The 72,089-nt window shown below is 46.1% G+C and overlaps 1 protein-coding gene across 1 annotated transcript; it reads left to right on the plus strand.

Annotated features, from left to right (window-relative positions):
* Positions 1-7,839: 7,839 nt before the first annotated feature.
* On the plus strand, positions 7,840-50,708 carry LOC110489367 (E3 ubiquitin-protein ligase TRIM71-like). Its single transcript, XM_036971409.1, has 9 exons — positions 7,840-9,774; positions 35,583-35,750; positions 44,653-44,787; positions 46,434-46,538; positions 46,664-46,801; positions 47,387-47,722; positions 47,884-48,045; positions 49,364-49,558; positions 49,672-50,708. The coding sequence occupies exons 1-9, from the start codon at positions 9,055-9,057 to the stop codon at positions 50,188-50,190; spliced, it is 2,478 nt and encodes an 825-aa protein (XP_036827304.1). The 5' UTR covers positions 7,840-9,054; the 3' UTR covers positions 50,191-50,708.
* Positions 50,709-72,089: the final 21,381 nt, after the last annotated feature.

Consider the following 72,089-nt stretch of genomic DNA (forward strand, 5'->3'; position numbering starts at 1 on the left):
CACAATGAGAGCAGTGTAGACATTATTTATTTCAGTCAATAAAGGTTCCAGCTAGATCGAAACATTGTTTGGTTTGTGTGTCTCAATAAAATATTTTTTTTGTCGAGAACCCGTCGAGAACCCGGTTCTCCGTTCTATCTACTGTAGGTATGATGTTTGGTCGTATAATGCATTGATTGTTCTTCTGAAACAACAGTCTGTTATTTTGTGTTTCTTTATAAAAGTACAAATTAAAGTCAATTACTGACTTTGTTATCGGTAATGTGTGTTGTGGATTTGTTTGTTATCGGTAATGTGTGTTGTGGATTTGTTAGTTATCGGTAATGTGTGTTGTGGATTTGTTTGTTATCAGTAATGTGTGTTGTGGATTTGTTTGTTATCAGTCATGTGTGTTGTGGATTTGTTAGTTATCGGTAATGTGTGTTGTGGATTTGTTAGTTATCAGTAATGTGTGTTGTGGATTTGTTTGTTATCAGTAATGTGTGTTGTGGATTTGTTAGTTATCGGTAATGTGTGTTGTGGATTTGTTTGTTATCAGTAATGTGTGTTGTGGATTTGTTAGTTATCGGTAATGTGTGTTGTGGATTTGTTTGTTATCAGTAATGTGTGTTGTGGATTTGTTTGTTATCGGTAATGTGTGTTGTGGATTTGTTAGTTATCGGTAATGTGTGTTGTGGATTCGTTTGTTATCAGTAATGTGTGTTGTGGATTTGTTTGTTATCAGTAATGTGTGTTGTGGATTTGTTTGTTATCAGTAATGTGTGTTGTGGATTTGTTAGTTATCGGTAATGTGTGTTGTGGATTTGTTTGTTATCAGTCATGTGTGTTGTGGATTTGTTAGTTATCGGTAATGTGTGTTGTGGATTTGTTAGTTATCAGTAATGTGTGTTGTGGATTTGTTAGTTATCGGTAATGTGTGTTGTGGATTTGTTTGTTATCAGTAATGTGTGTTGTGGATTTGTTAGTTATCGGTAATGTGTGTTGTGGATTTGTTTGTTATCAGTAATGTGTGTTGTGGATTTGTTTGTTATCAGTCATGTGTGTTGTGGATTTGTTAGTTATCGGTAATGTGTGTTGTGGATTTGTTAGTTATCAGTAATGTGTGTTGTGGATTTGTTTGTTATCAGTAATGTGTGTTGTGGATTTGTTAGTTATCGGTAATGTGTGTTGTGGATTTGTTTGTTATCAGTAATGTGTGTTGTGGATTTGTTTGTTATCGGTAATGTGTGTTGTGGATTTGTTAGTTATCGGTAATGTGTGTTGTGGATTCGTTTGTTATCAGTAATGTGTGTTGTGGATTTGTTAGTTATCGGTAATGTGTGTTGTGGATTTGTTTGTTATCAGTAATGTGTGTTGTGGATTTGTTTGTTATCAGTAATGTGTGTTGTGGATTTGTTAGTTATCGGTAATGTGTGTTGTGGATTTGTTTGTTATCAGTAATGTGTGTTGTGGATTTGTTTGTTATCAGTAATGTGTGTTGTGGATTTGTTTGTTATCAGTCATGTGTGTTGTGGATTTGTTAGTTATCGGTAATGTGTGTTGTGGATTTGTTAGTTATCAGTAATGTGTGTTGTGGATTTGTTAGTTATCGGTAATGTGTGTTGTGGATTTGTTTGTTATCAGTAATGTGTGTTGTGGATTTGTTAGTTATCGGTAATGTGTGTTGTGGATTTGTTTGTTATCAGTAATGTGTGTTGTGGATTTGTTTGTTATCAGTCATGTGTGTTGTGGATTTGTTTGTTATCAGTAATGTGTGCTGTGGATTTATTTTTTATCGGTAATGTGTGCTGTGTGGCTGTTGGTAAGGTCAAGGAGCTAGCAATGCAAAGTTGTGGGTCCAACCCCCACATACTAAAAATGGATGCACTCACTATGCTACCAGCTGCTTGAGATGGAAGAGCCTGCTAAGTGGAGTAATTATGTGGTGAAGATGGTAATGCTCCCCGAGCGCCACTACAGGACATATCCTCTGCTTTAAAATATATATATATAAAAGATCTATTTACAGTGTGTGAAAATGTAGAAGAGTAAGGAGGTAGACAACAAGTAGGCCATACATAGAAACAAGAAGGTGGAGTTGGTGTCTTGATGTGTTCCCTCATTTAGAGACCCTAATCCAGTCAATTTCAGGTCTGTGCATGTTCACTGAATGATGAGAAGGGTAAAGGTCTAGGAACAGAGGGAACGGAACACAACAGTTTTTAGGGGGAATCACATTGAACATGCTTAGGAATGGATTTTATCTGGTGTCTGTAAATCCTACATGAAATATTAATCTCCTAAAGTCTATTCTAAAGAATATATTTCTCTTTGTGATGCATGCCTGTTCTACATAATGTTTTTCTATCTGCGTGTTCTGTAGCATTGCACCCCATTGACTCCTGGCACGTCTGACAGTGTGTAGGCTTTTAAACCTCCCTCTCCTGTCATCTCTGGGGTCGTAGCATGGAGGGACACACATAATCATGTGATTTAATGGTTTGGAAAATACAATGTTAGGACAGACGCTGGCACTCGTGTCAGCTGAGGAGAGCACAGACACACCGTCTCTCTCCCTGTCTCCAAACACCGTCTCTCTCCCTGTCTCTCTCCCTGTCTCTCTCCCTGTCTCCAAACACCGTCTCTCTCCCTGTCTCCAAACACCGTCTCTCTCCCTGTCTCCAAACACCGTCTCTCTCCCTGTCTCCAAACACCATCTCTCTCCCTGTCTCTCTCCCTGTCTCCAAACACTGTTTCTCTCCCTGTCTCTCTCCCTGTCTCCAAACACTGTTTCTCTCCCTGTCTCTCTCCCTGTCTCCAAACAACGTCTCTCTCCCTGTCTCTCTCCCTGTCTCTCTCCCTGTCTCCAAACACCGTCTCTCTCCCTGTCTCCAAACACTGTCTCTCTCCCTGTCTCCAAACACCGTCTCTCTCCCTGTCTCCAAACACCATCTCTCTCCCTGTCTCTCTCCCTGTCTCCAAACACTGTTTCTCTCCCTGTCTCCAAACACTGTTTCTCTCCCTGTCTCTCTCCCTGTCTCCAAACAACGTCTCTCTCCCTGTCTCTCTCCCTGTCTCTCTCCCTGTCTCCAAACAACGTCTCTCTCCCTGTCTCTCTCCCTGTCTCTCTCCCTGTCTCCAAACACTGTCTCTCTCCCTGTCTCCAAACACCGTCTCTCTCCCTGTCTCCAAACACCGTCTCTCTCCCTGTCTCTCTCCCTGTCTCCAAACACTGTTTCTCTCCCTGTCTCTCTCCCTGTCTCCAAACACCGTCTCTCTCCCTGTCTCCAAACACCGTCTCTCTCCCTGTCTCTCTCCCTGTCTCCAAACACCGTCTCTCTCCCTGTCTCTCTCCCTGTCTCCAAACACTGTTTCTCTCCCTGTCTCTCTCCCTGTCTCCAAACAACGTCTCTCTCCCTGTCTCTCTCCCTGTCTCCAAACAACGTCTCTCTCCCTGTCTCTCTCCCTATATCTCCAAATACTGTTTTCCCCTGTCTCTCTCCCTATATCTCCAAACACTGATTCCCCATGTCTCTCTCCCTATATCTCCAAATACTGTTTTCCCCTGTCTCTCTCCCTATATCTCCAAAGACTGTTTTCCCCTGTCTCTCTCCCTATATCTCCAAAGACTGTTTTCCCCTGTCTCTCTCCCTATATCTCCAAAGACTGTTTTCCCCTGTCTCTCTCCCTATATCTCCAAACACTGTTTTCCTCCATCTCTCTCCCTACGTCTCCATCTCTCTCTCTCATTCTCCAAACCCTCTCTTCTTTCTAATTATATCGGGCAATAAATAACATTCTAAATAACCTGACGTTTTTTTCAAATACTTAGGCCTATTTGCCTGGCTTATGGCACACATCTCAATCCCCAGCACTAGAGCCTTCCTCACCCCGGCACCCCCACGTGCAGCGCAAGCAATACACTAAGCCCCTCCCCTCTTCCTAGCCACGGCTGAAGTGTGTGCCCATTCCTCCAAGTGGTACTAAAGGAATACAGCTTTTGTCAAAATTGGCATCTCATTGCAGGTTCAGGAGAATTTACGCACCAGGTTCAGGAGAATTTACGCAGCAGGTTCAGGAGAATTTACGCAGCAGGTTCAGGAGAATTTACGCAGCAGGTTCAGGAGAATTTACGCAGCAGGTTCAGGAGAATTTACGCAGCAGGTTCAGGAGAATTTACTCAGCAGGTTCGAATAATGAACGTATAAGGTTAGGAACTTTTGACGTCAATTTGACAAAAGCTGTGACCCATCTAGACATGACTGTTTTAGGGCCTGAAAGAATTCACATCGGAAAACCAGCAAGGGATACTGACGACGGAAGAAGTATCACCCTCTCAGACTCCTGAGCCTGTGTAGGGATCAGATTGGCCTTTAGTGTAAAAATCAAATAAAAATGTAAGGTAGTATGATTTATTTATTTGTTATTGTTATTATTATATATTTTTTCAAAACATACAGTATTTCGTTTTTTGTGGGGGGTATTTTACTACCCCGTACAGTAGGTGGCAGCAATACACCTTATGGGTATTGTCTGCCAATAAACCTTGACGAAGAAGAAGAAGAAGAAGAAGAAAAAGAAGAAGAAGAATGTTTAAAGCGTTGGAGGATCAGTGTGCACATGCCTAAGGCCAGGCGTGAAGCCGGAAGGTCGGCAGAAAGGGAGTCCCTAGAGAAAAGAAAAACAAGATGGCTGTCAGGAGTAGTGCAGTATTATCATAAGGAGACATACACTTGGAAAACGGAGGAGGAATGGAGGGAAAAAGAGAGGGAGAGGAGGTCTAAGAGAGAGAGAGAGAGAGGGAGGAAGAGGGTGAGCTTGAGTGGGATAAAAACGGTGGAAAAAAGGGAGATGGTTTGTTAATAAAGAAGACAGAAAGTGTAAGCAGAGGGAGTTGAAGACAGGAGGAGAAATGGAAGTGAGTGAGGGTGAAGTATCGGAGGTGGTAGGTGTGGTGAAGTTATCGGAGACTGAGGTATGCACTGAGGATCAGGAAAAAGATGAGTCTGTGACAGTAGGAGTGAAGGTTATGGAAAAAGATGAGTCTGTGACAGTAGGAGTGAAGGTTATGGAAAAAGATGAGTCTGTGACAGTAGGAGTGAAGGTTATGGAAAAAGATGAGTCTGTGACAGTAGGAGTGAAGGTTATGGAAAAAGATGAGTCTGTGACAGTAGGAGTGAAGGTTATGGAAAAAGATGAGTCTGTGACAGTAGGAGTGAAGGTTATGGAAATAGATGAGTCTGTGACAGTAGGAGTGAAGGTTATGGAAAAATATGAGTCTGTGACAGTAGGAGTGAAGGTTATGGAAATAGATGAGTCTGTGACAGTAGGAGTGAAGGTTATGGAAATAGATGAGTCTGTGACAGTAGGAGTGAAGGTTATGGAAAAAGATGAGTCTGTGACAGTAGGAGTGAAGGTTATGGAAAAAGATGAGTCTGTGACAGTAGGAGTGAAGGTTATGGAAAAAGATGAGTCTGTGACAGTAGGAGTGAAGGTTATGAAAAAAGTGGACTCTTGCCTTTTGGCTGATCCATTTGTGGTTCCACTGTGAGCTAAAAAAAAAAGAGTTGGGTAATGTGGAATCGGTGAGGGTTATCAGAAGGGGTCTAGTGATAATTGTTTGTGTTTCTGTTGGTCAGAGGGAGAAGGCGCTCGGAGTAAAACGAACAGGAGCAAGAAAAGTGAATTGTTTCGTTCTGAAGAAAAGGGCACCAAAGGAAGGAGTGATAACTGGGGTAGCAGTAAATATACAAGTGGACCAGCTGAGGGGGAAGATTCATGGTTTGTGATGCTCGTCGTTTGATACGCTGCAGACAGGGTGGTGTGAGTGGGGAAACAGAAGAGTCATTGTCTGTTCTTTTGACTTTTGAAGTTGTCTTGACAAAGTGAACTTAGTATATACAGTTGAAGTCAGAAGTTTACATACACTTCGGTTGGAGTCATTAAAACTTGTTTTTCAACCACTCCACAAATTTCTTGTTAACAAACTACAGTTTTGGCAAGTCGGTTCGGACATCTACTTTCTGCATGACACAAGTAATTTTTCCAACAATTGTTTACAGTCAGATTATTTCACTTATAATTCACTGTATCACAATTCCAGTGGGATAGAGGTTTACATACACTAAGTTGACTGTACCTTTAAACAGCTTGGAGAATTCCAGAAAATGATGTTATGGCTTTAGAAGCTTCTGATTGGCTAATTGACATCATTTGAGTCAATTGGAGGTGTACCTGTGGATGTATTTCAAGGCCTACCTTCAAACTCAGTGCCTCTTTGCTTGACATCATGGGAAAATCAAAAGAAATCAGCCAAGACCCCAGAAAAAAAATGTATATCTCCACAAGTCTGGCTCATCCTTGGGAGCAATTTCCAAACGCCTGGAGGTACCACGTTCATCTGTACAAACAATAGTACGCAAGTATAAACACAATGGGACCACGCAGCTCTCATAACCCTCAGGAAGGAGAAGCATTCTGTCTCTTAGAGATGAAAGTACTTTGGTGCGAAAAGTGCAAATCAATCCCAGAACAACAGCAAAGGACCTTGTGAAGATGCTGGAGGAAACAAGTACAAAAGTATCTATATCCACAGTAAAACGAGTCCTTTATCGACATAACCTGAAAGGCTGCTCAGCAAGGAAGAAGCCACTACTCCAAAACTGCCATAAAAAAAGCCAGACTACGGTTTGCAACTGCACATGGGTACATAGATTGTACTTTTTGGAGAAATGTCCTCTGGTCTGATGAAACTGTTTGACCATAATGACCATCGTTATGTTTGGAAGATAAAGGGGGAGGCTTGCAAGCCGAAGAACACCTTCCCAACTGTGAAGCATGAAGGTGGCAGCATCATGTTGTGGGGGTGCTTTGCTGCAGGAGGGACTGGTACACTTCACAAAATAGATGGCATCATGAGGTAGGAAAATTATGTGTATATATTGAAGCAACATCTCAAGACATCAGTTAAAGCTTGGTCACAAATGGATCTTCCAAATGGACAATAACCCCAAGCGTACTTCCAAAGTTGTGGCAAAATGGCTTAAGGACAACAAAGTTAAGGTATTGGAGTGGCCATCACAAAGCCCTGACCTCAATCCTATAGAACATTTGTGGGCAGAACTGAAAAAGCGTGTGTGAGCAAGGAGGCCTTCAAACCTGACTCAGTTACACCAGCTCTGTCAGGAGGAATGGGACAAAATTCACCCAACTTATTGTGGGAAGCTTGTGGAAGGCTACCCGAAACGATTGACCCAAATTAAACAATTTAACTATTTTGAGAGTAGTAGAGATATACCAGTACAGAGGGAGGAGTGGGGAGAGTAGTAGAGATATAACCACTACAGAGGGAGGAGTGGGGAGAGTAGTAGAGATATAACCACTACAGAGGGAGGAGTGGGGAGAGTAGTAGAGATATAACCACTACAGAGGGAGAGGCCAAAAGGTGATATAAGTTTCAGTAAGATTGGATTTATATGAAAGTTTATGAACTGTACTGAAGGGAAGTGGCAGGAAATAGAGGTGGTGGTTGCAGCTGCAGAGAGGTATATGGGTGTGAGACTTGACGTCAGAAGAGTTACAGGAGGTGTTAAGTGGTGATGTCCCATGCTTTCAGGATGATGGAATGAGGTTGGAATAAATACATGTAATTAGTGGACTAGGGTGGTGTTCATTTTATTTTATATAATTTAGAAATTAGTGAGTGTAGTGTTAGATGGTAGGGTATTTATTTACTACATTTTTTTTTTTTCAAGCAAAGTACAAGGGAGTTGTACTCCAGTCTAGTAGGTGGCGGTAATGCAACAAATTGGATGCCAACCGCTGCTAAAACCCATAAAAGAAGTATACACGCCTATATACAGAACCGTACGGAGAGCACGGCCAGCGGTAGGAGCGCATCGGGTTGTGTGTGTGGTGTGGTGTGTTTATATTTTATACCCCGTTTATCAGAACGGAAAATAGAACTACAGACAGCCCGATTGGGCCTACAAATTTGTTTTAAACCAACATTTTGATTGGCGTTCCGTTTGGCTCATGCGATTGAAGGGGCTCGTGCCTTTCCCCCTCAAGGTTCCAGAGAGGCGCGTGGAAAAGCCCTGTGCAGAGAAAGAAGGGGGATCATAGCGTATGTACGTAGCCTAAATGCATACATGCCGGGGTCTACGACTGTGTGGTTTTAAAAACGGAGACGGGTGTGTTTATTTTGTCGGCAAACGGCAATGAGTGGCAATGAGATCGGGTTGCTGGTGAGCCAGTGCTTTGATGAATAATTTACGGTCTTGTGGTCCGAAAGGGAGCGAACCACAGCCACTGCCGTTTGTAAACCTCTGAAGACGTCGGAGAGGGCCCGGATGGTGGACTAGAGAGAGCCGACAAAACGGGTCTGAAACGGGACTAGGTATTTTGACATTGTCGGTAAATTCATTAGGGGCGGTGAGAAGGGGTGATGGTGTGTCGGAGGAGGAGGAGAGAAGGAGCTTTGGGCACCTTGCGGAGGATCATATACAAACTCTGTTTTCGGATTATTCTCAAACCCCGCCACTTCTAAACCACAACAAACAAATCAAAACTAATCTCAGTCAACTCTAAATTACTATTTTCGACATGCGCTCATTTAAATAGTCCATCCAAGTAACAATAGAATAGGTGTATGTAAAGTTGACTATCATTGTAATGAATAGTGAGTAGTCGGTAGTTCTAAAGCTTCATCCAAGTTTAGAGATTGAATCATTGTGAACTGAAATGAATATTGCACATTTGATTTTCTATAGGAGAATCTTTAAAAATCATGCGATACAGAATTTTAAAAGGGCGTTTCTCTCGGCCTGCATCTGCATATCTGGCGTCAGTTGAGGGTTATGTTTAGGAGAGAACACTTACAGGCCTATCCTATGTGGACCATTTTGACAAATGTTTACTTAACAAAAAAAAAACAACATATCTACCTCAAACCTCTGCCTGTTTTCCACAGAACACAACTGGAGAAACGACCAAATGTTTACTAAATGAATACCTCAGTCTCACTAATACCTCGTAGGTTCTTTATAAAGCGTAGCCTTGTTTAAAACGCCTCCGATGGCTTTGTTCTCAGACTCCGACCTGCAGACCTGTCTTCTCTGCAAGGAACTCTGTGGCTCCTCCTCCGCTACCATCTCCTGCAACTCCTCCACTTCCTCTTCCTCCTCTCACTCGTCCTCCTCTTCCTCCCGGCGCCTCCATGTCCTCCCCTGCCTGCACACCTTCTGCAGACAGTGTCTGGAGGGGCAGCGCAGTCATGGGGACCCTCTCAAACTCAGCTGCCCCACCTGCAACCAGAAGGTCTCCATCTCCGAGGCTGGAGTGGACTCTCTCCCTTCCTCCAACTTCCTCTTGAGTAACCTTCTGGACTCGGAGCAGCTCCAACTCGGCCAAAATAAGAACGGTCACCGGGGGGTCAGCGGGTGCTCCGTACCCAGGTTCCACCGCGCCCACAGCGTGCTCCACCCAAACCGTCTGGGAGGGCCCCAGTGCAGCTCCTGTGGCGAGGGGGACCCGGCCAGCTTCCACTGCCTGGACTGCCAGGAGTACCTTTGTGATAACTGTGTCCGAGCCCATCAGAGGGTCCGGTTGACCAAGGACCACTTCATGGAGAGCCTGCAGCATGCAAGCCAAGGCTTGGCCAGCCCCATCGCAGGTAGAGGCAGGGGGGTTGGGGGAGGTGTAGGGTTGTCCCTGACCCAGCCCTTCCAGTCCAACTCCTCCCTGCTGCCTTTGTTCCAGGATAGGATGAGCTTCTGTCAGCACCATGACAACAAGGTAGGGACACAGGAATGAAATGATATACACACACCCCCACATATATATATATATATATATATATATATATACACACACACACACACACACACACACACACACACACACACACACACACACACACACACACACACACACACTCAAATGACTATGAGGTCTGGTCCTTTTTGGCACAGGAGGTATTGCCTTCACTCTCTGGATCCACAGGGTTTCTGGTTGGAGCACCACTGGCTGCCGCTATAGGTTCCCCCCTTACAGCTGCTCTTCATATGGCCATAGTTCTTCTACTGTATACTGGACATTGACCCTTTCACATTCACTCTGTGTAAACACACACACACACACACACACACACAGCTATGTCGAAAACAAACACCAACATGAACTGTGTATAACCTCCCCCCCCCCCCCCCCCGTAACATAGCAACTTAAAGAAAAAAAACGGTCACTCATTATGGGTGTTGTTTACAAGATGGCTGCTGTTGGACGTATCAACACGCAGTTAGAGTTAACTTTTCCAGTAAGGGCTCTGTTTTACACTAGTTTCTCTCTCACACATCAGGTTAGAGTGCACCCTGCTTGTCTCTGCTTTTTTTTAGATTAACTTGAACATGTGTAAATATTTGTAAGAATGTAACAAGATTCAGCAGCTCAGACATAAACTGAACAAGTTCAACAGACATGTGACTAACAGAAATTGAATAATGTGTCCCTGAACAAAGGGGTGGGGGGTCAAAATCAAAAGTAACAGTCAGTATCTGGTGTGGCCACCAGCTGCATTAAGTACTCTAGTGCATCTCCTCTTCATGGACTGCACCAGATTTGCCAGTTCTTGCTGTGAGATGCTACCCCACTCTTCCACCAAGGCACCTGCAAGTTCCCTGCAAGTTCTGGGTTGGAATGGCCCTAGCCCTTACCCTCTGATCCAACAGGTCCCAGACGTGCTCAATGGGATTGAGATTCGGGCTCTTCGCTGGCCATGGCAGAACACTGACATTTCTGTCTTGCAGGAAATCACGCACAGAACGAGCAGTATGGCTGGTGGCATTGTCATGCTGGAGGGTCATGTCAGGATGAGCCTGCAGGAAGGGTACCACATGAGGGAGGAGGATGTCTTCCCTGTAACACACAGCGTTGAGATTGCCTACAATGACAAGCGCAGTCCGATGATGCTGTGACACACCGCCCCAGACCATGACGGACCCTCCACCTCCAAATCGATCCAACTCCGGAGTACAGGCCTCGGTGTAACGCTCATTCCTTTGACGATAAACGCGAATCCGACCATCACCCCTGGTGAGACAACCGTGACTCGTCAGTGAAGAGCACTTTCTGCCAGTCCTGTCTGGTCCAGTGACGGTGGGTTCGTGCCCATAGGCAACGTTGTTGCCGGTGATGTCTGGTGAGGACCTGCCTTACGATAGGCCTACAAGCCCTCAGTCCAGCCTCTCTCAGCCTATTGCGGACAGTTTCAGCACTGATGGAGGGATTGTGCGTTCCTGGTGTAACTCTGGCAGTTGTTGTTGCCATCTTGTACCTGTCCCGCAGGTGTGATGTTCGGATGTACCGATCCTGTGCAGGTGTTACATGGGTCTGCGCTGCGAGGACGATTAGCTGTCCTTCCTGTCTCCCTGTAGCGCTGTCTTAGGCGTCTCACAGTACGGACATTGCAATTTATTGCCCTGTCCACATCTGCAGTCCTCATGCCTCCTTGCAGCATGCCTAAGGCACGTTCACGCAGATGAGCAGGGACCCTGGGCATATTTTATATCTCAATCTTTGCGAGAGGGAGGAAATGTGATTTCATTGGTCGTCAGCTCACGGCTCAGACACTTCAGGATAGATAGAGTCCTGAGTTAGCCTACCCTGGAGCAGGTTCCTTTTCAAGGATTTGTTGTCATACAAATCCTAAAAGGTGAGCTCCTTTTGCGGTACCGGTTATCCTGAGTTGAACTCAGCAAGGTAACTATGGTCAACTCTAAATCCTCAAACCTGGTGCGTAGTATGGGGCTCTGGCGCGCAGCATGGGGCTCTGGCGCGCAGCATGGGGCTCTGGCGCGTAGCATGGGGCTCTGGCGCGTAGCATGGGGCTCTGGCGCGTAGCATGGGGCTCTGGCGCGTAGCATGGGGCTCTGGCGCGTAGCATGGGGCTCTGGCGCGTAGCATGGGGCTCTGGCGCGCAGAATGGGGCTCTGGCGCGCTGCATGGGGCTCTGGCGCGCTGCATGGGGCTCTGGCGCGCTGCATGGGGCTCTGGCGCGTTGCATGGGGCTCTGGCGTGTTGCATGGGGCTCTGGCACGTGGTATGGGGCTCTGGCGCGTGGTATGGGGCTCTGGCGCGCGGTATGGGGCTCTGGCGCGCGGTATGGGGCTCTGGCGCGCGGTATGGGGCTCTGGCGCGCGGCATGGGGCTCTGGCGCGCGGCATGGGGCTCTGGCGCGCGGCATGGGGCTCTGGCGCGCGGCATGGGGCTCTGGCGCGCGGCATGGGGCTCTGGCGCGCGGCATGGGGCTCTGGCGCGTAGTATGGGGCTCTGGCGCCATGCTGCGCGCCAGAGCCCCATGCTGCGCGCCAGAGCCCCATGCTGCGCGCCAGAGCCCCATGCTGCGCGCCAGAGCCCCATACTACGCGCCAGAGCAGTGTTGAGGCAGGGATTGGGGGGCCGGCGGTGTCGAGGTTGGGGGGGGCTGCGGTGTTGGTTGGGGGGGCAGAGGCGAGGCAGAGGTTGGGTTGTGGGGGTGGTGTAGAGTGTTGGTTGGTATTCAAGCAGGGTTGGTGAGTCTGTAAAACGCGGAATGCGAGTTGTTTGGAAATGGGAGTGTGTGTTAGAGACACACACACACAGTGTGTGTAGCCTACTCCCTCCCATCTTGGAAGTATTGGATTGGGGGTGGGGATGTTGGGGGGGTGGGGGGGCTGCTGTGTGTCTAGAATCCATTGTGGACATTGTATCCAGTTTTACACTCGTTTCCACAACACACAAGTCACTGTCATTGTTGCTCTTTGTCACACACATCCTCCAACCTTTGTCCATGTAAAAGGAGAGAGCCAAGAGACCCGTTCCTTTGTCTACTGGTTGAACACTATCTTCTGCTTGTGGTTGTTAGGCTGAAACCAGTTGTGAAAACACACGCAGGGAAATTGAGAGGGGGAAGGGGTTGGCCTCTTAATCAACAATAACTGGTCATCTCACTCGAGCGCAGTGGAAGTGTCCACCCATTGGTCACCCGTCTTGGAATACCTGATTGTTAAATGCCGACCCTTCTACCTCCCGAGGGTATTTCCACCTCGGGACAAGAAAAATGACAAGCTGGCACAACTGTACGAGGCTATAAACAAGCAGGAAAATGTACATCTGGACATTGTTTTATCTGGTTACTGGTGACTTTAATTCTGAGCCATTAAGACACATGATGCCCAACTTTCATCAACACGTCTCACCTCGCCACTAGGGGTGATAAAATCCTACACCGCTGTTATTCTACCCACAAGCAAGCATTACAAGGCCCTCTCTCGTCCCCCTTTCGACAATTCACATCATGACTCCGTACTTTAGCTTCCTGTTTACAAGCAGAAGCTCAAAAGGGAAGTACCCACCCGTGACTCGCTCCATTGAGAAGTGGTCACCAGAATCAGAGATTATACTACAGGACTGATTTTGCTAGCACTGATTGCAATATGTTTCGGGACTCCGCCGATTAACATTGATCAGCTAACCACCTGTGTCACCGGCGCTCATTAGGAAATCTCCACGGTGACGTCGTCTCCACGGTGACATCGTCTCCACGGTGACGGATCACTGCTTCCCCAGTAAAAAGCCCTGGATCAACGCTGAGATTGGAGCTAAACTAAAGGACGGTGTGGTGTTACCACACAGGGCGATCAGACAACCCTGATGCTACAACCGAGGACAGGAACAAGTACAAGAAGTCCCATTATGACCTCAGCAGAGTCATCAAATGAGCAAAAGGACAATATAGGAATGAGGTGGGAATCGTATTACTCAGGCTCCAATGCCCGCCCAATGTGGCAGGGGGCTACAGTCTGTTCTGGATTTCAAAGGAAAAACCCAGCCGTGATCTGCCCAACGATGCCTCTCGACCACACAAACGCATTTTATACACGGTTCGACAATAACATCGTTCCGGGTGTGAGGGCCGCAGTGGCCCGAGCTCCTTGCCATCCAGGACCTCTGTCAGGTGGTGTGACCGGTAGGCCCAGAACATCGTAAGACTCCAACCACCCAACCGGTCCTCGCTGCTTCCACGCGGTACCGGTGCGTCAAGTCTGACACCAGCAAGCTCCGGAATAGCTTTTATCCCCAAGCCATAGCTATTTAGCTAACTAAATGGAAAACAACATGGCTACAAGGATATGCACATTCACAGTACTGAGCCTGTACACTGAGCCTGTATATAGCTTGCTTACTTATGTTCTTATTTTTATTTCTCATGTGTTTTTGTTCTACCTTGTTATTTCTAGTATTACATTTGTTATTGATTACTGCATTGTTGGGTTTAGAGCTGCAAGAAAGGCATTTCAGTGTACTTGTGTTGGTAGTACCCAGCAGAATTGTAGTATCTGGCCTCCCACAGAGTCTCTTCCTGTGTCACGCTGAAATGATTCCCCAAGGGAACGACTGGCTTTAGGTTCATACAGCCGTAACCTGGACCTTTTCTCATTTGAGGAAAAGAATCTGTCCTCCACTCTTGCGCCGCCGTCTCCTCCGTGACCAGGAAATGATGATGAGTTGTTGAGATGTCAGTTCATTAGTAGGCGACTTGAAGTTTTACCAAGGATAAGTTGAATACATAAGACTATCCTTCATGGAAGAGTTTTGAAATCTGCCACACTGCCTTTGAATTAGATTGTTGTTTTGTCAGCAGAGAAAAGCATACGCACGTTTATAAACGATACGCTACTTAACGTTTTATCTGGAAAATTCGTTTTTTAAAATTTTATAGCTTTACATATTTATTTTGGGATCTACCCCTGTAAACTTCATTTGCCTGATGAGTTCCCTCTCCTCGATTACCTTCTGACCTTTGTCGAAAGGAGGCGAGAGAGGATGCAGAAGTTGCAGCCAATTCATTTGAGAAAAGGCCCTGATCACACACGGACAGTCAGTTTGTGAGGCCTTAGGAGGAAACTTGACCCAGGGCTGAGACCGATACAGCAAAGGAAGGAATTCTCGTAACTGAATTTTGGCCTCCTCAAGTTTCTCCCTGTACACTGACACACACTCGCGCACACATACACACACACACATCTGGGATTCCCTAGCTCTCTGCAGCTCTGTGTTTCTCATCAGCAGTATGTTGAAGACGGTAGTTATGAAGGTGATGGAGTAGCTGTTGACTGTCCATACACCTCATGGAATATACCTTTTGTCTGGTCTGGGCTTTGCATACAGACAGACACACACACACACACACATTTCTACTTCTTCCTGCATCTCCCATCTGTGGGCACTTATCCTACGAAGATTTGTGTGTGTTTGTGTTTCTGAGCGGCCAGCAGAGTTTGATTATGTGAAGTCTGTCTTCCAGGGTATTAATTCACAACATGTGCCTCACAATTTGGAGAACTGCCCCAATGTTTCCTCAGTGTCTCCCTCATGGTGTGTCAGGGCAGCTTTGATGTTCATCTGTCTGCTGTATTGATAGAGAGAGACATTTTGTGGAGTCTGACCGATTTTTATAACGGTTCACCGTAATTATGGACAAACTCGACCGATATTCAAAAAATATAATGGGAAAGGAGGGAATCATGGGAAGGGAGGGAATCATGGGAAAGGAGGGAATCATGGGAAAGAAGGGAATCATACTGATCAGAACACTTGCTGCCATTTTCATGTCATTATTGTCACAATTTATAAAATCAACATTTGAAGCATAGTTATTGGACAATTGCAGTTTGGGATGGACATCTAGGATGATTCAGTGTGGAATAATGGCACTTTCATTATCAGTTAGTTTTGTCCCCCAAGAAATGGGTTTCGGGACCCCCCCCCCCCCCCCAAAAAAACATATTTGTTGGGCTTTAGACGTTGGTCATGTTTCCCGCTGTCTCCTCTGACCGTGCACGCTGTCTCCTCTGACCCCGTACGCTGTCTCCTCTGACCCCGTACGCTGTCTCCTCTGACCGCACGCTGTCTCCTCTGACCCTGCACGCTGTCTCCTCTGACCCTGCACGCTGTCTCCTCTGACCCCGTACGCTGTCTCCTCTGACCCCGTACGCTGTCTCCTCTGACCGTACGCTGTCTCCTCTGACCCCGCACGCTGTCTCCTCTGACCCCGCACGCTGTCTCCTCTGACCCCGCACGCTGTCTCCTCTGACCGTACGCTGTCTCCTCTGACCGTACGCTGTCTCCTCTGACCGTACGCTGTCTCCTCTGACCCCGCACGCTGTCTCCTCTGACCGCACGCTGTGTCTCCTCTGACCGCACGCTGTGTCTCCTCTGACCGTACGCTGTCTCCTCTGACCCCGTACGCTGTCTCCTCTGACCGCACGCTGTGTCTCCTCTGACCGCACGCTGTGTCTCCTCTGACCCCGCACGCTGTGTCTCCTCTGACCCCGCACGCTGTGTCTCCTCTGACCGTACGCTGTGTCTCCTCTGACCGTACGCTGTCTCCTCTGACCTTACGCTGTCTACTCTGACCGCACGCTGTCTCCTCTGACCGTACGCTGTGTCTCCTCTGACCGCACGCTGTGTCTCCTCTGACCCCGTACGCTGTCTCCTCTGACCGTACGCTGTCTCCTCTGACCCCGCACGCTGTCTCCTCTGACCCCGCACGCTGTGTCTCCTCTGACCGTACGCTGTCTCCTCTGACCCCGCACGCTGTCTCCTCTGACCGCACGCTGTCTCCTCTGACCCCGCACGCTGTCTCCTCTGACCCCGTACGCTGTCTCCTCTGACCCCGTACGCTGTCTCCTCTGACCCCGTACGCTGTCTCCTCTGACCCCGTACGCTGTCTCCTCTGACCCCGCACGCTGTCTCCTCTGACCCCGCACGCTGTCTCCTCTGACCGCACGCTGTCTCCTCTGACCCCGCACGCTGTCTCCTCTGACCCCGCACGCTGTCTCCTCTGACCCCGTACGCTGTCTCCTCTGACCCCGTACGCTGTCTCCTCTGACCCCGTACGCTGTCTCCTCTGACCGCACGCTGTCTCCTCTGACCCCGCACGCTGTCTCCTCTGACCCCGCACGCTGTCTCCTCTGACCCCGTACGCTGTCTCCTCTGACCCCGTACGCTGTCTCCTCTGACCCCGTACGCTGTCTCCTCTGACCCCGTACGCTGTCTCCTCTGACCCCGTACGCTGTCTCCTCTGACCGCATGCTGTCTCCTCTGACCCCGTACGCTGTCTCCTCTGACCCCGTACGCTGTCTCCTCTGACCCCGTACGCTGTCTCCTCTGACCCTGCACGCTGTCTCCTCTGACCCCGTACGCTGTCTCCTCTGACCGCACGCTGTCTCCTCTGACCCCGTACGCTGTCTCCTCTGACCCTGCACGCTGTCTCCTCTGACCCCGCACGCTGTCTCCTCTGACCGCACGCTGTCTCCTCTGACCCCGTACGCTGTCTCCTCTGACCCTGCACGCTGTCTCCTCTGACCGCACGCCTCTTTCTCATTCCCTTTTTCTCCTGTCTTGGTCTTGTTCTCCTGTCTTGTTCTTGTTCTCCTGTCTTGGTCTTGTTCTCCTGTCTTGGTCTTGTTCTCCTGTCTTGTTCTTGTTCTCCTGTCTTGGTCTTGGTCTTGTTCTCCTGTCTTGTTCTTGTTCTCCTGTCTTGTTCTCCTGTCTTGTTCTCCTGTCTTGGTCTTGTTCTCCTGTCTTGTTCTTGTTCTCCTGTCTTGGTCTTGGTCTTGTTCTCCTGTCTTGTTCTTGTTCTCCTGTCTTGTTCTCCTGTCTTGTTCTCCTGTCTTGGTCTTGTTCTCTGGTCTTGGTCTTGTTCTCCTGTCTTGTTCTTGTTCTCCTGTCTTGTTCTTGGTCTTGTTCTCCTGTCTTGTTCTTGTTCTCCTGTCTTGTTCTCCTGTCTTGTTCTCCTGTCTTGGTCTTGTTCTCCTGTCTTGGTCTTGTTCTCTGGTCTTGTTCTTGTTCTCCTGTCTTGTTCTTGTTCTCCTGTCTTGGTCTTGTTCTTGTTCTCCTGTCTTGTTCTCCTGTCTTGTTCTCTGGTCTTGTTCTTGTTCTCCTGTCTTGTTCTCCTGTCTTGTTCTCTGGTCTTGTTCTTGTTCTCCTGTCTTGTTCTTGTTCTCCTGTCTTGGTCTTGTTCTTGTTCTCCTGTCTTGTTCTCCTGTCTTGTTCTTGTTCTCCTGTCTTGGTCTTGTTCTCCTGTCTTGGTCTTGTTCTCTGGTCTTGTTCTTGTTCTCCTGTCTTGGTCTTGTTCTCTGGTCTTGTTCTTGTTCTCCTGTCTTGGTCTTGTTCTTGTTCTCCTGTCTTGTTCTCCTGTCTTGTTCTCTGGTCTTGTTCTTGTTCTCCTGTCTTGTTCTCCTGTCTTGTTCTCTGGTCTTGTTCTTGTTCTCTGGTCTTGTTCTTGTTCTCCTGTCTTGGTCTTGTTCTCCTGTCTTGGTCTTGTTCTCCTGTCTTGTTCTCTGGTCTTGTTCTTGTTCTCCTGTCTTGTTCTTGTTCTCCTGTCTTGGTCTTGTTCTTGTTCTCCTGTCTTGTTCTCTGGTCTTGTTCTTGTTCTCCTGTCTTGTTCTTGTTCTCCTGTCTTGTTCTTGTTCTCCTGTCTTGGTCTTGTTCTTGTTCTCCTGTCTTGTTCTTGTTCTCCTGTCTTGGTCTTGTTCTCCTGTCTTGGTCTTGTTCTCCTGTCTTGGTCTTGTTCTCCTGTCTTGTTCTCTGGTCTTGTTCTTGTTCTCCTGTCTTGTTCTTGTTCTCCTGTCTTGGTCTTGTTCTTGTTCTCCTGTCTTGTTCTTGTTCTCCTGTCTTGGTCTTGTTCTCCTGTCTTGGTCTTGTTCTCCTGTCTTGGTCTTGTTCTCCTGTCTTGGTCTTGTTCTCCTGTCTTGTTCTCCTGTCTTGTTCTCCTGTCTTGTTCTTGTTCTCCTGTCTTGGTCTTGTTCTCCTGTCTTGGTCTTGGTCTTGTTCTCCTGTCTTGGTCTTGTTCTCCTGTCTTGTTCTCCTGTCTTGTTCTCCTGTCTTGTTCTTGTTCTCCTGTCTTGGTCTTGGTCTTGTTCTCCTGTCTTGTTCTTGTTCTCCTGTCTTGTTCTTGTTCTCCTGTCTTGGTCTTGGTCTTGTTCTCCTGTCTTGGTCTTGTTCTCCGGTCTTGGTCTTGGTCTTGTTCTCCTGTCTTGGTCTTGTTCTCCTGTCTTGTTCTTGTTCTCCTGTCTTGGTCTTGTTCTTGTTCTCCTGTCTTGTTCTCCTGTCTTGGTCTTGTTCTCCTGTCTTGGTCTTGTTCTCCTGTCTTGGTCTTGTTCTCCTGTCTTGTTCTCTGGTCTTGTTCTTGTTCTCCTGTCTTGTTCTTGTTCTCCTGTCTTGGTCTTGTTCTCCTGTCTTGGTCTTGTTCTCTGGTCTTGTTCTTGTTCTCCTGTCTTGTTCTTGTTCTCCTGTCTTGGTCTTGTTCTTGTTCTCCTGTCTTGTTCTCCTGTCTTGTTCTCTGGTCTTGTTCTTGTTCTCCTGTCTTGTTCTCCTGTCTTGTTCTCTGGTCTTGTTCTTGTTCTCCTGTCTTGTTCTTGTTCTCCTGTCTTGGTCTTGTTCTTGTTCTCCTGTCTTGTTCTCCTGTCTTGTTCTTGTTCTCCTGTCTTGGTCTTGTTCTCCTGTCTTGGTCTTGTTCTCTGGTCTTGTTCTTGTTCTCCTGTCTTGGTCTTGTTCTCTGGTCTTGTTCTTGTTCTCCTGTCTTGGTCTTGTTCTTGTTCTCCTGTCTTGTTCTCCTGTCTTGTTCTCTGGTCTTGTTCTTGTTCTCCTGTCTTGTTCTCCTGTCTTGTTCTCTGGTCTTGTTCTTGTTCTCTGGTCTTGTTCTTGTTCTCCTGTCTTGGTCTTGTTCTCCTGTCTTGGTCTTGTTCTCCTGTCTTGTTCTCTGGTCTTGTTCTTGTTCTCCTGTCTTGTTCTTGTTCTCCTGTCTTGGTCTTGTTCTTGTTCTCCTGTCTTGTTCTCTGGTCTTGTTCTTGTTCTCCTGTCTTGTTCTTGTTCTCCTGTCTTGTTCTTGTTCTCCTGTCTTGGTCTTGTTCTTGTTCTCCTGTCTTGTTCTTGTTCTCCTGTCTTGGTCTTGTTCTCCTGTCTTGGTCTTGTTCTCCTGTCTTGGTCTTGTTCTCCTGTCTTGTTCTCTGGTCTTGTTCTTGTTCTCCTGTCTTGTTCTTGTTCTCCTGTCTTGGTCTTGTTCTTGTTCTCCTGTCTTGTTCTTGTTCTCCTGTCTTGGTCTTGTTCTCCTGTCTTGGTCTTGTTCTCCTGTCTTGGTCTTGTTCTCCTGTCTTGGTCTTGTTCTCCTGTCTTGTTCTCCTGTCTTGTTCTCCTGTCTTGTTCTTGTTCTCCTGTCTTGGTCTTGTTCTCCTGTCTTGGTCTTGGTCTTGTTCTCCTGTCTTGGTCTTGTTCTCCTGTCTTGTTCTCCTGTCTTGTTCTCCTGTCTTGTTCTTGTTCTCCTGTCTTGGTCTTGGTCTTGTTCTCCTGTCTTGTTCTTGTTCTCCTGTCTTGTTCTTGTTCTCCTGTCTTGGTCTTGGTCTTGTTCTCCTGTCTTGGTCTTGTTCTCCGGTCTTGGTCTTGGTCTTGTTCTCCTGTCTTGGTCTTGTTCTCCTGTCTTGTTCTTGTTCTCCTGTCTTGGTCTTGTTCTTGTTCTCCTGTCTTGTTCTCCTGTCTTGGTCTTGTTCTCCTGTCTTGGTCTTGTTCTCCTGTCTTGGTCTTGTTCTCCTGTCTTGTTCTCTCGTCTTGTTCTTGTTCTCCTGTCTTGTTCTTGTTCTCCTGTCTTGGTCTTGTTCTTGTTCTCCTGTCTTGTTCTTGTTCTCCTGTCTTGGTCTTGTTCTCCTGTCTTGTTCTCCTGTCTTGGTCTTGTTCTCCTGTCTTGGTCTTGTTCTCCTGTCTTGGTCTTGTTCTCCTGTCTTGTTCTCTCGTCTTGTTCTTGTTCTCCTGTCTTGTTCTTGTTCTCCTGTCTTGGTCTTGTTCTTGTTCTCCTGTCTTGTTCTTGTTCTCCTGTCTTGGTCTTGTTCTCCTGTCTTGGTCTTGTTCTCCTGTCTTGGTCTTGTTCTCCTGTCTTGGTCTTGTTCTCCTGTCTTGTTCTTGTTCTCCTGTCTTGGTCTTGTTCTCCTGTCTTGGTCTTGTTCTCCTGTCTTGTTCTTGTTCTCCTGTCTTGGTCTTGTTCTCCTGTCTTGGTCTTGGTCTTGTTCTCCTGTCTTGGTCTTGTTCTCCTGTCTTGTTCTCCTGTCTTGTTCTCCTGTCTTGTTCTTGTTCTCCTGTCTTGGTCTTGGTCTTGTTCTCCTGTCTTGTTCTTGTTCTCCTGTCTTGTTCTTGTTCTCCTGTCTTGGTCTTGGTCTTGTTCTCCTGTCTTGGTCTTGTTCTCCGGTCTTGGTCTTGGTCTTGTTCTCCTGTCTTGGTCTTGTTCTCCTGTCTTGTTCTTGTTCTCCTGTCTTGGTCTTGTTCTTGTTCTCCTGTCTTGGTCTTGTTCTCCTGTCTTGGTCTTGTTCTCCTGTCTTGGTCTTGTTCTCCTGTCTTGGTCTTGGTCTTGTTCTCCTGTCTTGTTCTTGGTCTTGTTCTCCTGTCTTGGTCTTGTTCTTGTTCTCCTGTCTTGTTCTCCTTCAATCTCAAATTTGATCTATTTTTTTCTCTTTCCTACTCCTCATATTTCTCTTGTTTTCCTCGTCCCCCTCTTGTTTTCCACTCCAACCCTCCATCACCTGCTGCCTGGCTGAAGAGGCCAGCTCACTGTTGTAACCGGCCAATCATATTGCTCGCTGCCAGCCGCCGCCCCCGTCTGTCGTATGTGGACCAGTTTACATCAGCGTTTGTGTGTGGCAGCAAGCCAACAGGAGTTCCCTAATGAAAGGGAGGAATTGTAACAGGGTTGGATTGTCAGGATTGGAATGGGGGCAGGCTCTCTTTCTCTCTTTCTCCCCTTCTCCCATATATTCTTCTCTCTAATCGGGGAAAGCCCAGATAAGACCTTGATAAGGGCAGAGCAGGAAGCTATGCATCTGTGTATGACAGCCCGATCAGGGTATGGGTCATAGAGCATCAGTGATCCCTTCTCCTCTGGTTCCTGCTTCTAAAGCTGTTAGAATGGGACGTGCCCCGTCACACCAGAGCCACATAGTCAGATTCCCTCTCTATACCCTCATCCCTCTCTATACCCTCATCCCTCTTTCTCCTCTCCTCCCTCTCTATACCCTCATTCCTCTCTATACCCTCATCCCTCTTTCTCCTCTCCTCCCTCTCTATACCCTCATCTTTCCCTCCCTCCCCTTCTCCTCTCCTCCCTCTCTATACCCTCGTCCCTCTTTCTCCTCTCCTCCCTCTCTATACCCTCATCTTTCCCTCCCTCCCCTTCTCTCCTCCCTCTCTATACCCTCGTCCCTCCCTATACTCTCGTCCCTCTTTCTCCTCTCCTCCCTCTCTATACCCTCGTCCCTCTTTCTCCTCTCCTCCCTCTCTATACCCTCGTCCCTCTTTCTCCTCTCCTCCCTCTCTATACCCTCGTCCCTCTTTCTCCTCTCCTCCCTCTCTACCCTCCTCCCTCCCCTTCTCTTCTATACGCTATCTAGAGGAACTAGATCTTGTTGTTGCCCCTGCTGGGCTGAGCCATGTAAACAAAGTGATAGAATTTCCTTACAGCTTGTGGCGGAGTATATGTTTGTGCTGACGTGTGTGTGTGTGTGTGTGTGTGTGTGTGTGTGTGTGTGTGTGACAGACCGAGAGGGACAGTTTGAAACGATCTAAACACCTTCTCACAAAGAACTGTCTTGAAGTCCTCGGTGTCAGCCCGAGCGATATGGAAACACCGTTCCCCCAGAAATAACACTAGGGCTACTTTAACATAATCATTGGTGACCATAAGTGACCATAAGTAAACTATTCTTAGCCCTTGGGGACAAATGGCAGTATTTGGCGCTAGCCTTTGTGTCCACCCGGCTGTTAGTCACTGTTCCATGCAATCTGGCATTAAGGAGTACACCACATCAGTCACTGGCTTCATCAATAAGTTAATCGATGACTTCGTCCCCACAGTGACTGTGCGTACATACCAGAAGCCATGGGTTACAGGCAACATTCACACTGAGCTAAAGGGTAGCGCTGCCGTGTTCAAAGAGCGGGACTCTAACTATGCCCTCTGACGAACCATCAAACAGGCAAAGCGTCAATACAGGACTAAGATTGAATCTTACTACACCGGCTCCGACGATCGTCGGATGTGGCAGGGCTTGAAAACTATTACAGGCTACAAAGGGAAGCACAGTCTAGAGCTTCCCAGTGACACGAGCATACCAGACGGGCTAAATAACTTCTATGCTCGCTTCAAGGCAAGTAACACTGAAACATGCATGAGAGCATCAGCCGTTCCGGGCGACTGTGTGATCACGCTCTCTGCTGCCGATGTGCGTAAGACCTTTTAAACAGGTCAACATTCAAAAGGCCGCTGGGCCTGACGGATTACCAGGACGTGTGCTGTGAGCATGCGCTGACCAACTGAAAAGTGTCTTCACTGTAATTTTCAATCTCTCTCTGACTGATTCTGTAATACCAACATGTTTCAAGCAGACCACCATAGTCCCTGTGCCCAAGAACACTAAGGTAACCTGTCTAAATGACTACCGACCCATAGCACTCGCATCTGTAGCCATGGAATGCTTTGAAAGGCTGGTCATGGCTCACATCAACACCATTATACCGGAAACCCTAGACCCACTCCAATTTGCATACTGCTCCAACAAATCCACAGATGATGCAACAGATCCACACTAGAGGTCGACCGATTATGATTTTTCAATACCGATACCGATTATTGGAGTACCAAAAAAAGACTATACACCTGACCGTATGGTTCAACGACGACAACCTCTCCCTCAACGTGATCAAGACAAAGGAGATGATTGTGGACTACAGGAAAAGTAGTACCGTGCACGCCCCCATTCTCATCGACGGGCTGTAGTGGAGCAGGTTGAGGTGTTCACATGGTCCAAGCACACCAAGACATCACAACAAAACCTATTCCCCCTCAGGAGACTGAAAAAATGTGGCATGGGTCCTCAAATCCTCAAAAGGTTTTACAGCTGCACCATCGAGAGCATCCTGACTGGTTGCATCACTGCCTGGTACGGAAACTGCTCGGCCTCCGACCGCAAGGCACTACAGAGGGTAGTGTGTAGGGCCCAGTACATCACTGTAACCAAGCTTCCTGCTATCCCGGACCTCTATACCAGGCGGTGTTAGAGGAAGGCCCTAAAAATGGTCAAAGACTCGAGCCACCCCAGCCATAGACTGTTCTCTCTGCTACCACACGGCAAGTGGTACCTGCGCGCCAAGTCTCGGTCCAAGAGGCTTCTAAACAGCTTCTACCCCTAAGCCATAAGACTCCTGAACATCTAATCCAATGGCCACCCAGACTATTTGCATTGCCACCGCCCCCCTTCTACACTGATGCTACTCTGTTATTATCTATGCATAGTCACTTTAACTCTACCTACATGTACTTATTATCTCAATTACCTCGACACTGGTGCCCCGCACATTGACTCTGTACCGGTACCCCCTGTATATAGCCTCCACATTGACTCTGTACCGGTACCCCCTGTATATAGCCTCCACTTTGACTCTGTACCGGTACACCCTGTATATAGCCTCCACATTGACTCTGTACCGGTACCTCCTGTATATAGCCTCCACATTGACTCTGTACCGGTACCTCCTGTATATAGCCTCCACATTGACTCTGTACCGGTACCTCCTGTATATAGCCTCCACATTGACTCTGTACCGGTACCTCCTGTATATAGCCTCCACATTGACTCTGTACCGGTACCTCCTGTATATAGCCTCCACATTGACTCTGTACCGGTACCTCCTGTATATAGCCTCCACATTGACTCTGTACCGGTACCTCCTGTATATAGCCTCCACATTGACTCTGTACTGGTACCTCCTGTATATAGCCTCCACATTGACTCTGTACTGGTACCTCCTGTATATAGCCTCCACATTGACTCTGTACTGGTACCTCCTGTATATAGCCCTGCTATTGTTATTTTACTGCTGGTCTTTAATCATTTGTTATTCTTATCTCTTACCTAAAAAAAAAAAACTATTTTATTAAAACTGCAATGTTTAAGGTCTTGTAAGTAAGAATTTCAATGTAATGTCTACAACCGTTGTATTTGAATGTGACATAAAATTTGATTTGATCTGTCAGGGTATGGAAATATCTGCTATTGTGGGGCTTGGTAACATATTATATTATTATAGAGAAGGACTCAATGTGAACAATAATGGGGGTTCTACAGAAATGTTTATTTTTATTTTTTATATACAGTGTTTCCCAAGGCACCAGTTCCCCCTCCACTATATCCCTGTTGCTACAAGGAATGAATGATTCCAAAATACCCTCACAATGCTATTGCTAACCCTAGTAGTAACGTCCGGTGCACTAATGAAATACAATAACTCACTTCCCCATTTTTTTTTATGGGTGTGGTTGAGCGTGTGACATCCATCCCCTTCCCAGAAGGCCCTCCAGGATCCCCAGTCCACACCCCATTTCACACATCCATACAGGTTTTCCTTTCTCTGCTGTGTGTGGATGCATTTGCATAGGTTTATGTGTAGTGTAACTGCTTTTGGGTGTGTCTGCGTGTGGGATCAAGTGTTCTCTTCTTCTGTCATTGGCGGTTGTAGCTCCTGAGTTTGTTTTACTGTCACACACCATTTGTACCACCTAGAATAGGGATCAACAACTAGATTCAGCCCCAAACAGTTATAATTGTTGACAAAAATATAGTCATTTCAGACCTTGCTTACATGTGTATACGATCGCATACAGTATCTCTCTATTATGGATGGGATTACTTTGGGAAATATTTTCTAAAATTACTTGACTAGCTGGCGTTTTTAGTCCCCCCCCCCAATAAAAAACCAGTTTGGGAACCCTGATCTAGGAGTTGCACCATCGCACACCATGTAGGAGTTGCACCATCGCATACCATGTAGGAGTTGCACCACGTAGGAGTTGCACCACGTAGGAGTTGCACCATGTAGGAGTTGCACCATGTAGGAGTTGCACCATGTAGGAGTTGCACCATGTAGGAGTTGCACCATGTAGGAGTTGCACCATGTAGGAGTTGCACCATGTAGGAGTTGCACCATGTAGGAGTTGCACCATCACACACCATGTAGGAGTTGCACCATGTAGGAGTTGCACCATGTAGGAGTTGCACCATGTAGGAGTTGCACCATGTAGGAGTTGCACCATGTAGGAGTTGCTGTAGCGATGGGTATTTGAAATGTCACTATTCAAAGAAGGGCAATTCCATGGTAACAGAATTATGCTGAGACTTTAAAATGTAAGCCCAGCAAACTGTTGATTTCACATTTTAACAAACCATTGCACTCAAAAAATCGACACAGACAACAGACAATTAAAATACCTGACAGGAAACACATTTAACATTCATTTGATTCTTTCTATTTCCTGTCCAGTCATATGGTCTATCACATTAGATGTTCTTTCTATTTCCTGTCCAGTCATATGGTCTATCACATTAGATGTTCTTTCTATTTCCTGTCCAGTCATATGGTCTATCACATTAGATGTTCTTTCTATTTCCTGTCCAGTCATATGGTCTATCACATTAGATGTTATTTCTATTTCCTGTCCAGTCATATGGTCTATCACATTAGATGTTCTTTCTATTTCCTGTCCAGTCATATGGTCTATCACATTAGATGTTCTTTCTATTTCCTGTCCAGTTATATGGTCTATCACATTAGATGTTCTTTTATTTTTTTCGTGAAGGTGGATTTACTTTTTGCCTGAGAAATATGGATTGATAAAGAGTTCCATTCAGCTATGGCTCTATATACAACTGTAGATTTAAGGCGATTTTTGTCCTTGGCTTTGGGTTGTCTTCGCCGACCCTGAATTTGCCTGTCTGATTTGTTGGTTATGCATGTTGTGGTAAAGCTTTATTGGGACCTGGGAGCTGAACACAGGGAGCTGGTCTTAGCGTTATGGTCGAGGGTGACATAGCCTGTTATAAAGCAGCTCTAATGGCTGCAGATGTACAGTGGTTGTGCTCAGGAGTGGATTGGGGTGGTGGTGTCATGACTTTTTGTTGGTTAATCATTTTTCCCTAATGTCCTCGTCTGGTTTTAAAATGTCCGGCGTGGATTTGACCCCCTTTACCTTGGTAGTACACCTATGTCATCTGTTTTTCCTCTCAAACACACCTCCTGTTTTTCATGTTTCTGTTTTTTGTTTGTTGTGGCTCATGGAATGGAATGGGAGGGAGAGAGAGAGGGGGAGAAAGAGAGAGGGAGAGAGAGAGAGAGACTCCTGCAGGGGTGGGCAACTCCATTATTTGGTGTCACTTTTTTCTCCATCCCTAGCAAACACCCGATTAATCAGATTGCATTCTAAACTGAAGATCCTGATTAGGTGATTTATTGGAGTCCGGTGTGTTGGCTGGGGGAAAACTGTGACACCAATCAGGCCCTCGAGGACTGGAGTTGCCCACCCCTGTTAGGGGATCCTGTGATAGTCAGTCAATAATATTGACTCCATTCCAGGTGTTATATAATCCACAACAAACTCCAGCCGTGTGTGTGGTGTTTGACAGGTTTAAGTGGTGGTGAAGTCTCTATAGTAAGTAGCAGCAGACACATGATAGTGGTGGTGAAGTCTCTATATTAAGTAGCAGCTGACACATGATAGTGGTGGTGAAGTCTCTATAGTGAGTAGCAGCTGACACATGATAGTGGTGGTGAAGTCTCTATATTAAGTAGCAGCTGACACATGATAGTGGTGGTGAAGTCTCTATAGTAAGTAGCAGCTGACACATGATAGTGGTGGTGAAGTCTCTATATTAAGTAGCAGCTGACACATGATAGTGGTGGTGAAGTCTCTATAGTGAGTAGCAGCTGACACATGATAGTGGTGGTGAAGTCTCTATATTAAGTAGCAGCTGACACATGATAGTGGTGGTGAAGTCTCTATAGTGAGTAGTAGCTGACACATGATAGTGGTGGTGAAGTCTCTATATTAAGTAGCAGCTGACACATGATAGTGGTGGTGAAGTCTCTATAGTGAGTAGCAACTGACACATGATAGTGGTGGTGAAGTCTCTATATTAAGTAGCAGCTGACACATGATAGTGGTGGTGAAGTCTCTATATTAAGTAGCAGCTGACACATGATAGTGGTGAAGTCTCTATAGTGAGTAGCAGCTGACACATGATAGTGGTGGTGAAGTCTCTATATTAAGTAGCAGCTGACACATGATAGTGGTGGTGAAGTCTCTATAGTGAGTAGCAGCTGACACATGATAGTGGTGAAGTCTCTATATTAAGTAGCAGCTGACACATGATAGTGGTGGTGAAGTCTCTATAGTAAGTAGCAGCTGACACATGATAGTGGTGGTGAAGTCTCTATAGTAAGTAGCAGCTGACACATGATAGTGGTGGTGAAGTCTCTATAGTGAGTAGCAGCTGACACATGATAGTGGTGGTGAAGTCTCTATAGTGAGTAGCAGCTGACACATGATAGTGGTGGTGAAGTCTCTATAGTAAGTAGCAGCTGACACATGATAGTGGTGGTGAAGTCTCTATAGTGAGTAGCAGCTGACACATGATAGTGGTGGTGAAGTCTCTATATTAAGTAGCAGCTGACACATGATAGTGGTGGTGAAGTCTCTATAGTGAGTAGCAGCTGACACATGATAGTGGTGGTGAAGTCTCTATAGTGAGTAGCAGCTGACACATGATAGTGGTGGTGAAGTCTCTATAGTAAGTAGCAGCTGACACATGATAGTGGTGGTGAAGTCTCTATAGTGAGTAGCAGCTGACACATGATAGTGGTGGTGAAGTCTATATTAAGTAGCAGCTGACACATGATAGCGGTGGTGAAGTCTCTATAGTCACGTTGTACAGCTGGCCGTATAGTTTATCTCCAGTTAAAACGCGACACCACTGTTCTCACAAACATCGGTCTTCTCTCTGCAAGTGTCTTCTCCCCATGTTAAACTCTACTAGGTCTTCTCTCTGCAAGTGTTTTCTCCCCATGTTAAACTCTACTAGGTCTTCTCTCTGCAAGTGTCTTCTCCCCATGTTAAACTCTACTAGGTCTTCTCCCTGCAAGTGTCTTCTCCCCATGTTAAACTCTACTAGGTCTTCTCTCTGCAAGTGTCTTCTCCCCATGTTAAACTCTACTAGGTCTTCTCCCTGCAAGTGTCTTCTCCCCATGTTAAACTCTACTAGGTCTTCTCTCTGCAAGTGTCTTCTCCCCATGTTAAACTCTACTAGGCTACATACTGTAGGTAATCTCATTTCAACATCTCAACCACGCTTGACACAACAATGGTCAAAATCCTCTTTTCTCTCTGTTTCTCTCTTCTCAGAAAGGTGAAACATGTTCTTGTCTAATGAGCAACTAGAATATAGGAATATTAACGAGCAACTAGAATATGGGAATATTAACGAGTAACTAGGAATATGGGAATATTAACAAGCAACTAGGAATATGGGAATATTAACGAGTAACTAGGAATATGGGAATATTAACGAGTAACTAGGAATATGGGAATATTAACAAGCAACTAGGAATGTGGGAATATTAACGAGCAACTAGGAATATGGGAATATTAACGAGTAACTAGGAATATGGGAATATTAACAAGCAACTAGAAATTGGGAATATTAACGAGTAACTAGAATATGGGAATATTAACGAGCAACTAGAATATGGGAATATTAACGAGCAACTAGAATATGGGAATATTAACGAGTAACTAGAATATGGGAATATTAACGAGCAACTAGAATATGGGAATATTAACGAGTAACTAGAATATGGGAATATTAACGAGCAACTAGAATATGGGAATATTAACGAGCAACTAGAATATGGGAATATTAACGAGCAACTAGAATGTGGGAATATTAACGAGCAACTAGAATATGGGAATATTAACGAGCAACTAGAATATGGGAATATTAACGAGCAACTAGAATGTGGGAATATTAACGAGTAACTAGAATATGGGAATATTAACGAGCAGCTAGAATATGGGAATATTAACGAGCAACTAGAATATGGGAATATTAACGAGCAACTAGAATGTTGGAATATTAACGAGCAACTAGAATATGGGAATATTAACGAGCAACTAGAATATGGGAATATTAACGAGCAACTAGAATGTTGGAATATTAATGAGCAACTAGAAATTGGGAATATTAACGAGCAACTAGAATATGGGAATATTAACGAGTAACTAGGAATGTGGGAATATTAACGAGTAACTAGAATATGGGAATATTAACGAGTAACTAGAATATGGGAATATTAACGAGCAGCTAGAATATGGGAATATTAACGAGTAACTAGGAATATGGGAATATTAACAAGCAACTAGAAATTGGGAATATTAACGAGTAACTAGAATATGGGAATATTAACGAGCAACTAGAATATGGGAATATTAACGAGCAACTAGAATATGGGAATATTAACGAGCAACTAGAATATGGGAATATTAACGAGCAACTAGAATATGGGAATATTAACGAGCAACTAGAATATGGGAATATTAACGAGCAACTAGAATATGGGAATATTAACGAGCAACTAGAATGTTGGAATATTAACGAGCAACTAGAATGTTGGAATATTAACGAGCAACTAGAATATGGGAATATTAACGAGCAACTAGAATGTTGGAATATTAACGAGCAACTAGAATATGGGAATATTAACGAGCAACTAGAATGTTGGAATATTAACGAGCAACTAGAATATGGGAATATTAACGAGCAACTAGAATATGGGAATATTAACGAGCAACTAGAATATGGGAATATTAACGAGCAACTAGAATGTTGGAATATTAACGAGCAACTAGAATATGGGAATATTAACGAGCAACTAGAATATGGGAATATTAACGAGCAACTAGAATATGGGAATATTAACGAGCAACTAGAATGTGGGAATATTAACGAGCAACTAGAATATGGGAATATTAACGAGCAACTAGAATATGGGAATATTAACGAGCAACTAGAATATGGGAATATTAACGAGCAACTAGAATATGGGAATATTAACGAGCAACTAGAATATGGGAATATTAACGAGCAACTAGAATATGGGAATATTAACGAGCAACTAGAATATGGGAATATTAACGAGCAACTAGAATGTGGGAATATTAATGAGCAACTAGAATATGGGAATATTAACGAGCAGCTAGAAATTGGGAATATTAACGAGCAACTAGAATGTGGGAATATTAACGAGCGACTAGAATGTGGGAATATTAACGAGCGACTAGAATGTGGGAATATTAACGAGCAACTAGAATATGGGAATATTAACGAGCAACTAGAATATGGGAATATTAATGAGCAACTAGAAATTGGGAATATCAAGTAGAATATGGGAATAAAGTCATGCTTATCTACTTGTTTTCCCTCGTTTGTATATCAAAGTCGTTGTTTTGGTTAGTCTAATCTCTCAAAGGTTTAAGAAGTAAATGAAAAACATGAGAAGAGGGACGAGAGCGTTTTAGGATCTAATGATCAGGATGTGTAGAGCGGTTTCAGTGTCAACAGATTGTATTTTAATTCCATAATTCAGAATTTGTATTATGATTTTGAATTTGTCAGGATATTGAGTTTGAATTTGTAATAAACGTTGAATCTTTGAATTCATAAATGTAACTTGTATTTCGTTATTTGAAACTGAATTGAAGGAATATCGCATTGAATATTCCAGATTAATATTTATATATTCAGTTTTAGTACGGTAGATATTGCATTCGTTGTCTCTGTATCGAGTTTACAAACTTGTCATTTCAAGTTTATCAAAGTTTCATATTCCTTCCCAGATGCATTCAGATTCAGTTTTCAAATTCACTTTCAAAACCAGAGACGACATCCTGGTACTTTGCGAGCCAGGTGAGGTCGTGGTAAACATACATTTCAAGTGGTTTCTGAAACCAAAGTGGCATGTTCCTATGAATTTGTCTCTAGCATTTGAACCGTTTTGGCTATACGCTATCATAAGACCCTCTGGAACAAGGAAGTGCCTTCCGTTTCCCTCTATGATGATTACAGGCCACGCAGGACACAGAAGGGAGTGTCACACATTTTTTTCCCCCATAAGAATATAGTTGAATAGCCCTGTCTTCTAAGGGTAGCCTTTCCACTCCCTGTTTAATTTTGTTCTTGTGACTGACTGGGTTCGAACCAGGTCCCACCAACCAATGTTAGCCCACATAGATAAAGCCCATAGGGATTGGTTCAGGAAGCTAACACAAGTCTTCAGCAAGGTTCATCGAACCACCCCGGTAACATTTCACCCCCCTTTGACTCAGATCACGGCACCAATATACATTGATTGAAAAAAACATTTTTATTTATTTAACCTTTATTTAACTAGGCAAGTCTGTTAAAATAATAAATTCTTATTTACAATGACGGCCTACAGTGGGTTAGCTGCCTTGTTCAGGGGCAGCACGGCAGATTTTTACCTTGTCAGCTCGAGGATTCGATCCAGCAACCTTTCGGTTATTGGCCCAGCTCTCTAACCACATGGCTACCTGCCTCGTTCCAAATCAGGATCTGTGCATCCCATTTTAATGAGAGGGCAACAGAGTTGGTTTGGCGAGCCATCCATGTGATGAGCAACCTTGTAGACATGTTAGTTTGACTGATGGGGTTCTAACAGAGACAATGCAACTTCTCATGTCTCAGACAAGTTACTCATCACCCGAGCGTGTTACACTTCACCCCCCCCTTTGACCTCCTCCTTGAAGGAACTCATCCAAGTCACATAACCAATGCCTAGGCTTTAGCTCAGCAGGCAAATGCAGTCTTAACCCTGTAAGTCACATGTTACCCTAATGACTACCCTTGCCGGAGAGACTTGAAACGAACACGTCTCACACAAACTTCCACGTGTCAAAGGAACACGTCTCAGGCAAGGTTGCTCATCACGTTAGCATGGATCACCAAACCACGCTGTTTTGATGAGTAACCTTGCTGGCTCTTGAAGACTTAGTATTAGTCTAGCAGATGGGGTTCTGTGAAACTTCGCTTGATGTGTCACCCCTTTGCGCAATTGAAGAAATACCTTTTTTTTTTTTTTTAAATAGCAAGATGTGTTGAAATGCTTCAGGAGGGCGGTCACGTTTTTTTTTAATATTTTTTTTAATTTTTACCCCTTTTTCTCCCCAATTTCGTAGTATCCAATTGTGTAGTAGCTACTATCTTGTCTCATCGCTACAACTCCCGTACGGGCTCGGGAGAGACGAAGGTTGAAAGTCATGCGTCCTCCGATACACAACCAACCAAGCCGCTGCTTCTTTAACACAGCGCACATCCAACCCGGAAGCCAGCCGCACCAATGCGCCGGAGGAAACACCGTGCACCTGGCCACCTTGGCTAGCGTACACTGCGCCCAGCCCGCCACAGGAGTCGCTGGTGCGCGATGAGACAAGGACACCCCTACCGACCAAGCCCTCCCTAACCCGGGCGACGCTAGGCCAATTGTGCGTCGCCCCACGGACCTCCCGGTCGCGGCCGGTTACGACAGAGCCTGGGCGCGAGCACACGTTTTGTTTTTGAGTCCTGAGTCTCCTCAAGTCTCCGTATGAGCTTAACCAGGGGGAACTAGTACTTGCTAAGCAGACATCACGATGTCCTTTACAATGGTGCCATTGGACTCGTATCTACAGTTGTGCAGATTCCACCACTGGCGTTGCTGTGAAGTGAGTTTGGGAGGTGACGGTAGCAGATGGGGGATCTGTGAAGCTCAGCCCGAAGTGTTGAAGAAGGCCTTTGTCAATAGCGCCGTGGGTTGGAGCGCTTCGGGAGTGCGGTCACGTGTGTTTGCGAGGCAGAGTTCGAGTCTCGTTATGAGCTGAATCGGGGAACTGGTACAAGCAGTCCTTTTTACATAAACTTCCAGAACTTATCCCTATGATTAAACAAACTGTATAGGCTTTAGCTAAGTAGGCTAACACGGTTTTGTGACATGTAGGAGAGCTGGTTCGAACCCAGTCATTCACAAGAGCAATACGAAAGACTATCCTTAGAAGGGCTATGACAGGGCTATTCAAATATGTTTTTGTGACACTCCCTTCTACCTTGTCCTGCACGGTCTTTGATCACCATAGAGGGCACATCCATTTTCCAGAGTGTCTTAACTTTCAGGAATGGGGTTGTAACTTCTTGCCAAAACGGTGCAAACGCTAGAGCCACATTCATTGGAAGAAAATACATTCAACATTGGATTCGTTGGATTCATAAACCGCCAGAAGTCTGTTTTACCACAGAGAGAGTTTGATTCTATCTGTTCTCCTCTACCTCTCCTGGCTGGTAAAGTACCAGAATGTTGTCTCTGGTTTTGAGTCTGAATTTAGAGACCTGAATTTGAAAACTGAATCTGAATGCATCTGAGAAGTTGAATATGAAAATTGAAATGATAGTTGGTAAACATGATGCAATTAATGCAATATCTACCATATTAAAACAGAATATATCAATATAGAATTTGAATATTTAATATTCAATTGAATATTATTTTTTTAACTGAACAAAATATTAATTAAATTCTGTTTCAAATCATGAAATATAAGTTCAGTTTATGAATTCAATTTGTGCATTACAAATCCCAAAATATTTATTTCAAATTAAATATCCTAATACAATTTGAAAATGATGGAATTTAAAAAATAATTTTCTTTTGGCACTAAAATCGCTCCACAATGATGATTGAGACCCTTGGTCGGAGATGTAAGACTTGCCTTGCTGTCAGACCCTCACCCATCCCACAATCCATACCTCCCCTCCTCCACCAAATGCAGCTGCATTCCATCCCTTTGTTCTACCCCTCCCCTAGGAATTTTGGAGAGGTTGAAGAAGGCGGGGCTAGAAGAGGAGAAGAGCTTGAGGGAGGAGAAAAGAAAGAAAGGGGAGGGGCTTAAAGGAGCAGACAGGAGTGTGCCCATGCCTCATTATATCACGCCTCCCCCTGGGACCGTAGCTGTTATCAATGGATTGATTGCTGTTCCCACCCCCTCCCCTCAGCTCTACTCCCATTGGACAACATTGATCCCTGTCGCTCTTAGATTTTATGTTTGGCGCATATTTAATTAGTGTCATGCTAATGGTTACGTGTGACTTAATGAGTCAACATTAACTATTCATATTTCTTATTCATTGAAATGTGATTGTGTTTAGTATTACAGATTGATCAATGCATTTTGTTATGACTAGTTGTTGATACACACACACGGTTTAAGAACCGTGTGTGTGTGTGTGTGTGTGTGTGTGTGTGTGTGTGTGTGCGCACATTAAGTCCTCTGATTTGGTCTATTGATCCGTAAAGCCCCAGAATGCCCGGTCTCATCTCAATGTCACCCCTCTGAGCCTGAAGAGAACCAGGCGAGGTGTTCAATCAAACATGCGCTGCAGAAAAGTACACGTCAACACACCTCATAGTCAATAAAAAAACATTCTGGTTTCTGATCTTATATACTCACCATCACAGTTCATTGTTTAACATATTAAAGCACTCAAACCCTTTTAAATAATATATTCTAATGTATGTTTTCTTTTTGATCAAGTTTTGATAGGAGGATTGAATTAACTCTCTCTCTCTCTCTCTTTCCCTCTCTCGTTTAGGTGTTTCTGTTTTTCTGTGAGACGTGCTCTGTGCCTATCTGTAGGGAGTGTAGTGTGGGCAGACACATGGGCCACAGCTTGGTCTATCTACAGGACGCTGTCCAGGACTCCAGAGACATCATCATCCAGCTACTGGCCGACGCACAGCAAGGAAGACAGGCTGTACAGGTGAGCATGTCTGTGTCTCAAAGCATCTGTGGTATTTTTTGACCCACATTACCGGTTCAGATATATGGGATATTCTGCATATCATCCACACTCTCCTTTAGGCTGCACTGAAGCCTGTGGTTAGAGGTACCCAGCTGGCCCAGGAAGGGGGGGGGGTCACCTAGGGTGACGGGGGTCAAAGGGGAGTGACAGGGAAGGGAGGAGAGGAAGGGGAAAGGTCATCTAGGAATAGAATCTTAGACCCTTCCATCCTTCTCTTTCTCACACACACACACACACACACACACACACACACACACACACACACACAGAGAGAGAGAGAGGAACATATTATCTCTATGTAAATGCTTGTAGAGTAAATAGATTCTCTGACTCTGTGTTGTCTCTAGCAGTGGTCACTAGAAGACGTTACTCACGTGAAAAGAGAGAGAGAGAGGAACATATTATCTCTATGTAGATGCTTGTAGAGTAAATAGATTCTCTGACTCTGTGTTGTCTCTAGCAGCAGTGGTCACTAGAAGACGTTACTCACGAGAAAAGGGAAACGGTACTAATAATGTTAAATGATCTATTCAGTCACGGTGTTGATACCCATGTCCTCCCTCACAACCACGCGAACACTGACAATCAGCTGGTACTGAGAACTCTTACACATAAATAGTATTCATTCATTCTAGTTCTATGGGTTTTAAGAAAAGCGTTCCTCTTAAGAAACGAAGCCTTTATTGTGATAAAGGGTTGTCGGTAATGGATTCTGAGACATTCACAGTTACATTCCCTCCCCATGATCTGTTGAGAATGGTTTTGATACGGATGGGTATGTTGCTGAATGAGATGCTTTGTTACAGTACTTCCTGGAAACCAGAGTTAACAGGAAGTGTGAGATGTTGTGTAATCGCCCTGGAAGGTGCGTGTCTGACCCTGGTCAGGACTCGGCGTAACCCTGAAACATGATCTAGTTCAGCAAGCCAAGGTTAGGTTACGTCATAACTGTGCACATTGTCACTGTTCAACCACCGCCTAGTCCCTCTATCTCCTGATACAGAACTTGGGACACACACACAAACACGCACACACACTCTTTCTCGGGGCAGGATATTTCCGCCCACTCCACACCCATTATCTCCCATGACCTCTGACCCTGAACTTGTGACCTGCTGGTTGAGTATGCTGCTTTCTGATTGGCCAGTTTGACCTCCTTTGTGTCCCAAGCTGCTGCTGTATTGGCCTGCCACGGACCAGCATCAGCCTTGTTTCACAATAATATGGGCACTAAACAGTTAAATGATGAAATGTCCTTAGTTACACATTTGAGCTTACGTTTTGGTGCCAAATCTTTCTCTCGCTCTCTCTCTCCTATTGCTCTCACGCTATCTTTTTCCTCTTTCCCCCTCTCCATTTCCCCCTTGCTCTCTCGCTCTCTATGTCAGTATTGATGAAGCCCCACCCCTCCCTTCCTGCTGTTCTCTCCAGACGTCCCGATTATAACTGACCCTTTAGCGGTCTGTCCCAAATGGCCAGCGGGAGAAGGGACCCTGCTGCCCAGGGGGAGGGTCTTCAGCCATGGGTCAGGAGGTCAATGACCTCAGGGGGATTTGGGTGACCTTTGACACCCCCCCTCTCTGGGTAATGTGACAAAGGATCCCTCCCCCCTCGGCCCTGTGGGGTCCAGACCACCCTCTGACCACCCAACTCAGAGGAAAACAGAGAGTGTAACGTAAGTGATAGAAAGGAACGAGAGGGAGAGACATAAATTACAAAAAAATATAGAAAGAAATCTCGAATTTAATGTGTTTTGAAAGTCAACTTAATGCTTTTTGACAATGAAGCCAAACTATTTCCCCTTGACATTGAAGTTTCTACAAAACTTTTGCCGTTTTCTTAAAATGTCACTGTCCTCACATATACAGTGAGAACAACATGGCGGTCAGTGACACTACCTCTAGCTCCTATCTCTCTTCAAAGGCCACTGCTAAATATGTTTTATTTATTTAAACTTTATTTAACTAGGCTAGTCAGTTAAGGACAAATTCTTATTTAACGGCCTACCGGGGTAACTGCCTTGTTCAGGGGCAGAATTACTGATTTTCACCTTCTCAGCTCGAGGATTCGATCCAGCAACCTTTCGGTTACTGACCCAACGCTCTAACCACTAGGCTACCTGCCGTCCTTACACTCTAACCACTAGTCTACCTGCCGTCCCTACACTCTAACCACTAGTCTACCTGCCGTCCCTACACTCTAACCACTAGGCTACCTGCCGTCCCTACACTCTAACCACTAGGCTACCTGCCGTCCCTACACTCTAACCACTAGGCTACCTGCCATCCCTACACTCTAACCACTAGATTACCTGCCGTCCCTACACTCTAACCACTAGGCTACCTGCCGTCCCTACACTCTAACCACTAGGCTACCTGCCATCCCTACACTCTAACCACTAGAGTACCTGCCGTCCCTACACTCTAACCACTAGATTACCTGCCGTCCCTACACTCTAACCACTAGGCTACCTGCCGTCCCTACACTCTAACCACTAGGCTACCTGCCGCCCCCACACTCTAACCACTAGGCTACCTGCCGTCCCTACACTCTAACCACTAGGCTACCTGCCATCCCTACACTCTAACCACTAGGCTACCTGCCATCCCTACACTCTAACCACTAGATTACCTGCCGCCCCTACACTCTAACCACTAGGCTACCTGCCGTCCCTACACTCGAACCACTAGGCTACCTGCCGTCCCTACACTCTAACCACTAGGCTACCTGCCGCCCCTACACTCTAACCACTAGGCTACCTGCCATCCCTACACTCAAACCACTAGGGTACCTGCCGTCCTTACACTCTAACCACTAGGCTACCTGCCGTCCCTACCCTCTAACCACTAGGCTACCTCCCGTCCCTACACTCTAACCACTAGGCTACCTGCCGTCCCTACACTCTAACCACTAGGCTACCTGCCGTCCCTACCCTCTAACCACTAGGCTACCTGCCGTCCCTACCCTCTAACCACTAGGCTACCTGCCGTCCCTACACTCTAACCACTAGGCTACCTGCCGTCCCTACACTCTAACCACTAGGGTACCTGCCGTCCCTACCCTCTAACCACTAGGCTACCTGCCGTCCCTACCCTCTAACCACTAGGCTACCTGCCGTCCCTACACTCTAACCACTAGGCTACCTGCCGTCCCTACACTCTAACCACTAGGGTACCTGCCGTCCCTACACTCTAACCACTAGGGTACCTGCCGTCCTTACACTCTAACCACTAGGCTACCTGCCGTCCCTACACTCTAACCACTAGGCTACCTGCCGTCCCTACACTCTAACCACTAGGCTACCTGCCGCCCCCACACTCTAACCACTTGGCTACCTGCCGTCCCTACACTCTAACCACTAGGCTACCTGCCATCCCTACACTCTAATCACTAGATTACCTGCCGTCCCTACACTCTAACCACTAGGCTACCTGCCGTCCCTACACTCTAACCACTAGGCTACCTGCCGTCCCTACACTCTAACCACTTGGCTACCTGCCGTCCCTACACTCTAACCACTAGGCTACCTGCCGTCCCTACACTCTAACCACTAGGCTACCTGCCGCCCCTACACTCTAACCACTAGGGTACCTGCCGTCCCTACACTCTAACCACTAGGCTACCTGCCGCCCCTACACTCTAACCACTAGGCTACCTGCCGCCCCTACACTCTAACCACTAGGCTACATGCCGTCCCTACACTCTAACCACTAGGCTACCTGCCGCCCCTAATGTTGAATAAGATGAGTGAAGTGAGGAGTTGGTGTTTACCCCTTAATGTTAGGAGGGGTGTGAGGTTGTGTGGTAATCCTCAGATTTCCTGTGTACTGTCTACTTCCTGTATTTTAGTGTGTCATAACAGAGCAGGTACCTGGTCACATGAGATGGTCATATAACCTGTCTTTAAGTCATATATCCAGGCCACTTCCTGTTTCATGCATGACGTAGTTGATATTCCTGTGGAGTTGACTATTGGCCACCCAGGAAGTGCTGTGTGATAACTCAAACTCCTGTTTTATTCTGTTACCCTGCTGCAGTTTTCATTTTAGCAGTTATTTTAGATTTTGTTTTAAGATGTATATTTTATCCTTCGTCACATTTGAGTCATTTCGTCCTTCGTTAGTTTTAGTTATTATCAGTTGACTAAAACCCTGGGCAATTTTAGTCTAGTTTAAGTCAGTCGTTTAGTCACATAAATAGTGCTTTTTTCCCTTCTCCATTTAAAGAATATGTACCTCGTAACTTCCATCATGTGCACAGATAACCTTGTGCAACAAGGCCTCCTATCCCCTTGTAAACCTTAGCTGCCGATATTTCTATTGTGGTAGATTGTAACCAATGTCAGTCATAATTAGCCATATCACTCTTACCCCAACGAGGTCCGGAGGCTGCTGGTGTCTGTTCTACCTAGTAATTAATTACACCCACCTGGTGTCCCAGGTCTAAGTCAGTCCTTGATTAGAGGGGAATCACCCACCTGGTGTCCCAGGTCTAATTCAGTCCCTGATTAGAGGGGAATCACCCACCTGGTGTCCCAGGTCTAAACCAGTCCCTGATTAGAGGGGAATCACCCACCTGGTGTCCCAGGTCTAAACCAGTCCCTGATTAGAGGGGAATCACCCACCTGGTGTCCCAGGTCTAAACCAGTCTTTGATCAGAGGGGAATCACCCACCTGGTGTCCCAGGTCTAAACCAGTCCCTGATTAGAGGGGAATCACCCACCTGGTGTCCCAGGTCTAAACCAGTCCCTGATTAGAGGGGAATCACCCACCTGGTGTCCCAGGTCTAAACCAGTCCCTGATTAGAGGGGAATCACCCACCTGGTGTCCCAGGTCTAAACCTATCCCTGATTAGAGGGGAATCACCCACCTGGTGTCCCAGGTCTAAACCAGTCCCTGATTAGAGGGGAATAACCCACCTGGTGTCCCAGGTCTAAATCAGTCCCTGATTAGAGGGGAATCGCCCACCTGGTGTCCCAGGTCTAAACTAGTCCCTGTTTAGAGGGGAATCACCCACCTGGTGTCCCAGGTCTAAACCAGTCCCCGATTAGAGGGGAATCACCCACCTGGTGTCCCAGGTCTAAATCAGTCCCTGATTAGAGGGGAATCACCCACCTGGTGTCCCAGGTCTAAACCAGTCCCTGATTAGAGGGGAATCACCCACCTGGTGTCCCAGGTCTAAACCAGTCCCTGATTAGAGGGGAATCACCCACCTGGTGTCCCAGGTCTAAACCAGTCCCTGATTAAAGGGGAATCACCCACCTGGTGTCCCAAGTCTAAATCAGTCCCTGATTAGAGGGGAATCGCCCACCTGGTGTCCCAGGTCTAAACCAGTCCCCGATTAGAGGGGAATCGCCCACCTGGTGTCCCAGGTCTAAATCAGTCCCTGATTAGAGGGGAATCACCCACCTGGTGTCCCAGGTCTAAACCAGTCCCTGATCAGAGGGGAATCGCCCACCTGGTGTCCCAGGTCTAAACCAGTCCCTGATTAGAGGGGAATCACCCACCTGGTGTCCCAGGTCTAAACCAGTCCCTGATTAGAGGGGAATCACCCACCTGGTGTCCCAGGTCTAAACCAGTCCCTGATTAGAGGGGAATCGCCCACCTGGTGTCCCAGGTCTAAACCAGTCCCTGATTAGAGGGGAATCACCCACCTGGTGTCCCAGGTCTAAACCAGTCCCTGATTAGAGGGGAATCGCCCACCTGGTGTCCCAGGTCTAAACCAGTCCCTGATTAGAGGGGAATCACCCACCTGGTGTCCCAGGTCTAAACCAGTCCCTGATTAGAGGGGAATCGCCCACCTGGTGTCCCAGGTCTAAACCAGTCCCTGATTAGAGGGGAATCGCCCACCTGGTGTCCCAGGTCTAAACTAGTCCCTGTTTAGAGGGGAATCACCCACCTGGTGTCCCAGGTCTAAACCAGTCCCTGATTAGAGGGGAATCACCCACCTGGTGTCCCAGGTCTAAACCAGTCCCTGATTAGAGGGGAATCACCCACCTGGTGTCCCAGGTCTAAACCAGTCCCTGTTTAGAGGGGAATCACCCACCTGGTGTCCCAGGTCTAATTCAGTCCCTGATTAGAGGGGAATCACCCACCTGGTGTCCCAGGTCTAATTCAGTCCCTGATTAGAGGGGAATCACCCACCTGGTGTCCCAGGTCTAAACCAGTCCCTGATTAGAGGGGAATCACCCACCTGGTGTCCCAGGTCTAAACCAGTCCCTGATTAGAGGGGAATCACCCACCTGGTGTCCCAGGTCTAAACCAGTCCCTGATTAGAGGGGAATCACCCACCTGGTGTCCCAGGTCTAATTCAGTCCCTGATTAGAGGGGAATCACCCACCTGGTGTCCCAGGTCTAATTCAGTCCCTGATTAGAGGGGAATCACCCACCTGGTGTCCCAGGTCTAAACCAGTCCTTGATTAGAGGGGAATCACCCACCTGGTGTCCCAGGTCTAAACCAGTCCCTGATTAGAGGGGAATCACCCACCTGGTGTCCCATGTCTAATTCAGTCCCTGATTAGAGGGGAATCACCCACCTGGTGTCCCAGGTCTAATTTAGTCCCTGATTAGAGGGGAATCACCCACCTGGTGTCCCAGGTCTAAACCAGTCCCTGATTAGAGGGGAATCACCCACCTGGTGTCCCAGGTCTAAACCAGTCCCTGATTAGAGGGGAATTTAAAGCAGTGGAGCTGGCTTCGAGTTCCCCAGTTGAATTTGAGGGGAAAGAGGTTATTCAGTGCCGTGAAAAAGTATTGGCCCACTTTCTGATTTTCTGTATGTTTGCTACCGAATGTTATCAGCTCATTAACAAAGACCTGATATTAGATAAAAGGAACCTGAGTTTAAGTATATATATTTTTTGTTATTTTGTATTGTATTTATTTAATTAACAAAGTTATGCAACATCCAATCCCCCTGTGTGAAAAAAGTAATTGCCCCCTTACACTCAGTAACTGGTTGTTGCCTCCTTAAGCTGAAATGACTCCAACCAACCACTTCCTGTAGTTGTTGAACAGTCTCTCACGTCGCTGTGGAGGAATTTTGTCCCACTCTTCCATACAGAACTGCTTTAACTCAATGACATTTTGTGGGTTTTTTGAGCATAAACTGCTTGTTTCATGTCCTGCCACAAGATTGTTAATTCGGATTAGGTCTGGACTTTGACTAGGCCATTCCAAAACTTCAAATATGTTGCCTTTTCGCCATTTTCATGTAGACTTGATTGTGTGTTTTGGATCGTTGTCTTGCTGCATGACCCAGCTACACTTCAGCTTCAGCTCCCTGACAGATGGCCTGACATTCTCCTGTACAATTCTCTGACACAGTGCAGAGTTCATGGCAAGTCGTCCAGGTCCTGAGGCAGCAAAGCATCCCCAAACCATCACACTACCACCACCATGCTTGACCGTTGGTATGAGGTTCATAATGTGGAATGCAGTGTTTTTGGTTTTCACCAGACATTATGGGACCCATCTCATTCAAAAAAGTTTACTCAAGTTTGCCAAAAAAATCATTTGAATGATCGTCAAGACTCTTGGATGGACAGATGAGTCAAAAGTAGAATGTTTTTGGAGTCCCATTATGTCTGGCGAGAACCAAACAGGAAGCATGAAGTCTGCTCTGTATCAGAGAATTCTACGGGAGAATTTCAGACCATCCGTCTGTGAACTGAAGAGTATCTGGGTCACGCAGCAAGACCACGATCCTAAACACACAATCAAGTCATGAAAATAGTTAAAAAGCAACACGTTTTGGAAAGGCCTAGTCAAAGTCCAGAGCTAATCCGAATTAAGATGTTGTGGCAGGGCTTGAAACAGGCAGTTCTGTATGGAAGAGTGGGCCAAAATTCCTTCACAGCGATATGAGAGACTGATTTAAACTACAGGAAGTGGTTGGTTGAAGTCATTGCAGCTAAAGGTGGCACAACCAGTTACTGAGTGTAAGGGGGCAATTACTTTTTCACACAGGGAAATTGGGTGGTGCACAACTTTGTTTAAGAAATAAGTATGTCATTGCTGTGTTATTTGTTCACTCAGGTTCCCTTTATCTAACATTAGGTTTTGCTTGAAGATCTGACTTACATTTAGTATAACAAAATATGCAAAAGTAGAGAAAATTAGAAAGGGGGCACATACTTTTTCACAGCCCTGTACAGCTTGGCTACAGGTTAAACCATCGATCTTATTTTCTCATCGTAACCATTGGAACTGGGTAAATAAGTGAGTTCCTTGAAAGGGGGCAGAATCTGAACTTTCCCTGCAAAATGGAGCTTCTGATGTGATCAGCGCAAAAAAAAATGTGCCTATATGAAAGCAAAGTTGATCAAATAACTTGTTGTTTTGTACAATTGTTTCCTGGCTGGCTGTGCATCAGTTCAAAAGAGACACCAGGGATTGAAATGACCGCCTAGCTGTGTGTTTGGAAGGAGCCCGTGGAACTGAAAGACGTTATTGGCCAATGAGTGGATTGATTGCATTAGATATTCTGCAGACGGCATGGACAAAACAGATGGAAAGGAGATCCATGTTCATTTGAATGTTGATTAGTGTCACGTGGACTTTTCCTATCGTTACATTTTCACCAACTAAAGTCCTTTGTAATAGTTTTTTAAAAACATTTTTTTTTTTTTTTAGGCTTCTCGTTATTTAGTTTTTGTCTGGAAAAATAGTTAAAAGATTTTGTCATAGCTGGCTAGAAGTGTTTATGTGGGTGTTTTTTAACCTGGTTAGTTCTTGTTAATCTGAGAATGGCGAGGGTCCAGTGGTATAATAGGTTTTGACCCTATACCCCATAATTGGTCCTGTATCCTAGAGATCAAGGTGGTGTGTGTTATTTCTAACCCTAATATCCCCTGTTCTAGTTAAGTATGGAGAAGATCCAGGCCATAGCAGAGCAGGTAGACATCAAGGCCAAGGTGGTCCAGACAGAGGTGAAGAACGTGGTCCTCAGACACCTGAAAGCTTTGGAGGACAGAGAGAGTCAGCTACTCTGGAAGGTACGCTTTTCTCCATCTGTGTTGGTGTGTTTGTCTCTGTCCCTCTCTCTCTCTCTCTCATACATCTCTGTCTGTCTGTCTGTCTGTCTGTCTGTCTGTCTGTCTGTCTGTCTGTCTGTCTGTCTGTCTGTCTGTCTGTCTCTGTCTGTCTGTCTGTGTCTGTGTCTCTCTTTTTCTCTTTCAGTCTCTCTTTTTCTCTTTCAGTCTCTCTTTTTCTCTTTCAGTCTCTCTTTTTCTCTTTCAGTCTCTCTTTTTCTCTTTCAGTCTCTTTCTTTCTCTCTGTTCTCTCTCTCTCTCTCTCTCTCTTTCTCTTTCAGTCTCTTTCTCTCTCTCTCTCTCTTTGTCTCTTTCAGTCTCTTTCAGTCTCTCTCTCTCTCTCTCTTTATCTTTCAGTCTCTTTCTCTCTCTCTCTCTCTTTGTCTCTTTCAGTCTCTTTCAGTCTCTCTCTCTCTCTCTCTCTCTCTCTCTCTCTCTCTCTCGCTCTCTCTCTCTTTCAGTCTCTTTCTCTCTCTCTCTCTCTCTCACTCACTCATATATTTAGGTGGTTAGAGGGCTCATCCGACAGGTGCTGTCACTGTTTGACTAACGTGTTTTGAAGGGAAGGTGTTTTTACAGTAGACGTGTTCTACATGTTTGTATACACACTTCACTGTCCTGATTCTCCCTGTCCGCCCACATGACTTATGCCTTTTCTATTGCGTTGTGTTTGTGTTTATGGCTCATGGGACGGCAGGGTAGCCTATTGGTTAGAGGGTTGAACTAGTAACCGGAAGGTTACGAGCTGACAAGGTACAAATCTGTCGTTCTTCCCCTCAACAGGCAGTTAACCCACTGTTCCTAGGTCAGTTAACCCACTGTTCCTAGGCCATCATTGAAAATAAGAATTTGTTCTTAACTGACTTGCCTAGTTAAATAAAGGTAAAATAAAAAATGACTGGGGGTTTAGTCCTTCCCTTTAACATGGATCCAGACAGGCTGGGGGTTTAGTCCTTCCCTTTAACATGGAACCAGACAGGCTGGGGGTTTAGTCCTTCCCTTTAACATGGATCCAGACAGGCTGGGAGTTTAGTCCTTCCCTTTAACATGGAACCAGATAGGCTGGGGGTTTAGTCCCTCCTTTTAACATGGATCCAGACAGGCTGGGGGTTTAGTCCCTCCCTTTAACATGGATCCAGACAGGCTGGGGGTTTAGTCCTCCCCTTTAACATGGAACCAGACAGACTGGGGGTTTAGTCCTTCCCTTTAACATGGATCCAGACAGGCTGGGGGTTTAGTCCTCCCCTTTAACATGGAACCAGACAGGCTGGGGGTTTAGTCCTTCCCTTTAACATGGAACCAGACAGGCTGGGGGTTTAGTCCTTCCCTTTAACATGGAACCAGACAGGTTGAACTTGTAAGTGTTGTGTAGTAATGTTAACCCCTAGCTTTTGATTCACCTCACAACCTTCATCCCCCTGTTGAATGGCCTGTTTTGTCTGTTAGTCACTGCTGTCACTATATGTCCAATATCCCACTGTAACCTGTACACTGATCTACAACAATCTGAGATTTAACAAACTGCTGTTTTCACATTGCTGGATTTGCCCATACTTGTATACCCACATGAATGAATCTCTCTCTCTCCCCCTTCTCCCTCCCTCTCCCAGGTTGAGAAGATCCAACAGCTGAAAGCCAAGTCCCTGTACCTGCAGATAGAGAAACTGCATCAGAACCTGACCAAGCTCGACAGCACCATCACAGCAGTCACTCAGGTATGTTAAAAGATGCATGTCCGGAGGAGGGGCTGGGGGGCCAGGTTTATAAATACTATGTTGAAAGTCATTCATGACTATTGCTAACTATGGCATCCATGTCTCCTCACCTCATAACTCACCAGGTGCTGGATGAGGGTTGTCACCTGGACGTGCTGCTGGCCAGAGAGCGCATGCTGACCCAGATCCAGGAGCTGAAGTCTCTCAGAGGCCTGCTGCAGCCACAGGAGGATGATCGTTTAATGTTCACCCCTCCAGAACAGGTAAAAAACAGGTTCCTATTCGCCCCTCCAGAACAGGTAAATAACAGGTTCCTGTTCACCCCTCCAGAACAGGTAAATAACAGGTTCCTGTTCGCCCCTCCAGAACAGGTAAATAACAGGTTCCTGTTCGCCCCTCCAGAACAGGTAAATAACAGGTTCCTGTTCGCCCCTCCAGACCAATTAAATAACAGGTTCCTGTTCACCCCTCCAGAACAGGTAAATAACAGGTTCCTGTTCGCCCCTCCAGAACAGGTAAATAACAGGTTCCTGTTCGCCCCTCCAGAACAGGTAAATAACAGGTTCCTGTTCACCCCTCCAGAACAGGTAAATAACAGGTTCCTGTTCGCCCCTCCAGAACAGGTAAATAACAGGTTCCTGTTCACCCCTCCAGACCAGGTAAATAACAGGTTCCTGTTCGCCCCTCCAGACCAAGTGAGAGGGGTTAGAGACTCTTGTGGCTCTTCGGATGACTGGAATTATCGACATGTCAGCCAATTTCATATACATTATATTAATGTTGCTATTTCCACTTGTCCCTAGTTCATGGCATATTTATAGTATTATTGATAATATTATCTTCACCAGGCCCTGTACATAGCCATCCAGTCCATGGGGTTGATCAGTAGCGGAGCGTTCGCTCCCGTCACCAAAGCTCACGGCGAGGGCCTAAAGACCGCACTCCGTGGCAAGACCGCCTCCTTCACCGTAATTGGCTACGACCACGACAGGGAGCCCTGCCTCTCGGGCGGTGACGCAGTGTCAGCGGTGGTGATGGCAGCGGCGGATGGTAACCTGTCGGCTGCGGAGGTGTGTGACAACCAGAACGGGTCGTACACGGTCAGCTACTTACCCAAGACTGAGGGAGAAGATTTGGTGTCAGTTCTGGTCTGTAACCAGCACATCATGGGCAGCCCCTTCAAGGTAAAATGTATAGTATTATAATAAATGTAACAACCAAGTAATATATTTACACTCCAACATATTCTATGCACATCTCTTAAGCAACAACAACGTAATACAACTTGAAAATGGCTGTAGATAGGATGAAATGCTAAGTAGCATTCTCCCTGCCTGTGTTCCAGGTACTGGTGAAGTCTGGGCGACGCTACGGGGCTCTGGGTTCACCGGTGTCTACGTTTGGCAGTGAGGGGGAGGGTGACGGTCAGCTGTGTCGTCCCTGGGGCATCAGTGTGGACAAAGAGGGATATGTGGTGGTGGCCGACCGCAGTAACAACCGCGTACAGGTGGATTTCATTCATTTCATGTCGTAGGTTGGTGTCGACTCAGCCGTTATCCTAAGGAGAAATGGTTTTATGATGCTAGCAAGCTAACTCTTGCTAAATCAGTGTCAGTTTGTTTGCTTTTAACTTGCCAGCTATCTGTCTCTCAGTAGCCCTCTTCTTGAGAGCTGAAGCATAGTGTGTACACTGCCCTAGCTTGCCATCTTTAGAACAGTGAAGCAGAGTGTGTACAGTGCCCTAGCTAGCCATCTTTAGAACAGTGAAGCATAGTGTGTACACTGCCCTAGCTAGCCATCTTTAGAACAGTGAAGCATAGCGTGTACACTGCCCTAGCTAGCCATCTTTAGAACAGTGAAGCATAGCGTGTACACTGCCCTAGCTAGCCATCTTTAGAACAGTGAAGCATAGTGTGTACACTGCCCTAGCTAGCCATCTTTAGAACAGTGAAGCATAGCGTGTACACTGCCCTAGCTAGCCATCTTTAGAACAGTGAAGCATAGCGTGTACACTGCCCTAGCTAGCCATCTTTAGAACAGTGAAGCATAGCGTGCACAGTGCCCTAGCTAGCCATCGTTAAAACAGTGAAGCATAGCGTGTACACTGCCCTAGGTAGCCATCTTTAGAACAGTGAAGCATAGCATGTACACTGCCCTAGCTAGCCATCTTTAGAACAGTGAAGCATAGCGTGTACACTGCCCTAGCTAGCCATCTTTAGAACAGTGAAGCATAGCGTGTACAGTGTCCTAGCTAGCCATCTTTAGAACAGTGAAGCATAGCGTGTACACTGCCCTAGCTAGCCATCTTTAGAACAGTGAAGCATAGCGTGTACACTGCCCTAGCTAGCCATCTTTAGAACAGTGAAGCATAGCGTGTACACTGCCCTAGCAAGCCATCTTTAGAACAGTGAAGCATAGCGTGTACAGTGCCCTAGCTAGCCATCTTTAGAACAGTGAAGCATAGCGTGTACACTGCCCTAGCTAGCCATCTTTAGAACAGTGAAGCATAGCGTGTACAGTGTCCTAGCTAGCCATCTTTAGAACAGTGAAGCATAGCGTATACACTGCCCTAGCTAGCCATCTTTAGAACAGTGAAGCATAGCGTGTACAGTGTCCTAGCTAGCCATCTTTAGAACAGTGAAGCATAGCGTATACACTGCCCTAGCTAGCCATCTTTAGAACAGTGAAGCATAGTGTGTACACTGCCTTAGCTAGCCATCTTTAGAACAGTGAAGCATAGCGTATACACTGCCTTAGCTAGCCATCTTTAGAACAGTGACTCTTTAATTATTTCCTTTCTTCTGCGACTACCTCCTACTGTCCAGATCTTCAAGCCGTGCGGTGCCTTCCACCACAAGTTTGGCTCCCTGGGCTCTCGCCCCGGTCAGTTTGATCGTCCAGCGGGTGTGGCGTGCGACAGCCAACAGCAGATCATCGTAACGGACAAAGACAACCACCGTGTGCAGGTGTTCACCTTTGACGGACAGTTTATGCTGAAGTTCGGCGAGAAGGGCACTAAGGTACAAAACTCTTTCAATCGTGCGCTCTCTCACGTACAGTAGTATAGTACACGTACGTACACACACTCATCAGAGCTGAACTAATAACTATATTCTACTGCACTCTATTGTAGAACGGTCAGTTCAACTACCCCTGGGATGTGGCAGTGAACTCTGCGGGGAAGATCTTGGTCTCTGACACCAGGAACCACCGCGTCCAGCTCTTTGGCCCTGACGGCTCGTTCATCAACAAGTATGGCTTTGAGGGCACCCTGTGGAAACACTTTGACTCGCCGCGGGGTGTCGCCTTTAACCATGAGGACCACCTGGTCGTCACCGACTTCAACAACCACCGTCTGCTGGTGATTCGGCCAGATTGCCAATCTGCCCGGTTCCTGGGCTCCGAGGGTACCGGTAACGGGAAGTTCCTGCGTCCCCAGGGCATAGCGGTGGACCAGGAGAACCGGATCATCGTTGCCGACTCGAGGAACCACCGTGTGCAGGTGTTCGAGCCCAACGGGAACTTCTTATGCAAATTTGGCACCCATGGCAGTGGCTTCGGACAGATGGACCGCCCCTCCGGTGTTGCCGTGACGCCTGACGGAGTCATCGTGGTCGTCGACTTCGGAAACAACCGCATCCTCAAGTTCTAATCGCTTTTCGCTTTCTTTCTCTCGCTCTGTTTTCTCTCCGTTTCTCTGTTAGGGAGAGGAAATTGAAGAGCTAGGAAAAGGATTCAACAAACAGACACAAAGAGGACAGTTTAAAGAGAGATAATCAGGGCAGGTAGAAATGCGTTATTACAAATTAAGGGGAAGTGAATTTGTTCGTTTTTAAATTATTATTATTTTTTTAGGTTTTAGTTTGTGTAATCAGATTCCTGTGGTATACTGTATGACAACGGGGACCACTAAGACTAGTTGATAATCAGTAGTGAAAGTAACAAGGAAGAGATCACGATTTCCCTCTCTTCTATCTGAATTGCTCTCTCTCAACTCTCATCACGTCGCCTTCTCAGGGATATTTCTCACTTTTTCTTGAAATATTGAATCCTCTGCTCCGCCACCTACCTCAACCAGTTCTTAATGAATGTACTCACCCTCTCCGAGCAGAGGTCTACTCTAAGTCTGTCAAGTTTTACAAAGAAGAAAATAAAAAAGGTCTACCTCAATACTTTTTTTATTTAAAATGAAAAGATGTTTTGACCTGACCTTTAGTGGAGTCTAGTGTGTTCAGTGATGTTTAGGGTAGCTTGTTCTGTAGATCTTGGTTTAGCATGTCCCCCTCATCTCTCCATGTGCAGTGTCACTGCAGACCGACGGAATAGAGGTAAGAACGGAGGGTTTTATGTAATGCCAAACCCGTTAGACTGACTCTGTGTTAGTTAGCTCAGGTCACAGTACCAGATGGACCAGAAGAATCTCCTTTTAGCTTGACTGGTTTATTGATCGCAGCGGCGCCGGGAGTCTGACCTGGGACAGATGCAGTTTGATGATTGGTTGAAATCATGAGCTAGTCGTTGTTGTGGGGAGATTCTCTTTTCTGTCCCAAAGTATCCAATTATCAATTGAACATTGTTGTCAGCAAGCTGGTCTGATTATGAGGAGAAAAATTATAAACAGCATTTGTGTACTCTCAAATGGAGGGCCCACCAAAGTATTTTAGAAGTTTATCAGGAGTTATCAGGATGTATTGGTTGTTGATTAGTAGATTGATTATGAATTCTGTTTGAGTGACATTCGTTGTGAATGATGCGGAAGGATAGCAATGCCTCCAGAAAGCAGGCATCTTGATTGGCTGTCCACAGGAGTGAGAGCCAATCAGAAATCAGAATGATCCTGTGTGGTTGAATTGTGGGGCACTGATTGGCTCTTGGGGGCTAGGATTTAATCCAACCCCCTTCTGACATCACTGCCCCAACCTAGTTATTGACGCCCATTCTGAAATGCCGGAGAGAGACAGTGTTCCGGAACATGTGCATGCTGACCAGACCTCGAAAAGATGGAGGTCTAGAGACCAGCTAGTGGAGTCAACCAAAGGTAGAATTTCGGCTAACTGTATGTTTGGCATCGAAAGAACGTCCCATTGAAGACATTTAGTTGTTTAATCATTTATGTTGGAGGTCTAAAACGCTCACCAGCTGTCACCAAAAAGATCCGTTCAAAGCACTGTCAATGGGGAGAAGAAGAACATAAGGCCCACTTTTAGCTTTTAAAATGGAAGTACATTTCAAGCCTACTTCCTGAGGAGAACGTTGTAGAAAGGTCTGGGAAAAAAAAACATATCTCACAGCAACCAAAGAGTATCTTTCCAGGCCACTTTCCATCTCACACCCCTGAGAGGTTCAATCTAGCTCCACCACCCATGCTAACGTGACACTGCTTCACGTCTAGCAACCCTTATTTAGCATTAGCATCTCAAACCATTTAACCATTGAGTGCAAACAGATTCCTGATTTATCACCTGTGGTGGACCTTTTTGGAGGGGTTGTAAATCTCCCCTTCTCTTGTGAAGTTAGCCACTTTAGCGTAGTCTAGCCTAGCGGTATGGGCGTTTTATTAGTTGGTTTCTGACTGAGCTTCTTACCTCAGAGGAAAGTGCAGGCCTGCACTTTAAATCCTAATTTACGTAAACTTTCACATCCCATCGTTTACCTTAACTGTCAGATACCTCAATTTTTTTATATACTTTCTTATTCCTCACAGTTACTCATGTGCAACTCAATTGTAATACAGCCTACCTTAACCAGTTACTGGCTACAGTACCTCAATTCTCAGACCTCATCAACATACAAATGTAATTTTACAAATCTACCTCAACACACCTTTTACCGAACTTTAAATGCCTCATGTTACATACTGTGTGTGTGTGTGTGTGTGTGTGTGTGTATCAGTTGAAGTCGAAAGTTTACATACACCTGAGCCAAAAACATTTAAACTCAGTTTTTCACAATTCCTTACATTTAATCCTAGTAAAAAATGCCCTGTCAACATGATGCTGCCACCCCCGTGCTTCACGGTTGGGATGGTGTTCTTCGGCATGCAAGCCTCCCCCTTTTTCCTCCAAACATAGCGATGGTCATTATGGCCAAACAGTTCTATTTTTGTTTCATCAGACCAGAGGACATTTCTTCAAAAAGTAAGATCTTTGTCCCCATGTGCAGTTCCAAACCGTAGTCTGGCTTTATGGCGGTTTTGGAGCAGTGGCTTCTTCCTTGCTGAGCGGCCTTTAAGGTTATGTTGATATTGGACTCGTTTTTACTGTGGATATAGATACTTTTGTACCTGTTTCCTCCAGCATCTTCACAAGGTCCTTTGCTGTTGTTCTGGGTTTGATTTGCACTTTTCGCACCAAAGTACGTTCATCTCTAGGAGACAGAACGCGTCTCCTTCCTGAGCGGTATGGAGGCTGCGTGGTCCCATGGTGTTTATACTTGCGTACTATTTTTTTGTACAGATGAACAATTACCGGCATTTGTAAATTGCTCCCAAGGATGAACCAGACTTGTGGAGGTCTACAATTTTTTTTTCTGAGGTCTTGTTTGATTTCTTTTGATTTTCACATGATGTCAAGCACAGAGGCACTGAGTTTTAAGGTACGCCTTGAAATACATCCACAGGTACACCTCCAATTGACTTAAATTATGTCAATTAGCCTATCAGAAGCTTCTAAAGCCATTACATAATTTTCTAGAATTTTCCAAGCTGTTGAAAGGCACAGTCAACTTAGTGTATGTAAACTTCTGACCCACTGGAATTGTGACACAGTGAAATAATTTGTCTGTAAACAATTGTTGGGAAAATGACTCTTGTGTCATGCACAAAGTAGATCTCCTAACCGAACTTGCCAAAACTATAGTTCAATAACAAGAAATGTGTGGAGTTGTTGAAAAATGTGTTTTAATGACTCCAACCTAAGTGTATGTAAACTTCAACTGTGTGTATGTATGTATGTATGTATGTATGTATGTATGTGTATATATATATATATATATATATATATATATATATATATATATATATATATATATACTGCTCAAAAAAATAAAGGGAACACTAAAAAAACACATCCTAGATCTGAATGAATTAAATATTCTTATTAAATACTTTTTTCTTTACATAGTTGAATGTGCTGACAACAAAATCACACAAAAATTATCAATGGAAATCAAATTTATCAACCCATGGAGGTCTGGATTTGGAGTCACACTCAAAATTAAAGTGGAAAACCACACTACAGGCTGATCCAACTTTGATGTCGTGTCCTTAAAACAAGTCAAAATGAGGCTCAGTAGTGTGTGTGGCCTCCACGTGCCTGTATGACCTCCCTACAACGCCTGGGCATGCTCCTGATGAGGTGGCGGATGGTCTCCTGAGGGATCTCCTCCCAGACCTGGACTAAAGCATCCGCCAACTCCTGGACAGTCTGTGGTGCAACGTGGCGTGGTGGATGGAGCGAGACATGATGTCCCAGATGTGCTCAATTGGATTCAGGTCTGGGGAACGGGCAGGCCAGTCCATAGCAGCAATTCCTTCCTCTTGCAGGAACTGCTGACACACTCCAGCCACATGAGGTCTAGCATTGTCTTGCATTAGGTAACCCACGGCCAACCGCACCAGCATATGGTCTCACAAGGGGTCTGAGGATCTCATCTCGGTACCTAATGGCAGTCAGGCTACCTCTGGCGAGCACATGGAGGGCTGTGCGGCCCCCCAAAGAAATGCCACCCCACGCCATAACTGACCCTCCGCCAAACCAGTCATGCTGGAGGATGTTGCAGGCAGCAGAACGTTCTCCACGGCATCTCCAGACTGTCACGTCTGTCACATGTGCTCAGTGTGAACCTGCTTTCATCTGTGAAGAGCACAGGGCGCCAGTGGCGAATTTGCCAATCTTGGTGTTCTCTGGCAAATGAAAAAACGTCCTGCACGGTGTTGGGCTGTAAGCACAACCCCCACCTGTGGACGTCGGGCCCTCATACCACCCTCATGGAGGCTGTTTCTGACCGTTTGAGCAGACACATGCACATTTGTGGCCTGCTGGAGGTCATTTTGCAGTGCTCTGGCAGTGCTCCTTCTGCTACTCCTTGCACAAAGGTGGAGGTAGCGGTCCTGCTGCTGGGTTGTTGCCCTCCTACGGCCTCCTCACGTCTCCTGATGTACTGGCCTGTCTCCTGGTAGTGCCTCCATACTCTGGACACTACGCTGACCGACACAGCAAACCTTCTTGCCACAGCTCGCATTGATGTGCCATCCTGGATGAGCTGCACTACCTGAGCCACTTGTGTGGGTTGTAGACTCCGTCTCATGCTACCACTAGAGTGAAAGCACCGCCAGCATTCAAAAGTGACCAAAACATCAGCCAGGAAGCATAGGAACTGAGAAGTGGTCTGTGGTCCCCACCTGCAGAACCACTCCTTTATTGGGGGTGTCTTGCTAATTGCCTATAATTTCCACCTGTTGTCCTTCACATTTGCACAACAACATGTGAAATGTATTGTCAATCAGTGTTGCTTCCTTAGTGGACAGTTTGATTTCACAGAAGTGTGATCGACTTGGAGTTACATTGTGTTTAAGTGTTCCCTTTATTTTTTTGAGCAGTGTATATTGGCCTACCTCTTCAAATATTTAGACTAGTAACTTCTAAACATCAGGTCTCTTGTACTGTATACTTCAGTTTCCAGACCTTTAAGTTAGTACTGTACCTCTTGTACTTGTACGGTACCTTTTAAGTTAGTCTTTATTTGTATTTTTTTTAAACATACCTCGTTACTTTTACCTCAACTCACACTTTAAATCATGTGACGTTTACCTGTCACCTGTTGGACCAAAGATCTTAATCCTGGTGGCTCCTTTTCATGTAAATTTACAAATGGCCATCGCTCCACATTGTGTCCATGAGTGGTCTGTTTAGCATTGTGGTGCATTATGCCTTTTTAATCATATGGAGAAACCAAATAGCGAAGATTTTTTTTTTTTTTTTTTTTTTTTTTTTTTACCTTTATTTAACCAGGCAAGTCAGTTAAGAACAAATTCTTATTTTCAATGACGGCCTGGGAACAGTGGGTTAACTGCCTGTTCAGGGGCAGAACGACAGATTTGTACCTTGTCAGCTCGGGGGTTTGAACTCACAACCTTCCGGTTACTAGTCCAACGCTCTAACCACTAGGCTACCCTGCAGAGCATTGTGCCCAAAAAATATATTTGTGGGAGTTTGGTGTCAAAATGGAGTTGGCGTCGGGATGACACTGTCATAGACGGTGAATGTCATTGGACCATTATATCATAGATATTAGTGTTTAGCGAATCAAAGCAGCCAAGGACAGATCCCTGTGCTTTGATTGGATGCACTTATGTGGGCTGACCCCCCCCCCCCCCCTTTTTTGCGTCACCTCAGCAGAGTTGTAACCTGATTGGCCAACAGTGAGAAAGATGGCGACGTCACCGTTAGCTAATTTGAGGCCTTCATCATACCCCATTTAGACCTACAAGCATTACCTCTAATATCAGCACAGGTTCTCCTCAGTAAGAACATCTTAGAAGTGTTTACCGAAGAGTTAGCACAATGTTGGTTGGTACTAACTTATTTGAAAACTCACTCTTTGACAATGCAAAAAAAGTTGTGTGTGTGTGTGTGTGTGTAGGAACACATTGCGTGAATAAGATGTTTATTACGAGTTAATAAGCCTGTTTATTGCACGGTAATAAGCCTGTTTGTTGCACGGTAATAAGCCTGTTTATTGCACGGTAATAAGCCTGTTTATTGCACGGTAATAAGCCTGCTTGTTGCACGGTAATAAGCCTGCTTGTTGCACGGTAATAAGCCTGCTTGTTGCACGGTAATAAGCCTGCTTGTTGCACGGTAATAAGCCTGCTTGTTGCACGGTAATAAGCCTGCTTGTTGCACGGTAATAAGCCTGCTTGTTGCTAGGTAGTAAGCCTGCTTGTTGCACGGTAGTAAGCCTGCTTGTTGCACGGTAATAAGCCTGCGTGTTGCACGGTAATAGACCGGAGACATTAGCACATTACAGGCCTCAGACCCTGCTGCTTAGAACCCACAGGCGTGTCACCGATATGATCTGTCGACGTGTTTCAGTATTACTATATGGAAAAAGTCTGCAATCTTTTACATTTTAATAAAAAATAAATGACAAAATTCTATCTTTAAGGTTTTCACTCTTACATGTATTTGAAACGTTTTGTTTTTGATCCTTTTTTGTTTTTTTTGTTGCATGCTTACATTTTTAAAAAAATGAAACAACGTCTCACAGATATAGGTGTTGTAAACTCGACGGGTTGGTAGCTGAATCTGGGGGTGGTTGTTTATCATGCTCATATACCCACAGGTGTGTGTGTGTTAGGAGTGCGTTGGATGGATTTAACCTTTTTGACCTTTGCGATTGTATTTCCTGTTCCCAAGAGGCTCTGCAGAGGCCAATCGTTGCTTGGCCAGCCATGTCTGGAATCTGTACTAGAGTGCAGTTAGTACAACAACTTTTAGAGCCACACAGTTTAATGATCCCTCCACACACACACACGTTTTTAGTAATGACAACCTCATACTCTCTATCAAAATAAGCTAGGTTTCTTCACAGGATTAGCCGGCAAGCATCATTAGAATCGCTTGATTTATTTTAAACCCCCCCCTCACAAAAATATCCAGGAAGTGTGGTGCTGAGCACTTGATTGGTCTCCTGTACTCCTGTTGGGCAGGGTTTTATTGGCCCCTATGTTTCTGTCCAACATTTTGTTTCTGGCATCTCAGAGAAAAGTTGGTTTAAGCAAAACTGCACCAGGTAGAAATTGTGCAACATGTTAATGATTGTATCTTTTAAAGAAAAAATTTAAATACGTAACATTTTTAAAAGGAAAAAAAAAAAAGAAACTCAGGTAGTTCTATGTCCCTGAGGGTGTCACAGTGAAATGTGTCCCCCATAGTGATGTGGGTGTCACAGTGAAATGTGTCCCCCTAGTGATGTGGGTGTCACAGTGAAATGTGTCCCCCATAGTGATGTGGGTGTCACAGTGAAATGTGTCCCCCTAGTGATGTGGGTGTCACCGTGAAATGTGTCCCCCATAGTGATGTTGGTGTCACAGTGAAATGTGTCCCCCATAGTGATGTGGGTGTCACAGTGAAATGTTTACCCCCTAGTGATGCGGGTGTCAGTGAAATGTGTCCCCCGTAGTGATAATGTAGTGAACCTTTCTGTTATGACCTCAGTACGAGTCTCATTGGCCATGTTCCAGGACCCTCTTTCTTTGCAGTTGGGGTTGTGAAAATCCTGAGATTTCTGCATGTGTGTGTGTGTGTTAAAGACGGGCTGGAACGCGACCAATCTTTTCTGTGTGCCCGTTTTTGCATATTACACGTTAGTTCTCAATCTCGAAAATGGAAACATTTAGCTTTTTGAATTATTTCCCTCAAATGTACTGTTTTATGTTTAATTTTCAGGTTTTATTTTTGTTAAATGTTCCAGTTGTTTGTTTGTTTGTTTGTTTGTTTGTTTGTTTGTTTGATAAACACCAAAGAACATACTCCAGACTCTCGACGACCCTTGTGGAATGTATTGTGATATGTTTATTTTGTAAGAAAATGGTTTGCTGGGAGTGATTCTCACTCACACCTTACTCATTGCTAGCAGGATCACAAAACAGAACTGATACTGTACTACCAATCAATCTGCGTCTGGAGAATTACAATGGACACCATGTTGTTACCATTGTTGTTCCATTCCGGTGAGAATGCCATTTAGAATCTTACTATCATGGAGCCTTTGGTGACAAAATGGCCTCTTTTTAAAAAAAACAATTCTGAGTCTGTTTATCAACAGTCACTCTGTAGGCCTATTTCTAAGGCTCTGTTCTGTCCTGTGTGCGGTAGGTAGTGTGTGAGAGTGTGTTTGTGTGCTGCATCGTGTTGTTGTTGAACCCAAATCCACTGAATGTATTCTCCTCTGTCGACGAGGCACGAGGACAGCAGGGACCAGCTGAGTTTAGAAGGGCGCTGCTGGTGTGTGTTTTGTGTTGGTGTACTATCAAATACACACTGAAATAATCTGTAAGGAGTGTGTATATGTGTGTATGCACGTATTTCCCCCCCTCCCCTCTCCTCACACACAGTGGTCGGTGTGGAAGTGCAGTTGTCAGGTCTTCAGTTTAAATAAAGAAGAGGAGACTAATTTACCTGCCGTCTTCTGTTACACGCTGTCTTCTGTTACCTGCTGTCTTCTGTTGCCTTCCCTCGTCTGTTGCCTGCTGCTTTCTGTGGACTTTACACATTTCCTATGCAGTTTTTTTTTGTTTACACTTAAATAAACTTATTTCTTTGATTTCGGTCTGGAGTTAATTTTTTTTCATCAATTGTAAAGCTATAAAATTATTAATTTAAAATGTTTGATTCTTACATTATTAATATATTGAAAGAATATACAGTACTGGCTCTGTTGGGCGTTCTAATTCATCCCAAAGGTGTTGGATGGAGTTGAGGTCAGGGCTCTGTGCAGGCCAGTCAAGTTCTTCCACACCAATCTCAACAAACCATTTCTGTATGGACCTCACTTTGTGCACGGGAGCATGCTGAAACAGGAAAGGGCCTTAACCAAACTGTTGCCACAAAGTTGGAAGCACACAATCGTCTAGAATGTCATCATCGTATGCTGTAGCATTTAGATTGGATCTAAGGGGCCAAGCCAAAACCATGAAAAACAGCCCCAGACAATTATTCCTCCTCCACCAAACTTTATAGTTGACACTATGCATTCGGGCAAGTAGCATTCTTCTGGCATCCGCCAAACCCAGATTTGTCCGTCGGGACTGCCAGATGGTGAAGCGTGATTCATCACTCCAGAGAACTCATTTCCACTGCTCCAGAGTCCAATGGTGGCGTGCTTAACACCACTCCAGCCAAGGTTGGCATGGTGAACTTAGACTTGTGTGCTGCTGCTCGGCCATGGAAACCCATTTCACGAAGCTTCCGATGAACAGTTATTGTGCTGACGTTGCTTCCAGAGGCAGTTGGAATTTGGGAGTGTGTTTTGCTTCAGCACTAGGCGATCCCGTTCTGTTAACTTGTGTTGCCTACCACTTTGTGGCTGAGCCGTTGTTGATCCTAGACGTTTCCACTTCACCATAACAGCGCTTACGGTTGACCGGGTAAGCTCTAGCATTGGCAGAAAGTTGACCAACTGTTTTGTCCTGTAGGTTGTTGGAAAGGTGGCATCTTAAGACGGTGCCACGTTTTAAGGTCACTGAGCTCTTCAGTAAGGCCTGCCAATGTTTGTCTATGGAGATTGCATGGCTGTGTGCTCGATTTTTATACACCTATCAGCAACAGGTGCGGCTGAAATAGCCGAATCCACTAAGTTGAAGGGGTGTCAACATACTGATATACATATATACATATATATGTATATATGTATATCAGTATGTTGACACCCCTTCAACTTAGTGGATTCGGCTATTTCAGCCGCACCCGTTGCTGATAGGTGTATAAAAATCGAGCACACAGCCATGCAATCATCTATATATATATATATATATATATATATATATATATATATATATATATATATATATATATATATATATGTATGTGTGTGTACATTAACCATTATATAATGGAGCTTTATCACAGACCACATTCTAAGTACGCTCTTCATCATACTTGAACAAATGAGTCGATTCTGCATGAAGTGCTACTTGGGTAGCCTTTAACCTTTATTCAACTAGGCAAGTCAATTAAGAACAAAATCTCATTTACAATGGCGGCCTACCCCGGCCAAACCCTAGTGACGCTGGGCCAATTGTGGGACTCCCAATCATGGCTGGTTATGATACAGCCGGGAATCGAACCAGGGTCTGTAGTGACGTCTCTAGCTCTGAGATGGAGTGCCTTAGACCGCTGCGCTACTCGGACAAGGACAACCCTGCTCTGAGTAGACCTATTCACAGGGGTTGAATAGAGAGAAGTGTAGAGAGAAGGCTTGTGAAACCAGCGAACGGTACCTTGGACAGAAATCTTAACAACCACAATGACAATTATCTAAACATTTTCTGAACTGAGGCGAGTGTGCGAGTGCACGTCATAAAAAAATCTATTTGTTTTCAGTGTGTTTGAACTCTGGTACCCTCTCCCTTTTGTGCTGGAGGGGACAGAGTGGCATGTGTGCTAGGTCATTAACAGCTATAGGCATATGTTTATGATGTATGCAGGCTATGCTTCTAGACTCATCTCTCTCCCTCTCATCCACCCTCTCTCCCCTCCCTCGCTCTCTCTCTGGCACTGTCATCGACCCTCTCTCCCCTCCCTCGCTCTCTCTCCCTCTCATCCCCTCTCTCTCTCTCTCTCCCTCTCATCCACCCTCTCTCCCCTCCCTCGCTCTCTCTCCCTCTCATCCACCCTCTCTCCCCTCTCTCTCTCTCCCTCTCATCCACCCTCTCTCCCCTCTCTCTCTCTCTCCCTCTCATCTACCCTCTCTCCCCTCCCTCGCTCTCTCTCCCTCTCATCCACCCTCTCTCCCCTCTCTCTCTCTCATCCACCCTCTCTCCCCTCCCTCGCTCTCTCTCCCTCTCATCCACCCTCTCTCCCCTCTCTCTCTCTCCCTTTCATCCACCCTCTCTCCCCCCTCTCTCTCTCTCTCCCTCTCATCCACCCTCTCTCCCCTCCCTCGCTCTCTCTCCCTCTTATCCACCCTCTCTCCCCTCCCTCGCTCTCTCTCCCTCTCATCCACCCTCTCTCCCCTCTCTCTCTCTCTCTCCCTCTCATCTACCCTCTCTCCCCTCCCTCGCTCTCTCTCCCTCTCATCCACCCTCTCTCCCCTCTCTCTCTCTCATCCACCCTCTCTCCCCTCCCTCGCTCTCTCTCCCTCTCATCCACCCTCTCTCCCCTCTCTCTCTCTCCCTTTCATCCACCCTCTCTCCCCCCTCTCTCTCTCTCTCCCTCTCATCCACCCTCTCTCCCCTCCCTCGCTCTCTCTCCCTCTTATCCACCCTCTCTCCCCTCCCTCGCTCTCTCTCCCTCTCATCCACCCTCTCTCCCCTCTCTCTCTCTCTCTCCCTCTCATCCACCCTCTCTCCCCCCACTCTCTCTCTCTCCCTCTCATCCACCCTCTCTCTCTCTCTCCCCTCCCTCGCTCTCTCTCCCTCTCATCCACCCTCTCTCCCCTCCCTCGCTCTCTCTCCCTCTCATCCACCCTCTCTCCCCTCCCTCGCTCTGTCTCCCTCTCATCCACCCTCTCTCCCCTCCCTCGCTCTCTCTCCCTCTCATCCACCCTCTCTCCCCTCTCTCTCTCTCCCTCTCATCCACCCTCTCTCCCCCCTCTCTCTCTCTCTCCCTCTCATCCACCCTCTCTCCCCTCCCTCGCTCTCTCTCCCTCTCATCCACCCTCTCTCCCCTCCCTCGCTCTGTCTCCCTCTCATCCACCCTCTCTCCCCTCCCTCGCTCTCTCTCCCTCTCATCCACCCTCTCTCCCCTCTCTCTCTCTCCCTCTCATCCACCCTCTCTCCCCTCCCTCTCTCTCTCCCTCTCATCCACCCTCTCTCCCCTCCCTCGCTCTGTCTCCCTCTCATCCACCCTCTCCCCTCCCTCGCTCTCTCTCCCTCTCATCCACCCTCTCTCCCCTCTCTCTCTCTCCCTCTCTCCCCTCTCTCTCTCTCTCCCTCTCATCCACCCTCTCTCCCCTCCCTCGCTCTCTCTCCCTCTCATCCACCCTCTCTCCCCTCTCTCTCTCTCATCCACCCTCTCTCCCCTCCCTCGCTCTCATCCACCCTCTCTCCCCTCCCTCGCTCTCTCTCCCTCTCATCCACCCTCTCTCCCCTCTCTCCCACCCTCTCTCCCCTCTCTCTCTCCCTCTCATCCACCCTCTCTCCCCCCTCTCTCTCTCTCTCCCTCTCATCCACCCTCTCTCCCCTCCCTCGCTCTCTCTCCCTCTTATCCACCCTCTCTCCCCTCCCTCGCTCTCTCTCCCTCTCATCCACCCTCTCTCCCCTCTCTCTCTCTCTCCCTCTCATCCACCCTCTCTCCCCTCCCTCGCTCTGTCTCCCTCTCATCCACCATCTCTCCCCTCCCTCGCTCTCTCTCCCTCTCTCCCCTCCCTCGCTCTCTCTCCCTCTCATCCACCCTCTCTCCCCTCCCTCGCTCTCTCTCCCTCTCATCCACCCTCTCTCCCCTCCCTCGCTCTCTCTCCCTCTCATCCACCCTCTCTCCCCTCTCTTTCTCTCTCTCTCTCCCTCTCATCCACCCTCTCTCCCCTCCCTCGCTCTCTCTCTGGCACTGTCATGTATAAAAATAAAAATAAACATTTTTCTGTATCTCTATTCAGAAATACCATTGGAGGCTTGAACAGAGTGAATGGAATGGTAATGGTATATTTGATACCATTCCACCCATTCCGCTCCAGCCATTACTACGAGCCTGGCCTCCCTAATCAAGATACCATGAACCTCTTGTGGCTCGTACATGTCATTGGTTCAGAGTAGTTATTAGGAAAATGAGAACGAAAGGAACATTGGATTACTAGAACTCTTTGATGCTGCAGCGGGGAGTTCTTCTAACCCAGAATGTACACTTACTACAACACGCATACTGGTGTTACTGTGGCGCCCCCTAGTGGAGAAAGGGGAAACTACAGGATATGTGATTTTACCCATCCTCAACTCAACTAGAGCCAAATCCTGAAATGAGATCTGCTTGTGTATAACTGTATTTTATTTTTTTTCATCTTACAAAAACACCCATCAACATGGTTGCATGATTCAAAATCAAAGTATGCATGCACATCTCAACTTGCCCATCCCTTACCAGACGTTGATTGTATTCTTCAACTCTGGTCCAGGGTTCATTTTAACCTGATGCAGTTTAATCATCAAGGCCTTCATAATAGTGATCATTATGTTGATCAAGAAGTGTCCTAGTGCTGGGCTGGAACTAAAGCCTGCATACCTTTTTAACTGTTCGGAATAGGTGACCACTTGTTTTCTCTCTACCAGCTCTAGTGGACCACTGGTTTACTCTGCACCAGCTGTAGTTGGACTCCCGAGTGGCGCAGCGGTCTAATGCACTGCATCTCAGTGAAAAAGGCGTCATTACAGTCCCTGGTTTGAATCCAGGCTGTATCACATCAGGCCGTGATTGGGAGTCCCAAAGGATGGTGCACAATTGGCCCAGCATCGTCCGGGTTTGGCCGTGGTAGGCCGTCATTGTAAATAAGAATTTGTTGTTAACTTTCTTGCCTAGTTAAATAAAAATGTAAACCTAGACGCAGCTGTCTGGTATCATCCCTTGACACAGTAAAACATGAATAAATATAAAAATACACCTTATGGAACAGCGGGGACTGTGAAGAGGCACACACACACACACAGACGATCACTGGTTTTACCAGGGTTGTAGTGCTGCTGGAACAGCAAGGGGAGCAGCCTGGTCTCATAGACTAGACATAACATAGTAAACGTAATCTGTGACACTCAAATTAGTATGATATGTTACATTTGGTATGGTTACATAAGACAGGCCAGATACTTATTTTCCACCATAATTTGCAAATAAATTCATTAAAAATCCTACAATGTGATTTTCTGGATTTTTTTTCTCATTTTGTCTGTCATAGTTGAAGTGTACCTATGATGAAAATTACAGGCCTCTCATCTTTTTAAGTGGGAGAACTTGCACAATTGGTGGCTGACTAAATCCTTTTTTGCCCCACTGTATATCTTTTTTTCATTATGGGTTATTGTGTGTTTGATGAGATTGATGAGCGAAGAAAACAATTGAATCAAAATGTGGAAAAAGTGAAGGGGTCTGAATACTTTCAGAATGCACTGTATGTTCTGCATTTCCCTTGAACCACGAGGTGACATTACTCTCCTGTTTTTACAAATACACCGTCCAATACATTCACTGTAATATACATTAAAAACATTTTTTTTATGAAAACACATTGCCCGGTGCACACGCATTCCCCCTGTTAGCTAGCAGCCCCTCTCTATAGCTAGCTAGCCTAGTTTACAAGCTTGTTAGCTACATTGAATTTTCATAAAAAAAATATATAACCCTGATAAACCTTACAAAGAATGTCACACCATGTTTCTAAACACCTTATAATTCATCAACACTCGGTTTGGACAAATAAAGGAATAGTTACCTGAAATGCTTATGTAAAAAAAAAAAAGGAAGCTCATGAGAACGTTTAAACTTTATCAAGTTACTCCGTTTTAGTAATGAAGACAGTTCAATTGGAGCGCCCTCTTGTGTCCTGACTATAATTGCATCTACAACTACTGCATAACAAATAGCTGATTGCACAGGAATGGATGTACATAGTCCAGCAAGTAAAAAAAGCTATTCCCTGAATCTCTTTTAGTTTTAGTACTAAGTCAGGGATTTTGAACCTGCGAAACTTATATATATTTTATATGTGGTATCAACATGTTAAATCAGATTTCCCCCCTTTAACTGATCATTGTCTGCAGCCAGCTCTGATTGAAGTGTAAAAAAGTGCCTTATGAAACCGGCAGGGAGAGTGAGCTGGTCCGTCTGTGGTGGTCGAACCCTCAACCTTCTGGCCCCTTGGCCCTGCATGACATCGATTTGCTTCAGTGACCAAAGTCGACAAAGACGTTTTTATAAACACAGGGTCACAAACAGTTGTTGTTATTTGTGGTCGTAAACATTCTTTTTGAGTTGATTTTCTGAGGGGGGGAGGGTGTGCCTTTTGTTTCACAGGCCAAGGAGAGGGTCATGTGGAAACATGTTTTACGTTGGGGAGGGGGCTGTATATATATATATATATATATATATATATATATATATATATATATATATATATATATTTTTTTTTTTAGGAAATATTGAGTTGGATGTCTTGCAAGATCACATAGGCCTAATGATTAATGAATATTTTACATAACAGAGCCGAATATAATAGCATACTGGGCCTTTATTACTGTTACACCAAAAACAACTCCTCAGTCATTTCTTATGAGCTTTTAGGGTGATTAACTCACTGAAGCTGAATAGTCACACCACTAGGCAGGATGTATGCTTTGATTTGAGACAAAATACAAGAAAGGCTAATAATTTGCCATCTGCTCTAATTCGCTAACGAAACAGTAATTGAAGAAGATCTTTGTCTTGAAGAGGGCACGACAAAGTCTATTCCCCTCTCAGGAGACTGAAAAGATTTGGCATGGGTCCTCAGATCTTCAAAAGGTTCTACAGCTGCACCATCGAGAGCATCCTGAAGGGTTGCATCACTGCCTTGTATGGCAACTGCTCTGCCTCCGACCGCAAGGCACTACAGAGGGTAGTGCGTACGGCCCAGTGCATCACTGGGGCCAAGCTTCCTGCAATCCAGAACCTCTATATCAGGTGGTGTCAAAGGAAGGCCCTAAAAATGGTCAAGCACTCCAGCCACCCTAGTCATAAACTGTTCTCTCTGCTACCGCACAGCAAGTGGTACCGGAGTGCCAAGTCGAGGTCCAAAAGGCTTCTTAACAGCTTCTACCCCCCCAAGCCATAAGACTCCTGAACAGCTAATCAAATGGCTACCCAGACCCCTCTTTTACACTGCTACTCTCTGTTTCTAATCTATGCATAGACACTTTAACTCTACCTACATGTACATATTAGCTCAATTACCTGAACTAACCCTGTGCCCCCCGCACATTGACTCTGTACCGCTGGTTTACTCTGTACCACTGGTTTAATCTGTACTGCTGGTTTACTCTGTACTGCTGGTTTACTCTGTACTGCTGGTTTACTCTGTACTGCTGGTTTACTCTGTACTGCTGGTTTACTCTGTACCGCTGGTTTACTCTGTACCGCTGGTTTACTCTGTACCACTAGTTTACTCTGTACTGCTGGTTTACTCTGTACTGCTGGTTTACTCTGTACTGCTGGTTTACTCTGTACCACTGGTTTACGCTGTACTGCTGGTTTACTCTGTACTGCTGGTTTACTCTGTACCACTGGTTTACTCTGTACCACTGGTTTACTCTGTACCACTAGTTTACTCTGTACTGCTGGTTTACTCTGTACTGCTGGTTTACTCTGTACCACTGGTTTACTCTGTACTGCTGGTTTACTCTGTACTGCTGGTTTACTCTGTACTGCTGGTTTACTCTGTACCAGCTATAGTTGACCACTAGTTTACTCTGTACTGCTGGTTTACTCTGTACTGCTGGTTTACTCTGTACCACTGGTTTACTCTGTACTGCTGGTTTACTCTGTACTGCTGGTTTACTCTGTACTGCTGGTTTACTCTGTATTGCTGGTTTACTCTGTACCACTAGTTTACTCTGTACTGCTGGTTTACTCTGTACCACTGGTTTACTCTGTACTGCTGGTTTACTCTGTACTGCTGGTTTACTCTGTACTGCTGGTTTACTCTGTACCACTGGTTTACTCTGTACCACTGGTTTACTCTGTACTGCTGGTTTACTCTGTACTGCTGGTTTACTCTGTACTGCTGGTTTACTCTGTACCAGCTGTAGTTGCCTCTTTCTACAGCTTGGTGTCAATATTGCCTTATAGTACGTTTAACCAGAGAACCTTTCATACTGTTTTAATGAAGCACAGGAGCAGACACACGCACGCAGGCCAGACAGTGTTTCAGTCACGACTCAAAGCCAGGAGGACGCAATGACCTGGCTAGAGTGCCTTTTCAGTACACTCACCAATTAATCAAATAAAATGGTATTGGTCACATGTGCCGAATATAACAGGTGTAGACTTAACCATGAAATTCTCATTTACTTGCCCTTTCCAAACAATGCAGAGACAATAAAAAATAACAATCTTAATACAATAAAAAGGAAATAAGGAGACGATACGAGCTGCACCTGTACAGAGTCAATGTGGAGGCTATATACAGGGGGTACCTGTACAGAGTCAATGTGGAGGCTATATACAGGGGGTACCGGTACAGAGTCAATGTGGAGGCTATATACAGGGGGTACCGGTACAGAGTCAATGTGGAGGTTATATACAGGGGGTACCGGTACAGAGTCAATGTGGAGGCTATATACAGGTTGTACCGGTACAGAGTCAATGTGGAGGCTATATACAGGTTGTACCGGTACAGAGTCAATGTGGAGGCTATATACAGGGGGTACCAGTACAGAGTCCATGTGGAGGCTATATACAGGGGGTACCGGTACAGAGTCAATGTGGAGGCTATATACAGGGGGTACCGGTACAGAGTCAATGTGGAGGCTATATACAGGGGGTACCGGTACAGAGTCAATGTGGAGGCTATATACAGGGGGTACCGGTACAGAGTCAATGTGGAGGCTATATACAGGGGGTACTGGTACAGAGTCAATGTGGAGGCTATATACAGGGGGTACCGGTACAGAGTCAATGTGGAGGCTATATACAGGGGGTACCGGTACAGAGTCAATGTGGAGGCTATATACAGGGGGTACCGGTACAGAGTCAATGTGGAGGCTATATACAGGGGGTACTGGTACAGAGTCAATGTGGAGGCTATATACAGGGGGTACCGGTACAGAGTCAATGTGGAGGCTATATACAGGGGGGTACCGGTACAGAGTCAATGTGGAGGCTATATACAGGGGGGTACTGGTACAGAGTCAATGTGGAGGCTATATACAGGGGGTACCGGTACAGAGTCAATGTGGAGGCTATATACAGGGGGTACCGGTACAGAGTCAATGCGGAGACTATATACAGGGGGTACCGGTACAGAGTCAATGTGGAGGCTATATACAGGGGGTACCGGTACAGAGTCAATGTGGAGGCTATATACAGGGGGTACCGGTACAGAGTCAATGTGGAGGCTATATACAGGGGGTACCGGTACAGAGTCAATGTGGAGGCTATATACAGGGGGTACCGGTACAGAGTCAATGTGGAGGCTATATACAGGGGGTACCGGTACAGAGTCAATGTGGAGGTTATATACAGGGGGGTACCGGTACAGAGTCAATGTGGAGACTATATACAGGGGGTACCAGTACAGAGTCAATGTGGAGGCTATATACAGGGGGTACCGGTACAGAGTCAGTGTGGAGGCTATATACAGGGGGTACCAGTACAGAGTCAATGTGGAGGCTATATACAGGGGGTACCAGTACAGAGTCAATGTGGAGGTTATATACAGGGGGTACCGGTACAGAGTCAATGTGGAGGCTATATACAGGGGGTACTGGTACAGAGTCAATGTGGAGGCTATATACAGGGGGTACCTGTACAGAGTCAATGTGGAGGGTATATACAGGGGGTTATGGTACAGAGTCAATGTGGAGGTTATATACAGGGGGTACCGGTACAGAGTCAATGTGGAGGTTATATACAGGGGGTACCGGTACAGAGTCAATGTGGAGGCTATATACAGGGGGTACTGGTACAGAGTCAATGTGGAGGCTATATACAGGGGGTACCAGTACAGAGTCAATGTGGAGGCTATATACAGGGGGTACCAGTACAGAGTCAATGTGGAGGCTATATACAGGGGGTACCGGTACAGAGTCAATGTGGAGGCTATATACAGGGGGTACCGGTACAGAGTCAATGTGGAGGCTATATACAGGGGGTACTGGTACAGAGTCAATGTGGTGACTATATACAGGGGTACCGGTACAGAGTCAATGTGGAGGCTATATACAGGGGGTACCAGTACAGAGTCAATGTGGAGGCTATATACAGGGGGTACCGGTACAGAGTCAATGTGGAGGCTATATACAGGGGGTACCGGTACAGAGTCAATATGGAGGCTATATACAGGGGGTACCAGTACAGAGTCAATGTGGAGGCTATATACAGGGGGTACCGGTACAGAGTCAATGTGGAGGCTATATACAGGGGGTACCAGTACAGAGTCAATGTGGAGGCTATATACAGGGGGTACCGGTACAGAGTCAATGTGGAGGCTATATACAGGGGGTACCGGTACAGAGTCAATGTGGAGGCTATATACAGGGGGTACCGGTACAGAGTCAATGTGGAGGCTATATACAGGGGGTACCGGTACAGAGTCAATGTGGAGGCTATATACAGGGGGTACCGGTACAGAGTCAATATGGAGGCTATATACAGGGGGTACCGGTACAGAGTCAATGTGGAGGCTATATACAGGGGGTACCGGTACAGAGTCAATATGGAGGCTATATACAGGGGGTACCGGTACAGAGTCAATGTGGAGGCTATATACAGGGGGTACCAGTACAGAGTCAATGTGGAGGCTATATACAGGGGTACCGGTACAGAGTCAATGTGGAGGCTATATACAGGGGGGTACTGGTACAGAGTCAATGTGGAGGCTATATACAGGGGGTACCAGTACAGAGTCAATGTGGAGGCTATATACAGGGGTACCGGTACAGAGTCAATGTGGAGGCTATATACAGGGGGTACCAGTACAGAGTCAATGTGGAGGCTATATACAGGGGGTACCGGTACAGAGTCAATGTGGAGGCTATATACAGGGGGTACCAGTACAGAGTCAATGTGGAGGCTATATACAGGGGGTACCGGTACAGAGTCAATGTGGAGGCTATATACAGGGGTACCGGTACAGAGTCAATGTGGAGGCTATATACAGGGGGTACCAGTACAGAGTCAATGTGGAGGCTATATACAGGGGTACCGGTACAGAGTCAATGTGGAGGCTATATACAGGGGGTACCAGTACAGAGTCAATGTGGAGGCTATATACAGGGGGTACCGGTACAGAGTCAATGTGGAGGCTATATACAGGGGGTACCAGTACAGAGTCAATGTGGAGGCTATATACAGGGGGTACCGGTACAGAGTCAATGTGGAGGCTATATACAGGGGTACCGGTACAGAGTCAATGTGGAGGCTATATACAGGGGGTACCGGTACAGAGTCAATGTGGAGGTTATATACAGGGGGCACCGGTACAGAGTCAATGTGGAGGCTATATACAGGGGGTACCGGTACAGAGTCAATGTGGAGGCTATATACAGGGTATTACGGTACAGAGTCAATGTGGAGGCTATATACAGGGGGTACCGGTACAGAGTCAATGTGGAGGCTATATACAGGGTATTACGGTACAGAGTCAATGTGGATGCTATATACAGGGGGTACCAGTACAGAGTCAATGTGGAGGCTATATACAGGGGGTACCGGTACAGAGTCAATGTGGAGGCTATATACAGGGGGTACCGGTACAGAGTCAATGTGGAGGCTATATACAGGGGGTACCGGTACAGAGTCAATGTGGAGGCTATATACAGGGGGTACCAGTACAGAGTCAATGTGGAGGCTATATACAGGGGTACCGGTACAGAGTCAATGTGGAGGCTATATACAGGGGGTACCAGTACAGAGTCAATGTGGAGGCTATATACAGGGGTACCGGTACAGAGTCAATGTGGAGGCTATATACAGGGGGTACCGGTACAGAGTCAATGTGGAGGTTATATACAGGGGGCACCGGTACAGAGTCAATGTGGAGGCTATATACAGGGGGTACCGGTACAGAGTCAATGTGGAGGCTATATACAGGGTATTACGGTACAGAGTCAATGTGGAGGCTATATACAGGGGGTACCGGTACAGAGTCAATGTGGAGGCTATATACAGGGTATTACGGTACAGAGTCAATGTGGATGCTATATACAGGGGGTACCGGTACAGAGTCAATGTGGAGGCTATATACAGGGGGTACCGGTACAGAGTCAATGTGGAGGCTATATACAGGGGGTACCGGTACAGAGTCAATGTGGAGGCTATATACAGGGGGTACCAGTACAGAGTCAATGTGGAGGCTATATACAGGGGTACCGGTACAGAGTCAATGTGGAGGCTATATACAGGGGGTACCGGTACAGAGTCAATGTGGAGGTTATATACAGGGGGCACCGGTACAGAGTCAATGTGGAGGCTATATACAGGGGGTACCGGTACAGAGTCAATGTGGAGGCTATATACAGGGTATTACGGTACAGAGTCAATGTGGAGGCTATATACAGGGGGTACCGGTACAGAGTCAATGTGGAGGCTATATACAGGGTATTACGGTACAGAGTCAATGTGGATGGTATATACAGGGGTACCGGTACAGAGTCAATGTGGAGGCTATATACAGGGGGTACCGGTACAGAGTCAATGTGGAGGCTATATACAGGGGGTACCGGTACAGAGTCAATGTGGAGGCTATATACAGGGGGTACCGGTACAGAGTCAATGTGGAGGCTATATACAGGGTATTACGGTACAGAGTCAATGTGGAGGCTATATACAGGGGGTACCGGTACAGAGTCAATGTGGAGGCTATATACAGGGTATTACGGTACAGAGTCAATGTGGATGCTATATACAGGGGGTACCAGTACAGAGTCAATGTGGAGGCTATATACAGGGGGTACCGGTACAGAGTCAATGTGGAGGCTATATACAGGGGGTACCGGTACAGAGTCAATGTGGAAGCTATATACAGGGGGTACCGGTACAGAGTCAATGTGGAGGCTATATACAGGGGGTACCAGTACAGAGTCAATGTGGAGGCTATATACAGGGGTACCGGTACAGAGTCAATGTGGAGGCTATATACAGGGGGTACCAG

Source organism: Oncorhynchus mykiss, chromosome 32, assembly GCF_013265735.2.
Source record: "Oncorhynchus mykiss isolate Arlee chromosome 32, USDA_OmykA_1.1, whole genome shotgun sequence".
NCBI lineage: Eukaryota > Metazoa > Chordata > Actinopteri > Salmoniformes > Salmonidae > Oncorhynchus > Oncorhynchus mykiss.

Excerpts from the sequence above, each read along its gene's own strand:
- LOC110489367 (XM_036971409.1), top strand. The coding sequence starts at position 9,055 with ATGGCTTTGTTCTCAGACTCCGACCTGCAGACCTGTCTTCTCTGCAAG. Across the intron at positions 35,751-44,652 it reads AAGGAAGACAGGCTGTACAG|TTAAGTATGGAGAAGATCCA; the intron begins GTGAGCATGTCT and ends CCCCTGTTCTAG. Across the intron at positions 48,046-49,363 it reads GCAGTAACAACCGCGTACAG|ATCTTCAAGCCGTGCGGTGC; the intron begins GTGGATTTCATT and ends CCTACTGTCCAG.